Here is a 72,089-nt window from a genome sequence, read left to right on the forward strand (position 1 = left end):
TCGCCCCTCCCCTCCTTACCTTGCCTGCATTCACCTTTGCCGCCCCTGAGCTGTTGCTAGAACAGAGAGCACCGGGGAGAAGAAGGGAGAAGGGTGAGGCAGAGAGAGAGAGACTTACCGCTGTAGCTGCATTCTCTACCGCACTCATGGCCAGCACTATTGTCATCGAGGCAGATGCTTGGGGTCAGTCCGATGTATCCGTGGAGATGCTCCAGTCGCTTGTCGACGACAACCTTCTCTATCCGGTTACCGACCCCAACAGGCCGAAGTGGATTGCTCCATCGGGTGAGCCGAAGCCGAGGCCGTGCGATGGCTACGTTGTGACCTTCGTGTCCTTCCATGAGCGCGGTCTCGGCCTACCGGCGGACCGGTTCATGCAGGCGCTCCTGCACTACTATGGCATAGAGCTCCACAACTTCAACCCCAACTCCATCGCGTAGGCGGCCATCTTCGTTGCCATCTGTGAGGGGTATTTGGGGATTGCCCCCCATTGGGAGCTGTGGCTCCACCTCTTTCGGGCGGGGCATACCACCAAGCCGACGGGCATGACGGGCATGAGGAAGGCGATGAGGGCCGGCGGCTGTACTCTCCAAGTGCGCCAGGACCATCAGCACCTTTACATCCTAGCCTAGCTCGCGTCAACCAATTGCCGCTGGTACACCAGCTTATTCTACCTCCGCAACGACGACGGTGGACTTCCCCCCTACACTAGGCGGATCATGGAGAGCTGTCCGAAGAAGTGGAGGTATGGCATCCCAAAGGAGGATCAGCCCAAGCTGCAGCCTCTCCTAGAGGGACTGGAGAGGCTACGCGGCCATGGCCTCACGACGGCTGTGGTCGTGGTGGCCTTCCACCGCCGGAGGGTGCTACCGCTGATGGCTCAGCGGTGGCGCCTATTTGAGATAAGACCGGATGAGCCAATTGAGGGCATCCGGATGTCCGCCTCCACCCTCTCCGATGAGGAGATTCTTCATTGGGTGAGAGAGACGGTGGAGGGGCGGCTGAAGATTGGTGGTCTGACCCTGTTCGCGATGCGCCCATCGTAGGGGTACCTTTCTTTGGTAAGTCACGCGCTGTTGTGGCCCCTAAGGCCTCCTCGTTCCTTACTGTTTTCTGGTCCTTTATTTGCGTTCACTGTTCCTATAGGGGATGAGAGACGTGCGAGCCTCCCCACCGCCCATTCCCGAGGACGCAGCGCGGCGGGCGGTGAACCAGGCGCACGCCGAGACGCAGAAGAGGCGGAAGGACGCCAAGGAGGCAAAGCGCACAAGGAAGATCCTTGCATGCGAGGGACTGGAGAAGCGCCGCCGGCAGCAGAGGTACGACAGTCTCCGGGTGGAGTCGTCTTCGTCGCCGTCACTATCGACGGATGCTTCGAATGGAGATGACGAGAGCGAGATGGGGCGGGGTCCCCTGGACCATCTCCTTGACGTCGGGGAGATGGCACCTAGGGTGTCGGTGAGCAGCCCGGCACTTCCAGGAGGAGGAGCTGAGGACGCCTTGAGGCCGGCGATCGCCCGCCCCGAGGCCGAGGCCGACACGCCCGAGGCACGGGCATTTGGAAAATGCACCGTCAGCCCGGTGGGCTCGACGGTAGAGGTGGAGCAGGTGGCGGCAGGGGTGACGCAACTGCCCCCGCAGAGGACCAAGGGGGTGCCAGAGTCCAGCGAGGGCCGACCGGCACCAACGGATACGGAGGCCGTGCCACCGCCGCCGCCACCGCCGTTGCAGCGGCGGGTCACAGTGCCAAAGTGGTTTCACCCCCGCTCGAGGTGAGTGTTTTTTTAGCGGAGTTCGTATCGTTTCCCGCTCGCTTTATGGTCATATGCTGACCAAGTGGTTGTTTTGCCTTCAGTCGGAAGCGTAAGGCGGAGGTGCCTGCCCTGGCGCTGCGTAAGTCGCTCAAGGTGAGCATGGGCTCCACCGCTCAATAGGTGGTGGAGGCGCAGGCCACCGTACAATGCGGCAAGGCGTTGGCGAGGACCGACCCAAAGGAGCTGGTCGCCTAGGGGGAGGTTACCGGGGTGGCCACAGAGCGAGCGGGGGAGGAAACGCCTACGCCCTGCGAGGCCAAGGCCCGCGAGTCTGATGGGGCCAAGGCACCCTTAGTTGCTGAGGCCACCGAGGGCGAGACAGAGGCCCCCCGGACTTTTGAGGCCAAGGCGACGGAGGCCGGGGCGCCTAGGACCACCGAGGCCGAAGTGGCGGGGACTGGAGCCCCTGAGACCACCGAGGCCGGGGTGGCGGGGACCGGAGCCCCCGAGACCGCCGAGGCCGGGGTGGCGGGAGCCGGCGTGAGCGCGACGAAGCTGGCAGCCCAGGAAGTGGAGGCAGAGGCGGGGCAAGCCTCAATACCGCCACCGGTCCAAGGCCCGCCGCCGTTGCAAGAGAGCGCCCGGGAAGTGGAGGTCCATTTGATCTCCTTCGACGATACTTCCCGGGCGAAGGAGGTGGTCGATGCCGAGGCTGCCAGCACTATGGAGCAGCCGGCTCCGACCTCGGGCGAGGGAAGCTCGGCCCTCATGCGGGTACGACCCAAGCCCCACGAGTGGGATCACCCACGTGTCCGGTGGCAGAGCCGGGATGACCCTGAGGGGGAGCCTCTGTTCGCCCTCGAGGACGTGGCCGAGGGGGGCGCACGCGGCCAAGGGGGGCGCTAGGACACCTTCGACCAATATCGCTAGCTGGCGGAGCGGTCACTGCAGACAGCGCTGTCCGTCGTGGCCGACGATTTGCCCGGGGTCGCCCAGGTTCGCACCTTCTTTTCTCATGTGGTGTCGTCTTTTTCTGAGTTTTCTCATAGTGAATGACCCCTATTTTGCCTATCTAGGAGCTCGAGACCCGGTCCCTCGGGAAGTCATTGTTCCTCCAATGGGAGAGGGACATCTGGGACCAGCTCCAGCGGTAGAAGGGCTTTCTCGCTGATGCCAACGAGCTTCTGTCGGCGCGGAGCGTGGAGGTGGAGGACCTCTGCCTCTGCTGTGCCGATATGAAGGTCGAGGCGGCCATGGCTCAAGAGCAGGTCGCCCCTTTGGTGGCGTGGGTCAAGGAGCTGGAGGAGGAGCTAACCTAGGTGGCCAGCGATCAGGACGCCTTTTGGTCTCGGGCTAAAGAAGCGATGGCCTCCGCTAAGGCCCTTGCTGGGCAGCTAGGGGCGGAGCAGGGTGCGCACCTGCTGGTGAAAGGCACCCTGGCAGAGGCCCTCAAGGTAGCAGAGGCCTCCTGGACCGAGGCTGTGGTCTAGAAGGGAAAGGTCGAGGGTGAGTCTTGTTCCCCTTGTTTTATTTGTTTCTCTTGTGTTCGACTCCTAACTCCCTGGTGTGATGCAGGGCTAGAGAAAGAGGCTTCCAGGGCGGCCGAGGCTTCTCGGGTCGAGGTCTAGGGCTGGAAGGAGAAAGCTGAGGCCTCTCTGGTCGAGGCCCAGCACTGGAAGGAGAAAGCCAAGGCCTCTCGGGTCGAGGCCCAGCGCTAGGAGGAGAAAGTCAAGGGTGAGTCCCATAGGCCTCCGCCCCTATTTGGCTCGTTTTCCTTTGCGCTTAACCCCATTCTGTTTCTTTTGGTGCAGAGTTGGAGAAGGAGGTCACCTGGGTAGCTGATGCCTCTGTCGCAGTGTAGGCGGTGCTTGAGGCTGAGATCGAGGAGCACAACACGCTACAGAGTGTCGCCCGTACCATGTGCGAGGCCCTAGAGGTTGAGGGGGCCCAGTCGGGTAGCTCCCTTAGGAGCCACTTGGTCACGTTGAGCGGCCAAGTGCGCGAGTGACTTTGGGGGGCGCTGCACGCGGGCGTCAAGCATGCCCTGGCCATCATCTCCTCGCACTATGCCGGCGTCGACCTCGAGGCCATCAGTGACGGCTATGTCTTGCCAGAGGACGACGAGGAAGCCGACGAGGAGGTCACGAAGCTGATGGAGGCAGCTGAGGGCCCCGGCACGGCGCTGGCCAAGCTGTTTGAAGAGGAGGTGGTCCCTCCCACGCCGTCCGCCGATGCTGGAGTCCCTGAGCCTTGACCTGGGCCCAAGAGGCCATGTAAATAAATTAGGGATTATGTTACCGTATCATAACGCTGGTAGCCTGTCGAGGCCTTTTTGAAATACTTATGCGTCTATGCTTCTTAATCGTTTTTCTTTATTGTATTTTCGAGCCTCTGCCCTCTGTCTTGTTCCTGAACATATTATTTGTAGAAAACTTCCTCAGAGCCTAAGTTGTCCCTCGGGCAAAAGGTGGTGAGGGAGTGCCGTAGCCCGGAGGCGTAGGCCGTCTCGTGACTCGGCCGGTCTTTTGGCCTTGAGATAATCTTTCGGTCCTTAGGTTTTTTACAATCGATTTGTCAGAGCACGCTAGAGAGTTTGGCATAGAATTTTTTTCAAAAAATGACTAAAAAATGGTGCGTGGGACTTAGAGACTTACGGGGGGGCCCCCTACTAGCCCCCGAGGGAGGCTCGGTTCTATAAGGCAGAGTCGTGTCTTGTTTGAGCCCCGCAGTGGGCACCTCTGTAGAGGCGGAGCCGAGTCTCCCTAATGAAGTTATCGTATCGCTGAGGCCCTTGATGGGCCCAGGGGGTTTCTCAAAAAATTAGAACAACTAAAGAACACATCTTAATTGTATTTCGAGAAACAATGTATACAATGCTTGCAAATTTAAGGGTAAAAGCGACGTAGCTGTTCTATGTTCCAAGCGTTGGTGAGGATTTCACCCTTCTCGTTGGCTAGCTTGTAGGTCCCAGGCTTCAGCATTTGGGCGATGATGTATGGTCCTTCCCACGGCGGGGTCAGCTTGTGGCGGCCCTTGTTGCTCTGCCTCAGCCTCAGCACTAGGTCGCCCACCTTCAGGTCTCGGCTTCGAATGCGTCGGGCTTGATAGCATCGCAGGGCTTGCTGGTACTTGGCCAAATGTAGAAGCACAACGTCTCGGGCTTCCTCCAATTGGTCAAGGGCATCTTCGTGGGTGGTGCAGTTGCTTTGCTCGTTGTAGGCCTGTAGCCTCGGGGAACCATATTCCAAGTCAGTGGGGAGGACGGCCTCGGCTCCATAGACTAGGAAGAACGGTGTGAACCCCATGGCGACAACGATTGCTACCAGCAGATGGGTGTAGCCCCTGGGGGCCTTCTACAGAGGCCTAACCATGTTGAGCCCCCACACGGCGAACAGCCATGTGATAGGGATGGTATGGAGGGCTTGAGTCAGGAGATGCGTCTGCCGTGCGTAGTACTGGCATCCCTCGCAGGAGCGTACGAGCTTAGTGGCGTCAGCAACCACTGTTGGACAGTAGAACCCTTGGCGGAAGGCATTTTTGACGAGCGTCCGAGGTGCTGCATGGTGCCCGCAGGCTCCCGTGTGCAAGTCCCAAAGTAGGGCTCGACCTGCCTCGGTAGTGATGCATCGTTGGAGGACGCTACATGGGCTTCGCCTGTACAATTCGCCGTCGCTAAGAACATAAGTCTTGGCTCGCCGAGCAAGCCATCGGGCTTTGGTCCTGTCAGCGGGAAGCTCTCCTCGGACGAGGCAATCAAGGAATGGGACTTGCCAGTCCATGCCCTGGTTGGCCTCGGGAGGCTCCGTGTTGACTTCCATGACCTCGGGCTCGGTCGAAGGAGTCTCGGCGATAGAGGGGGCCTTGAGCCCTGCAGGGGGCTCGATCGCTGGGCCCTCTTCCACCGCCGAGGCGTAGTCGATGGAAGGTTTGTGGAGGTCTTTGGTGAAGACGTTCAGGGGGACCAGGGCCCATGCCGACGCCATCTTTGCCAGTTCATCCATGGCCTCGTTGAATTTGCACACGATGTGGTTGAGTTCAAGATCATCGAACTTGTCTTTGAGGCGACGTACCAGCTTGCAGTACGCCTCCATTTTGGGGTCATGGCAGTTCGACTCCTTCATCACTTGATTGACAACGAGCTATGAATCACCCCGTACGTCAAGACGTCGTACTCCAAGTTCAATGGCGATCTACAAGCCATTGACGAGGGCTTCGTACTCGGCTGTGTTGTTGGAGGCGACGAAGTGGAGCCGAATCATGTAGTGCATGTGTACTCTGAGGGGTGAGATGAAGAGCAGACCCGCGCCTACCCTAGTCTTCATCAGGGACCCATCGAAGTACATGGTCCAGCATTCCGCCTGGACTTGGGCAGGTGGCAGTTGGGTGTCGGTCCACTCTGCCACGAAATCAGCCAAGAGCTGAGATTTAATTGCTTTCCGAGGCGCAAAGGACAGAGCCTCCCCCATGAGTTCGACAGCCCACTTGGCTATCCTACCCGAGGCCTCCTGGTTATGGATTATCTCTCCCAGGGGGAAAGACGATACCACGGTCACCTGGTGGGACTCGAAGTAGTGACGCAGCTTGCATCGAGCCAAGACCACGGCGTAGATTAGTTTCTGGATGTGGGGGTAGCGTGTTTTGGTCTCGGAGAGCACTTCGCTGATGAAGTAAATAGGTCATTGGATGGGTAGAGCATGCCCCTCTTCCTGCCTCTCGACCACTACGACCGTGCTGACCACTTGGGTCATTGCGGCGACGTAGAGTAAGAGGGCATCGCCCTTGGCCGGCGGTACTAGGATGGGAGGATTGGTGAGCAATGCCTTGAGTTTGGTGAGGTCTTCCTCGGCCTCGGGGGTCCAAGAAAAATGTTCCGATTTCCTCAAGAGGCGGTACAGGGGCAAGCCTTTTTTGCCAAGGCGCGAGATGAAGCGGCTTAGGGCCACAAGGCATCCCATGACCCTTTGTACTCCCTTGAGGTCTCGGATCGGTCCCATGTTGGTCACAGCTGAGACCTTCTCCAGGTTGGCTTCGATGCCGTGTTCCGAGACTATGAATCCTAAGAGCATCCCTCGGGGGACCCCGAAGACACACTTCTCGGGGTTGAGCTTGATGCCCTTTTCCCTGAGGCATCTGAAGGCTATTTCGAAGTCGCTGACAAGATCATTGGCCTGCCTGGACTTGACCATGATGTTGTCCACGTAGGCCTCGACGGTCCGCCCGATGTGCTCACCAAAGACATGGGTCATGCACCGCTGGTATGTGGCCCCTACATTTCTGAGGCCGAACGGCATAGTCACATCGCAGTACATGCCAAATGGTGTGATGAAAGAAGTTGCGAGCTGGTTCGACTCTTTCATCTTGATCTGATGGTAACCAGAATACGCATCAAGGAAGGATAGGGTTTCACATCCTGCAGTGGAGTCAATGATTTGGTCGATTTGAGGTAATGGGAAAGGGACTTTTGGACATGCTTTGTTTAGACCGGTGTAGTCTACACACATTCTCCACTTCCCATTTTTCTTCTTAACTAATATAGGATTAGCTAACCACTCCGGATGGGATACTTCTTTGATGAATCCAGCCGCCAAAAGCTTCTACACCTCCTTGTCGATGGCCTTGCGCTTTTCCTCGTTGAATCGGCGTAGGCACTGCTTCACCGGCCTAGAGCCGGCCTAGATGTCTAAGGCGTGCTCGGCGACCTCCCTCGGTATGCCCGGCATGTCCGAGGGACTCCACGCGAACACATTGGCATTCGCGCAGAGAAAGTCGATGAGCATGGCTTCCTATTTGATGTCGAGGGTGGCACTGATCCTCAGCGCCCGATCGTCGGGGCACGTGGGGTCGACCGGGACGAGCTTGACATCCTCCGCAGGCTCGAAAGTCCTGACACAACGCTTGGAGTCGGGCGCCTCGCAACCGAGTCGGTCGAGGTTGACGATGAGGGTCTCGACCTCTATGATAGCCTCGGTGTACTCGATGCACTCGATGTGCAGTCGTATGCATGCTCATACATGGACTCGATAGTGATGACGTCGTTGGGGCCTGGCATCTTGAGCTTGGGTACGTGTAGTTGGGGACCGCCATGAACTTGGCGTAGCACGGCCGCCCCAGGATGGCATGGTACGTTCCCTTAAACCCAACCACCTCGAAGGTGAGGACCTCCTTGCGGTAGTTGGAGGGAGTACCGAAGCAGACGTGTAGGTCGATGCGCCTGAGGGGCCACGTGCGTTTCCCCGGCACAATGCCATGGAAAGGCGCGGCGTCACCCTAGAGCTGTGACTGGTCGAGCTCTAGGAGCTCTAAGGTGTTGGCATAGATGATGTTGAGGCCGCTGCCTCTGTCCATCAATACCTTAGTGAGCCGGGTGTTGCTGATGATGGGGTCGACGACAAGTGGGTACTGCTCGGGGTTCAGGACATAATTAGGATGGTCATCCTGGTCAAAGGTGATTGCCTCCCAAGACTAGTTGAGGTACCAGGGAGCGGCCACCTTCACCGAGAAGACCTCCCAGTGCTCCCTCTTCCACTGGTGTGCCGTGAGGCACGCTAAAGGCCCGCCGAAGATCATGAAGGCGTTGTGCACCTCGGGGAATCCGTCGTCCTTGTCATCGTCCTTGTCACCGGCACCCCTCCTCTTGGCTTCATCGTCGGGGAGCCCGAGCTTGGCGTAGTAACGCCGGAGCATGGTGCATTCTTCAAGGGCATGCTTCATCGAGCCCTGGTGGTAAGGGCAGGGTTTCTTAAGCATATCGTCGAAGAGCCTGGGGCCCCTGGGGCCTCGGGGATTTTTGCGCTCTGCGGCCATGACTAGGCCAGCCTCAAGGACTTCCTGCTTCCCCTAGCGACCCTTCTTCTTTTTCTTGGGGAGGTGGGGAGCCAAGGCCCTAGGGGCCTTGTCCCTCCGCTTCCCCTTGGCGTCGTTGTCGGGGAAGATGGCCCCAACGGCCTCTTCACTCAAGGCGAAGTTGGTGGCGATGTCGAGGAGTGCGGCTGCCGAGGTTGGCATGTTCCGGCCCAATTCTCAGACCAGGTCTCGGTAGGTGGTGCCAGAGAGGAAAGCCTGGATGATTTCCGAGTCGCCAATGCTTCTCAACTCAGTGCATTTCTTGGAGAAGCGTCGGATGAAGTCTCGGAGAGACTCGTCTGGGCCCTAGCGACCACTTTTGAGGTTCCAGGAGTTCCCAGGGCGCACGTATGTGCCCTGAAAGTTCCCAATGAAGACCCTTACCAAGTCGCGCCAGTCATGGATCTGTGAGGGAGGGAGATGTTCAAGCCAGGCTTGCGCCGAGTCTGACAGGAACAACGGGAGGTTGCGGATGATGAGCAGGTCATCGTCCGCGCCACCTAGCTGACAAGCTAGGCGGTAATCGGCCAGCCAAAGTTTGGGATTGGTTTCACCGCTATACTTCATGAGGTTGGCCAGTTGCCGAAACCAGGCCGGAAAATGAGCAGCGCGGATGGCTCTGCTAAAGACTCGAGGACCAAGTGGCTCAGGGGAAGGACTGCGGTCTTCCCCACTATCGTAACGGCCACCTCGGTGCGGATGGTAGCCCCAGGCGGGCCCCTCATTGTCATGGCGCCATCACCTACTGACCACCTCATGGTCGCCCTGCGCCTCGCGTCGGTTGCCGAGGCAATCGTGCAGCAAGGGGATCCTATTGATTGTCGGTGCCCGAGCGGGCTCAGGATGAACCGAGGCCTCCCTATCCTACTGAGGTGGTGTCGTGGGAAGGTCCGAGGCACCTCCATGCCATTGGGAGGCGGAACTCTTGGCCTACTACACCGCGGCGGTCTCGAGGAGATCCCGGAGCTCGCCGTGGACTCGTCGCCCCTCCGTGGTAGAGGGCTCGGGCATTGTTTGGACTAGCATCACCATAGCCGCGACGTTCTGGCTAGCGCGATTGAAGATTGGGGGTTGCTCACCCCTTTCGTCATCGTTAATGTGGTGGTGGATGTCGTGGGCCCTCCATCGGGCTCCTCCGCCATCACCACAACCTTGCTACTCCTGCTCGAGAGTGTCTCAAAGCTACTGTAGGAGGAGTCGGTCTTGTTCAACCTTGGCCTAAAGCTCTCGGAGCTGTTCTAGGTCCAGGCGTCGAAGTTGTCCGGAAGCAAGGTTCCCGTTCCGTGCTGCCGGTGGGACAACGCGTTGAGGTGTGGCGTTGCCTGCCCCCTGGCGAAGTGAGGAACAGTTGCCTGCCCCCTCATCCTCATCGCCTATGCTCGGCATCCTGAGTTCGATGTGGAAGCACTCACGAGTGGGATCGTAAGTGCCTTCGTCGTCAGAGTCGGAGTAGCCGAAGCAGTAGTCGCTCGCGGCCAGGAAGCGACGCATGGCTTTAGGGTCACGAAGTTTGAAGAAGTCCGCTCCGGCCCATGCCTCGTCCTTCTCCGAGGAGTCAGCGTGGGTGTGGGTTGAAGTCATGGTGTCAAAGTCGAGGGCGAAGCATTGGTGGCGTCCTGAGGGCTCCGCGTGAGCGGAAGCGTAGGTGGAAGCATAGGTGGTGGCGGCGTTTCTCAACCCAAAGGGGTATGGGGATGGTGCCATCATTAGGCTTTGCTCCGCCGAAGTCAGCTCCTTAGGAGGTGGCGGGGTAGAGCTTGATGACGGGGCGTCACCGTGCGCCACCGGCATCTTTCCCTTGTCCAGGCTTAGGCTAGACAGGTCCCCAACTAGGGACCTTATGCCAACAGCTGGGCATGGGATACCGGCGGAACGCGGTGCGTTGCCATGAGCTCATGCAGTGTCGGGGTGGTCCCGCTCACGTCATGCTTGGCGAGCGCGACGAGAGCAGCCGCCCGGGCACCGTCTGCGCCTAGGCTGCTAATGCGTGATGTCGTTGTCGGTCGGTGGGGCTTGGGGTGTGAGGAGTACCATATCGTACTCACATCCTAGAGGCATGAACTCTAGGCTCCTGAACCAGATCACCGTGCCGAGATGCAGTGGTCGTACGGGGTCTGCCATTCGGAACTCGTTAGGATGATGAAGCTGACACACAGAGCCCCCTACCTGGTGCACCAACTGTCGGTGTTTCGGACCGGTGGTTCCTCAACCAACTAGTAAAAATGTACTGTGTGCCCCTAATCTCGGATGATGATGCAAAGAGACACAAGGTTTATACTGGTTCGGGCAATGGGTGCCCTATGTCCAGTCTGAGAGATCAATCTTGTATTCCTTGCACCGAAATGCTCGTAGTAGGGGGTTACAAGCAGGGCGAGAGGGGGAGCTAGTCCCAGGTCTCTACGTGGAGTGGCGTGGATTGCTTGAGATGTTGATCTCAGGCAGCAGGGAAGCGTGCGCGTTACAGAGTGTCGAGCGTGTGTTCGTCTACCTCATGAACCCGTCTATGCCTAGGTGTGTGCGAGCGTGAGAGTGAGTCTGTCCACCTATACATGTTCGTCTATCTCATGCACTCGGGTCTCTCTCCTAGAAACGGCCCCGATCCCTCCCTTTTATAGTTGGAGGGGGGACAGGGGTGACACATGTGTTAGCTATGTGGCATCGTGCGAATAGAGGTGGCATGTCCAAGCCCTGTAGCCTATTACTGTGGTGGCATGGTTGATAGAGTGGTCCTGCCTTTGAAGTGCTGGAGCAACGCGCCGGTCACATCCGATCCTGTGCGACGTGGGAGCTCCAGTGATAGCTTGACATAGGGCCTGGCGAGCGATGTGCTGGTTACTGTGTGTTGACCGCGTGAAGAGCCGAGGCTCAGTTGGTGCCGAGGTCGAGCCATCGTGGGGGGGGGGCTCAGCGGGCGTGAATCCCGAGGTTGCCGAGACCCTGAAGTAGACTGCCGAGATGTGGAGGGAGCAGTTGGTCATGTACACTGATTCCGAGGCTATAGTGACTCGGACTTGACTCCCCATTCCGTGTTGTTCCTAGAGCGGGGGTTAGGTAGCATAGTGCAGTGCGGGCGCTGGTCGTGGGCACAATACCGAGCACAGCGGCTGGTAACCCCTGTCCTGTCCTGTCCCGAACGGTACGGTGCTGATGCGACTTCCCGTCTCGTCGGCTGCTCTACTATGCCGTGCTGTCGTCCGTCTGATGTTGCGGGCGTGGTTGGTCGCATTAATTGGACGCGATGTTCTGTTGGGGAGATCAGTCGAGGTAGAGGCGATAGGGTTATGGCCGAGCCGGCCTCGAGCGAGACGGAGAATCGGCATCTCATCTGAGGCCTTACGTGTGAGGCTCTAGGCGAGGCGGAAAATCGGTAGACCATCCGAGGCCTTCCGGGCGGGGCCTCGGGCGAGTTAGAGAATTGGTTCCCCGTTCGAGGCCTTACGAGCTGGCCTCGAGCGAGACAGAGAATCGGTAGGCCATCCGAGGCCTCTCGTGCGAGGCCTCTAGCGAGGTGGAGAGTAGGTGCCTCGGACAAGGCCAGGGTTTAGCCAATAGTTGTCTCTTGGCTTTGATTTTGACAGGGTCTAAGCGATTTTTTTCGGTTGTTGCTTAGGGGACCCCTTCTTATGGTACCCGACAACAGCCTACACTTTACTCTTATCCTTGTTGTCTTGCCTGGTGCGGCACTACCGCACCTAAAGAGAGGCCCTGCCGTAGTGTGGCACTGCCACACTTAAGTCATGTCACTGCCATGACTTAAGTGACCATTGGGGCTGAGGGGGTAATTATGTAGGGTTATGAGGATGCTACGCTAGCTGGAACAAAAAAAATTTGACCTCATAAACCAGGATCTATTGCTAGTTATAGATCATGGGATTACCACTAGATGCGTAGGTGTAGCAGAAGCGACTCAATGTAGTTGTACGCGTCGTAGCAGTGCCGTGCAGTTGCAAGGTCGTCCGTACGTCCGTCCCCTTCATGCGGTTCATCCTTGTGCTCCAGATGCAGCAACTCTGAGGTATCCACACGTACAGGGAGGAAGCGTCGCGCCTCCGAACTGCTAGGTCCACGAGGAGCAGGAGGCGTGGGCATAGGAGGGGCAGCGGTGGCTGCCAAAATGGTGTGGATACCTAGCCCCGTTGCCCACCCCACTTATTTATAGGCATCCCTAATGAGCTCCCGAGTTGGAGGCTCATTAGTAACCCTAAGCCATGTCTAACTCAGATCCAATCCGAATTAGGCTTCTAGCCCCTTAAGCGTGAGACCCTATGGGTTCATGCACACATAGACATGGCCCGAGTACTCCTACTCGGCCATTAGTTGATAGCGGCCTCTAGCAAGGCATGTCAACTCCTATGCATACGCAAAGATCATATCAGACGAACCACTACAAAACCACATACTTGTTATTCCCTTGCCTCACGATATTTGGTCCAACTCATAGGTTAACACTTAACCCAAGCACGGCCATGCATTTCTTGATCTAATCATTAGAGTGATCCAGTGATATCTCTCTCATATAGAGAGGGGCAAATTCCTTCTTGATTGTCTATGTCTCATAGCATGTTTCCCGACAAACCCAAAAACCCACCTTTATAACTACCCTGTTATGGAGTAGCGTTTGATAGTCCCTGAGTAGGTCGTTTCACATCTTGAATACATACAGCAATCTCAGGTCTAAGGACATAACGTACATGATGTGAATAGAGATAATAACAATATCTCACGTTGGATCAGTCCAACCCCATGTCATACATGTGCCCACATTATTAGTTTGACATCTCCATGTCTATGACTTGTGAAACATAGTCATCAACTAATAATGTGCTGATCCATTATTCATGTGTGTCCTCACACGAACTCTGACTAGGGACAACATTAGAATAACCATACAAGTAAAAGAGTTTCACAAACAATTCACATAATTGCTAATCGATACAGGTTGTCTTTAATGGAAATTCAATGAACTCATAATATATCATGGATACAAGGCAATATAATCATCTCTATGATTATCTCTAGGGCATACTCCCAACAATCTCCCACTTGCACTAGAGTTAATCTCAAAGATATCTAACACCCATAGCTCTCATGTGCGCCTCATGCTTAGGCTATGGAAGAGCCTTTGTCAAAGGATCTGCAACATTCAAATCTGTGTGTATCTTGCACATCTTGATCTCATCTTGTCTAACGAACTCTCGAATGAGGTGAAATTTCTGCAGTACATGTTTGTTCTTTTGGTGATTCCTTGGCTCCTTAGCCTGTGCAATTGCCCCATTGTTGTCACAATGTAGATTCAATGGGCTAGACACATTCAGAAACACACCAAGTTCAATGAGGAACCTCCTCGAACAAACACCTTCCTTCGTAGCTCCAGAAGTTGTAATGTACTCAGCCTCTGCTGTAGAATCAGTCACTGTCTCCTGCTTGAAACTTTTCTAACTTACAGCACCACCATTTATTGTGAACACAAAACCTGATTGAGACTGTGAATCATCAGTGTCAGTTTGGAAGCTAGCATCGGTGTAACCATTTACAACGAGCTCCTCCTCACCTCCATAGATTAGGAACACATCTTTAGTCCTTCTCAAGTACTTAAGAATATTTTTAACAAGTGTCCAGTGACTCTCCTAGATCAGCTTGGTAGCTGCTCGCAACACTTAGAGCAAATGAGACATCTGGGCGAGTACATATCATGGCGTACATGATGGAACCAACTGCCGAGGCGTATGGAACCTTACTCATGCGCTTCCACTCATCAGCTGTCGAAGGACACTGTTTATCGCTAAAGCGCATACCATGTGACATAGGCAAGAACCCTTTCTTGGACTGTTCCATGTTGAATCGTTTCAACACCTTGTCATCGTCTAACAATAACAAATCCCCACGCAACTCATGGATTCTTGCTAACCTTCATGGTTGTGGTGGTGTTTCTATTGCCACGGGTATCTCAACTAGTTCTGCTACATTAGCATCACTCGTAGAGTCCTTCCCAACAGGCTCATCTTGAACTTCTTCAAGATACACCTTCTGTCCACTTTTCTCTCTTTTGAGAAACTCTTTCTCTAAGAAAACACTGTTCCAAGCAACAAACACTTTGCCCTCTGATCAGTTGTAGAAGTAATACCCTAAAGTTTCCTTCGGATATCCTATAAAAAAGCATTTGTCTGACTTGGGTGTTAGTTTATCTATCATAAATCGTTTGACATAAACTTCACAACCCCAAATTTTTAGAAAAGACAAACTGGGACTCTTACCAGTCCACATCTCATGTGGTGTCTTAACTACGGACTTAGACGGTACCCTATTCAATGTGAAAGCGGTTGTTTCTAGAGCATATCCCCAAAATGATAACAGTAGGTCTGACTGGCTAATCATAGACCGAACCATGTCCAACAAAATCCGATTACGTGGCTCGGACACGCCATTTCTCTGAGGCGTTCCAGGTGGCGTAAGCTGTGGAACAATTCTGCAACTCTTTAGATGATTGCTAAACTCGTGGCTCAAATATTCGTCTCCACGATCAGATCACAAAGCCTTAATTTTCTTGCCACGTTGATTCTCTACTTCATTCTAAAACTCCTTGAACTTTTCAAATGTCTCAGACTTATGTCTCATTAAGTAGACATAGCCATATCTACTAAAGTCATTAGTGAAGGTTATGAAGTATTGGAATCCACCTCTTGCTGTCGTACTCATTGGTCTGCACACATCAGTATGTATGAGTTCCAGCAAGTCTGCCGCCCTCTCAGAAAAACCTATGAAGGGCGTCTTGGTCATCTTGCCCAGCAGGCAAGCCTCACATGTCTCGTATGATTCAAAATCAAACGAAGTTAAAAGCCCATCAGAATGGAGCCTCTTCATGTGATTCTCACTTATATGACCTAAACGACAATGCCACATATAGGTAGGACTTAACTCATTAAGCCAAGGCTTTTTAGCACTTATATTATAGACAGGAGCATCTTCAAGATTTAAAATAAATAACCCATTCACAATGGATGCAGAAGCCACAAACATGCCATTTTTAGAGATCACACAACCATTGTCTTTACTCGCAAATGAATAACCATCCTTCATCAAACATGAAGGTGACACAATGTTTCGACTTAAACTAGGAACAAAATAACAATTATTCAACTCCATAATAAATCCTGACGGGAGGTGGAGTTGCATCGTCCCAATGTTCAACGCAACAACTCTTGCATTATTCCCACGTGGAAATCAACTTCTCCCTTTTCCACGCTTCTACTTCTTATCATTCCCTGCATCGTATTGCAAATATGAGCAACCAATCCGGTATCAAATACCCAAGAATTAATATAAGAATTAGCAAGGAAAATGTCCGTAACATAAACAACAAGTGTACAAGCTACGGGAGTACCTTTACTGCCACGATCCTTTATGGATTCTAGGTATAGCTTGCAGTTCCTCTTCTAGTGACCTTTCCCATGACAATGAAAGCACTCAGCATTAGCAGGTGGTCCAGCCTTAGGCGTAGGTGGGTTTGGCTTAGAGATCTCATCTTTATCCTTGTCCTTTTTCTTCTTCCAAGAATTGCCCTTCTTCTTAAACTTAGGTTTGTTTTGGATCGCCATCACATGGCTACTGCCAGCACCTTTCTTGATATCAGCCTCTGCTATTTTAAGCATACCACATAATTCATTCAAGCCCTTCTCCGCCCCATGCATATGGTAGTTTGCGACAAAATTTCCATAGCTGGGCGGAAGAGACGGGAGAATAAAATCAGTAGCTAATTCGGGGCCAATTGGGAAGCCCAGCTTCTCCAACCTCTGAGTGTAACCAACCATTTTGATCACATGTGGCCCGACTGTTGCGCCCTCTACTAGCTTGGTTTCAGCAAAAGCCTTTGAGACATTGAACCTTTCAGTCCTGGCTTGAGTCTGAAACATATCATTGAGCGCCACGATCATATCGTGCGCTGCATGGTTATTGTCAAACTGCAACTGCAGATCTGGTTCCATACAAGCAAGCATAAGGCAACTCACTTCAAGATCAGCATCACATGCTCTCTTGTAAGCGTTTTTCTCTACAGCAGGTGCATTATCAGCAGGCTCTTCTGGTAATGGGGTGTCTAGAATTTCTTCCTTTTTCTCAGCCCTGAGAACAATTCTCAGGCTGCGGATCCAATCCGCATAGTTTGTTTCATTCAACTTATCTTTCTCAAGAATTGAACGCAAAGTAAATGGTTGATTGCTAGGCGCCATTTATCTACAACAAAAGTAATGCAAAATACTAAGACAATGTATCCAAGATAGAGTAAACAATATTAAACCTTTAATAGAATCTAATCCCACTAAAATCAATATCCCTCTCTTGAAACTTAGTGATTCAAGACCCACAACTAACAAGTCTACTAGTGAGCTTTAGCATCACCGCTAGAAGACATGGTAGATTGGTAAGCAACTCTTTGCTAATCATATCACATATGACTCTTGTTGTTGGGTAGCATCTCTATGCTTTGGTGCCCAACTACTCATGCTCCAAGGTCCCTAACCGTTAGGATGACCTTGTCCAAGTAACCAACCCTTCTGCTATAAGTATCCGATATGAACCTGTCTAGTCAAGGAAAACCAGTGGCACCCTAATTTCATAGACCCACCACCGATTGTACAAGACACATGACAGTGCAAGGTTTGGGGAAGCTTTTTAACTTAAACATTGTCGAGGGATCGTTCTACTTCACCATCGCATGTAGACAAAAATATTATCGCATGTGAAAGTAGAACATAGTAAGAACGACATTAACACAGATATGACATGGTATAGTCCATTGTTCCTTTGGGGATCTCCATCTCCATCGAACTGTTCCTCATGATGATCTCCATCTCCATGATCCATGTATGCCATTCTTCAGTGATGAGTCCACCAAGAGTAGCTATCACTAACGCAAGGCAGTGAAGAAAATTACATAGTCGCGGATAGGATCATCATAGTTTGGCACGCAGACTATTACATCAAATTGACAATATCTTTGTGGCTCCAGCCATATTGTCATACTCACGACATGCAAGCCATGAATTAATTACATACATGCATCACATACACATAAGGGCTATACCAGTCATAAATTCCTGCAAAACAGAGTTAACCGATTCCGACGTCTAATCTTAAAACGCCGAAAACACCATCTTCCCAGCTGTTTTTTACAAATCTAATTTCAGCAAAACCGACGAAGGGGGTGAGAATCGGATGTAAAAAAATTTCTCTATAATTTTCGTTTAGAGTTCGTCTCAATCTGAGGTCGTATGCAAAAGTTATGGTTGTTTTACCGAACATCACTTTTTCTTGCACCCCGGTGCCCGGCAGTAGATCCAATCTATCACCGTTGCGCATCACATGCGCTCGGCACTTGACCTAGGTTTGATTTGATCAATCTAATTGATCTCTATCTTGCCATGACTGGATTTACATGTATCACTTAACTCGGATGGCGGAATTCCGACCGGTACGAGTAGATCGTTACAAGACCAACATGGTAAAATCACGAACCATGATCAGAGACTCATCTACAACCGCGCATATCTCCATACGCACTCATTCGAACCTATAACAACGCAGTAACCTGGCTCTGATACCACTGTAGGGTTATGAGGATGCTACGCTAGCCAAAACAAAAAAAAATTCAACCTCATAAACTTGGATCTACTGCTAGTTATAGATCACGGGATTACCACTAGACACGCAGGTGCAGCGGAAGCGACTCGATGTAGTCGTACGCATCGTAGCAGTGTCGTGCAGTTGTAAGGTCGTCCGTATGTCCGTCCCCTTCGTGCAGTTCATCCTTGTGCTCCAGATGCAGCAACTCTAAGGTATCCACACGTATAGGGAGGAAGCGTCGCGCCTCCGGACTGCTAGGTCTGCGAGGAGCAGCAGGCACGGGCATAGGATGGGCGGCGGTGGCTGCCAAAATGGCGTGGATACCTAGCCCCATTGCCCACCCCACTTATTTATAGGCGTCCCTAATGAGCTCTCGAGTTGGAGGCCCATTAGTAACCCTAAGCCTTGTCTAACTCGGATCCAATCTGAATTAGGCTTCCAGCCCCTTAAGCGTGTGACCCTATGGGTTCACGCACACATAGACATAGCCCGAGTACTCCTACTTGGCCATTAGTTGATAGCGGCCTCTAGCAAGGCATGTCAACTCCTATGCGTACACAAAGATCATATCAGACGAACCACCACAAAACCACATACTTGTTATTCCCTTGTCTCATGATATTTGGTCCAACTCATAGGTTAACACTTAACCCAAGCATGGCCATGCATTTCTTGATCTAATCATTAGAGTGATCCAGTGATATCTCTCTCATATAGAGAGGGGCAAATTCCTTCTTGATTGTCTATGTCTCATAGCATGTTTCCCGACAAACCCGAAAACCACCTTTATAACTACCCTGTTACGAAGTAGCGTTTGATAGTCCCTGAGTAGGTCGTTTCACATCTTGAATACATACAACAATCTCAGGTCTAAGGACATAACGTACATGATGTGAATAGAGATAATAACAACATCTCACGTTGGGTCAGTCCAGCCCCATGTCATACATGTGCCCACATTATTAGTTTGACATCTCCATGTCTATGACTTGTGAAATATAGTCATCAACTAATAATGTGCTGATCCATTATTCATGTGTGTCCTCACACGAACTCTGACCAGGGACAACATTAGAATAACCATACAAGTAAAAGAGTTTCACAAACAATTCACATAATTGCTAATTGATACAAGTTGTCTTTAATGGAAATTCAATGAACTCATAATATATCATGGATACAAGGCAATATAATCATCTCTATGATTATCTCTAGGGCATACTCCCAACAATTTATACCCTTCCTCTTCCTCCCCAACGGATATCTTCTTCCTTCTGCTCATTCCAGCTCATCCAAAGCAGAAAAGGAGCTCTCTCTCTCTCTCTCTCCCTCCACTAGTGACCTTGATCCCTCAAGCAAATCCATTGATTTCCCCCATCAATCCTTGAGAGAAAAGGGTCCAAAACTCGATTAGAGAGCAGCTCCATTGATTCCTCAACTCAAAAGAGCACTTGGTTCATGTTTTGGCCGACGGTTGTGTTTGTTACTCTTGGAGCTTGGCTCCTAGCCGGCTAGAGCATCGCTCGTGGAGCTTGCCAACTTGTGTGGCAGCCTCGGGAGGTTTGTAACCATCTCTTGAAGCTAGTAAACTCACCCCTCATCTCAAGAGTTAAGTCTCTTGACTTGAGAATGAGGAATGGTTGGAAAGCCCTAAGCCTTAGTGGCTAACCTCAACAACGTGGACGTAGGCAAGCCTTGGTGGCGAGCCGAACCATGGGATAAATCATTGTCTCTTGTGCTTGATTTACATTACTTGCATGTCATATTGTTGTTGAGGTGATTTCTAGGGTTTCTAGTCGATCTACTTCTACTTGTGTGTGGTGTTCCTACTAGTTCTAGCTCTCGATCTGTGACTATCATACCTGCAGCCTATTCACCCCGCTTTAGGCCAACCAGAGATCCTACACAAACGCCTCCTAAAAGAAGCATCCACACACACATATGATATGCATATACGAACGAACCTTAAGCAAGAACTTTAAACACAAAAAGTATAGTAATATATGTATTTTCATAAAAAGGAATAGTTTTTATTGTTGTCTTTGCATGAGTTGTGCACTAAAATCTGTTAGAATCTGATACCCCTAGTTGTGTGTAGGAGCCCTCGGATCTCTGAAAGGTTATTGTGAGTATGACACAAGCTTGCATTGTGTTAAGAGTGATGTAGTCAAATCGCATAGAGAACCCTAGATGACGACGTTGAAGCAATCACGACAAGAGATTGGGATTTGGTGAAGCCGACCGTAAATTATATTAGCACCACTCTAAAAAATACAAGTGATCATCTCTCTCACACAATGCTACTTAACCCTCTAGGACACATTGATTCTTTCCTATACAAGAATCTAGTGCAATACTCTTGAGCGCTCCTAATTGCTCCTTACAAGCCTTGTATGAGATCCTTGTGATGGCTTGGTTGATGCCTATGGACTCTACCCCTTGTTTATATAGTCTCCTCCAAGGCCCTCATACATGCAAGTAGGAGTCCTACTCCTAGTAGGATTCTACACTCAAGTCATAGTAGAACTAGAAGTCCTAATAGCACACCTATTGAGTCATATTACAAGTAGAGTTGGAGTCACCATACAACAATCTCCACCTTGACTCTAATCCTTTAAAGTTGTCGTGCTCCTCCAAGAATTCGCTCCAAATTGACTCCTTTTTTATATTTATACCCCACATAAAAACCCCATTCTGCCGCTAGTACTTTTTTCTTATGATTATCATCTTGCCAAAAAAAAATCTTGATCTATAGAAGCTTAACTTCTTAAGAATACCTTTCAGCACTTCAAAGAAAGACATCATATACATAGCAAGACCACTTAATATAGAATTTAAGAGGATTAAATGACCACCATGAGACAAAAGTTTACCTTTCCAACTACTTAGTTTTTTTTGAAAATGATCTTGTACCGCTTTTCAGTCCTTATTAGTGAGCTTTTTGTGATTCGTTGGGGCGACTAGATATCTAAAGGGAACTTTCCCCATTTCGTAGCAAAAAATCCATGAAATATTGATTCTCATAGGACTTTACATATCCATAACACAAAAGTTCACTCTTATTGGCATGTCATGTCATCGAACAGATCAGGTTAGCATCTGTTTAGACCGCAGTAGGCATCCGAGACGAGTTTGTGGACTGCTAGCGAATTTTACTCGCATATCTCTCTTGCGTCCTATTACAAGTAGGGATTGATTCACAGTACAATACATTCTGATAAAACTGCTCTTATCTCTCTTCTCATAAATATTACACCATGTTAATTATCATTTTTGCTAAAGTAGCATCCATTTAATGAAAATGAAACCGCTGAGAGCTCCCGACAATAGCATAATCGGTCGATAATGACGCAACGGGTAAGAGTTACTAGTGAGACTTTTCTAGTGGAAGTAGGAGGGCTGGAGGGCTGCGTCTCAGATAAACTAGACAGATACCCCTAGTAACGTGCACGGCAAACGCACTCCCTCGTGCTGGATCTTTGTGACAATGCAACGCAACTGCTACAGGCCTGGCCTGCGAGCAACAAGAGAACAAGCTGTCAAGCTTGTACTAGCATACATGAATTTGATGGACTGAGTGAGATTGAAAGGGTCATTTAGACCACTCCTGATTGGTTGGAATGATCTTTATAAATGATAAGTAATATATAAGATGTATCATATCCTCTCTTTACGTAGAAAGATGTTGAAACGACTGAAATTAAGTATGCAAATAACGTCGAGTTAGCTCCTGGCTAAAGGAAAATCCAAACACTAAAGCTAGCTGTTCATCATAAACTCCAAAAATGTTTGTGCCAAAATCATTCTCAAGGTCACATCTGTTCAGAGTTTCGATAAGGTGGCGTAGACAAATTTGTTTTTCGGTCATGTCTACTGTATTTTATAACAAGACCGTGATCCTTCGTAGGGTCATCCAGAGATCAAGATACTTGGAATTGGCGCCTAGCAACGCTTTGAACTGCTGCAGCCATATCTTCTGGGCAGTGCCAGCGTCGGGCCGTCCGTGCCTACACTCCGCATAGCGATCGACCCCACAGGGCGTCTGCGCTCCGCCTGATCCCTCGTGCCCCTGCAGCCAGTGGCGGATGCACGATGCGAGATAAGGAGGGGCTAAAACAATAGAGATGTTGATTTGCATGAAGATTTAATGATGAAATCAAGCTTTTGCTACAGTGATTAGGCTTGAAATCAAGAAATTAGGGGGGGCTGGAGCCCCCCCAGCCCCCCCTGTGGATCCGCCGCTGCCTGCAGCAGACGAGTCACATTGCAACATATGCAACACTCGCTCTATTTTTAAAATATCCCGATGCAACACTTACAACATACGTCTGAAAACATATAAAATACTTAAAATATACATCTAAAACACTCGCAAAAAACAGTTAAAAACACTTGAAAACCATTGCAAACATACGTGACATTAAGATAAAAACACTTGCAACATATGTGTGAAACATATGCATCATCCAGATAAACACACTGACAACATGCGTCTGAAAAGGAGATGAAACATCGGAGAATAGATGTTTGCAACATACATATACAACCATTGGAATATATGCAACATTTCGATCTACTTTTATAACATTCATACGAAACACTTGCAACATACCTCTAAAACATCTGAAACACTTGAAACATGTCCTTTCAGCGCAACATCTACTTGCTGATGGAGGCTCGTCGTCGTCGATGCGGAGCTCGATGCCGCGGAGTGGTGCGCAGCTCCGGCCGAGAAGGACGCCGGCGTGGTGGAGAACGCCGCGACGGGCGGATAGCCCGGTGGAGAGGAAGGATGGTGAGCGGCGGCGCTGGAGCGCTGTGGAGAGAGGGGACAGCGGCTGGTCGGCGCGGTGGAGAGCGTCGTGGCGGCGTGGTCGCGCTGGAGCACGCTGTGGCGGTGCGGACGTGAACATGCGGTGAATGGAGAGGAATGGACGACGCGCTCACGAGTGAATATGGTTGGAGACGAGTCGACGAGCGCATATGCAAGTGAAGAGTGTTGGGGTGTTGAATTAGTGTTGTGGCCATCAATGGGAATGTCCGGATGGATGGACGTCCTTAGCACTGCATTATCTTATTATAGGACCCGCCTTCAGTGCCACATGTATCGCAATGCACCTGAGCACTAGACCAGAGGATCGCTGCGGGATCCATCATCCATGCATGATGCATGTATACGATACGATTGTGCAGGCGACACATTCCCATGTTGAGTGTTATGGACATGCGGCATGTTCGGCTAGTATTAAAGTCGGTCGCTAAAACGACAGAAGCTGTTTTATTATGAGAGAAAAATACTATAGATTCTGACTGATAAGCCGGCTGATAAGTTCAAACGAACAGACCCTTTCTAATAATCTCTCATTTAAGCTTTCGACCCAAACGAAATGATAGAATGTGTGCTTAGCTCAACTGTCATGTGGATCCTAACCGTTCATTCACGAGTTTTTTTAACTATTCAGTCACGAGTTTTAGTTTAACTCAAATTAGATATTTATCTTATCCTTCGCAAGAAAAACCGCTTTGTTCCATCTAGTTTTGCGTTTCGTTTGTTTAAAGAAAAACATCGTTCAACACATCGCACGCTATGCATCGCGCGCCGGCCCATGTGATTCCGGTTAGAAAAGGAATGTAAACATCGCACGCCGGCGGCCGGCCCATGTGATTCCGGTTACAAAGGAGATGTAAATTCCACCAAAGCTTTTCTCCGCTTATTTGAAAATCTTTTTGTGTAAGGGCCTATTTGGTCCACCCCTCTAAAGTTTAGTTTAGTGACTCAAATACCAAACACCCTGATTAAAAGGGATCATTAAAGTTTAGTGGCTTTAGTCACCAAAGGGTAGCTAAAAGTGACTAAAAGTGGTTCCAAGTGACTTTACTCTCTTTCTCTCTTCTCTTATTTTCACTTTTAATCTACTTTTGGCACATGGATCAAACAGAAGGTTACTGAGCTTTAGAGAGGTAACTAAAGAAACCAAACATGCCCTTAACGGTGCTGCGGTTCGTCTGGCCAATGGGTGATAAGACCATGTATCACGGACAAGCTTACGCGGTGCATGATTCTTTATATATTTTTTCTGCTTTATTTATATTAGATGCAATTGAGACCGTTACGGTCTAGAGCTCAAGTATCATTGTCATGGATGATTCTCTTTTTTCACCGATTATTAGGTTTGTTTGGATTCATTAGCTGCTAATAGTGAGCGTCTCAAGAGTATCCTAAATCTCCTCTCAATCCTTGTTTTTTAGCAAGATTAGAGAAAAAAAAACAATCTTCAACAACTCACAATCCATCTTCCTAAAATTTTAGCACTTAAAAAAAATCTCTAAATACGCTTTGAACTTATCAGCTATCAATAAAATAACAATATTTTTCTCTGCTACCGAATCGCCATCGGCATCGGCATCGGTTACGCGTGAAAGACATCGCGCGTATCGGACTTCCCCCGCGCGGTCTCCTCGAGGCGGACGGCGCTGATGGGCTTGATACTGGGGGCGGCCATGGATCCGGCGGAGGCGGACCCGTGGCCTCGTCGACGAGGCACTCGGAGCCGATGTGCTGGCGGATGAACTCGATGAGCTCCTCGGCGTGGTCGCAAGCGACGCGGAAAGAGCTCCCAGCGCTCCTTGGCGTGGTCACCGGTCGCCCATCACGGCGCGCACCGTGGCGTCGGCCACGAGCGCATCTCCATGGGGCGCGACTCAGCGGCGGTGGCGGCGCACGTGCGCATCATCGAGATCGCGCAGCTGCGTTGAGGAATTCAGCGTTCTGTATTGAGGGATCTCAGATCGTCTCCTGTGCAGCTGCGTGCAGACCGTGGCACACGTAATCTGCTGCGCTTGCTTGCTGCAGTGCCAAAGGTGAATGGCTCGAGATGGATGGAGTGTACTAGGAAATGTGCTGTGCTACCTTCTAATCTTCTATGCTGTCCTACCCTGCATCGAGACGATGGAGCAGAGCAGGCAAATGCAACTACGGCCAGGCGGGAGCCGGACGCGGCGCTGCCCACGGCGAGCTTCACGGTGGAGGCGGCTCACAAGGTGCTGCGCATCACGCAGATAGAGGCCCTATACATTTTTTTTTTTTTTGCTCTGATATACATTTTGTCGACGATGAGCCAGCCGCCCTCCGGGAGGTCGCACCCGGCTGGGAGGTGGCCACCTCCGGCTGGAACTGCAGGGCTAGGGCACGACGAAGGAAGGTGGTGGCGGCGGCGGCATAGTTTCATGCGACCGCGAAGACTTTGCCGTGGAAAATAAAGTGCCGAAAAAAAAACCCAAGTGGACCAAATTTTGTGGAGGTATCTTCTTTTTTTTCTCTCAATACCTTTTTAGATGTCGGAAAACATGCTGTTTTTAGGAAAAAATTTAAGATACTCTTGGAGTTGCTCTAGCTACCTAATACGTCGGTAGTTTGATCCAACAACTGAAATAATTATATTTAGGTACTTAACTAACAGGTAGCTAAACCATTAACTAGACATGTTTGGATCAAGGAAATAATTATTTGTAGCTGACTATTATATCTTTGGATACAAACATGACCTTAATATGATAGTTTAGAGCTGTTTTTATTTGGTTGTTCTTTTGAAGACATAGAAATCAAACTACTATCATTTTGCAATTTCTATTTGACTTCAGCTATTTATACTGATTATAATTTATGTGGACTCTTTTATTTAGTTTTTTTCTTCCTAATTTGTGTGGAGTTCAAGCTTCCAAATTTTTTTTGAAGTTCTTTATATTTGGATTTTCCCAATTATTGTTTTTTATTGTGTGTTTGGTTCTGCTTTTGGAAAGTGTTTCTGCTACCGAAAAGCAGAAAGTCAATCAAACGGATGAATTCTGAAGCTGCTTTCTAGAAGCATCTGCTTTTGCATAATACAATTTTTGTAGCACCTTAGCCCCTGTTTTTGGCTTTTAGCTTTCAGTTTTACAATAGTTTAAAGGGAGATAAACAAAGAGGATAGATTTTATAGTTATTTCAACCAAACAACTTATAGCATTTTTCACATCATATATCTTACCACAGCTTTTTGACAGCTCACAGGCTCACAGCTCATAACCGCTTTTCTTGCTAAACAAAACAGACCCTTAGATATTTTGCTTTCCACTTGGTGTTGAAATCAAAATACTATTTTTCTTATATATCCCACATTCAATATTTATTATTGTTTTAGATATGAACGTTTTGGTTTAATTTGTGTCATTTTATCATCATAAAATTCAATGATATAAGTTTTTAGTTTTTTAACCTCATATTGCTATACTAACCTAGTGACCCTTAAACTACAAAACCAGGACACCATCTAATCGTCGAAACCGGATAAATTTGGTTCTTTACCTAGTTTCAAAGGTGATTTTTCTATTTTATAAAAATAAAAATATGATACAACCTCTAAAAGTTCATAACTAATCTATTTTAGATAAAAAAAATATGAAACTAATGACAACTTTTTTTCTAAAAATGTTATCTGACCGTTGGTGATCTAATTACAGTTATTTGAAACAAATATGTTTATGTTCCTATTGTTTTATTGCTTGCGGCCTTTTTGTTATAAACATGAACATATAAGTTTCAAATAACTTCATATAGAGCACCAACGTATAAATAACATTTTTTGGGGTAAATGGTATTATTGTTTCACATTTTTCTGAAATAAAAAATAGATTTTAGTCACTCAATTTACATTGCAAGTGGTTTTGGCTTTTCTAGATACATAGCTTATACTATGTAAGTATTTAGATATAATGTGTATCTAGATGTTTAGCAAAAACTATAATCTAAAAATTTTAAGAATTACTTAAATTTGGAATAGAGAAAATATTATTTTAGAAAATAGAAAACTACCTTTAAAATCAACTAAAGGAACTAAATTTGACACTGGACCCACATTCATAGATACAAATAGACGCACTTGTCATCCACCTGAGTGTCATTATAATCAAAGAGCCAATCTTTTCAGTGTCATTTTTATAAATTTTCCGCGAGTTACACGTGAGGCTTTTAGAGCGGAAGTACGGCGGATTCGGGTCCCAGATAGCAGGAACGTGCACGACAAAATATTGATGATCTCGTGGATCACGCGCTCCCTCTCGTGCTGGACGGAGGATAAGAAATTGCGAAAACTTTAACGGTGGAGCAACGGCCTCTGGAAGCTTGTTTGTGGCTCCAGATCTTTGTGACGATGGAACGCAGCAAGTGAACAAGCTTGTAGTATAGTATAGTACATGAATTTGATGGACCGAGTGAGATTGAAAGGTTTGTTCATACCACTCCTGACTGATTGAAATGATATATATTACTCACTTTGTTTCAAATTATAAGTCGCTTTGATTTTTTTATATATTCATTTTTGCTATGCATCGAGATATAATAATACGTATAGATACATAGTAAAATAGATAAACCAAAAAATTAAAGCGACTTATAATTTGAAACGGGAGAGTAAATCTATACAACAATATTAAAAACGAGTCTTATATTTACGGAGAGAGTCAAGAAATTACGAGATTAACCCAAAAAATATATCATTAGATTTTACGATGATTTAACAATCTAGCTATATCGACTTGGACATGATTCAACTTTTCATCTAGACTCTTGTATAACCTAACTTTAAGGGCTTCAAACACGAAAATAACCACTGATTAATTTACATACGCCACAAAGAAATCTGGCCGCAGTCGTTTGAAATTCACCAGATCGAAGTTGGCTTGGCTGCCACCTTGAGTTTTTTTTTATGGAGCCACCTTGAGGCTTTGACAATAAGATAAACCATATCTCCTAGTTACATTAAAGATATTGAAGCGGCTGAAATTCACCGGTAGTAGTATTTCCTCTGTCCCAAATTATATTCTAAGGCCCTCTTTGGTGTAGCTCCGGGCGGCTTCGGCTCCCTCTGCTGCGACACTGTTCACGTCCTATGCGGATACTGTTCATCAGAGCTGGTTTTCTCTCTCTTCGTTTCCTCTCTCACAGAGCCATTCTGAGGAGGAGAAGCTCGTTTTTTTTTTGCTCCTCTGGCTACAGTGTCGCTACAGGGCGTGGGAGCCCGGCCAAACGGGCCTAACTTTTTTCGAGAGTCAAAACATTTTAAGCTTGATTAAATTTATATAATAAAATAATAACATTTATAATACAAATAAGTATCATTAGATTCTTTATTACATATATTTTCATAGTATATCTATTTGATGTCATAAATCTTTGTAGTTCTCTCTATAATTTTTTTTTATGGAACTGGAGGGGTTCGCACCCCTACAACAGATTTATTAATGAAACAAACAGTACATTACAAACAAACTTAGAGCAGAAGGGGTTCTCTCTATAATTTTGGTCAATTTGACCCTCTAAAATAATTGAAATGATTTATAATTTAGAATGGAGAGAGTATGTAATAATAATGCCCAGTCAGCCCCTGGCTAAAAAAAGAAAATCCAAATAGCAAATCTGCTGATGACCGCTCCAAAACCGTTGTAGCATTTCTGCATTTACCGAGCTCCGACAAGGCGGCGTAAACAAATGTGCTTTTACCTCACGTCTACTATATTTTATACCAATACTGTAATCCTTCATAGGGCTATCTCGAGATCAAAAGCCTGTTCGCTGGTTAGTTTCTGGGCTGATAAGTCTGATTGGTGCTGGTTTGTTGTGAGAGAAAGACACCGCTGGCTGGCTAACGAGCCCTGACTAAAACTACCGAGCGAATAGGCTGCAGGGAATTTGGAATTGACGCCTAGCCTAACGATGCGTTGAACCGCTCCCTAAATTTGTCCCGCATTTCTAGGTAGGTGTATGAACTCTAAAAACCCGAATTTTAGGTCCCTAAATTTGACAAATAAATCATTAGAGGTTCAATCCGGGTTTGGGCACCCTTGGACTGCCACCGTAGCTGCTGGGCGCGTGGGGCGTGTGGAGATTTCTCGCCACTTGTACCACGATATCCCAAAAGAATGACTGTGGGATCCACGTGTACCATCACGCACGCAACACAATGAAAGGTGCTGTGGTGCGGGCTTTTCTTTTAAGAAGAGGATTATATTAAAACTCAAAACAGTGCGTCTTCATATTACACTTGACAAAATCAAAAATAAAAAAAGAAACAATATCCTATTGAAGTTTATTCATCGCCATCTTCTCTGGTGATTTTGGTCGATACACAGCCGATGCTTTAAAGTAGAGAGCTCCATTGAAAATCAAAACTAGAATATAGCTCTCATATCAAATTTGCCGACCAACTCTAAAGCCTTAGACTTACATCTGATAGAGCTGAGATGTCATAGATGGTGGAGAAGGGCGACGGCGAACCTGTCTTTTCGCTAACACAAATACTCGTGTTACGAGCGCTCCGAATCCAGCTTCGGCACATGAACCTGCCGAGTGACATCGCGGACATCTTTTGAATATAAACTTGGCTTCAACTTTCAACTTCAAAAGAAAGAATGAGAAGTATGCATGTCTATATTGATTATGTTGGCAGGTGTGATCGTAGATCCCAATCATTATTCAGAATTAATTTTTCTTCAACTCGATTTTTGGTGTGTGTTTTTTATTTGACAAGAAAAAATATCTTGCTCCTCCTAAGCTGCGTTCTGTTCGTTTAGAGCGTTGAACACATTGTTGCACGCGATCTCCGTGTCATGCATTGCGCGCGCCGCCCCATGTGATTCCTGTTAGAAAAAAAAAATGAGGCAGCTGATAGCTGAGAACCTTTTTCTCCACTTGTTTCAACTCTGCGCAACAGCGTTGGCTGGTGTGGTGGGTGAGCAGGAAAGGACTGCGTGCGAAGTGCAGGGAGCACGGTTCCTCGTTTTCGGCTTCGCCGTGCTCCACTCCAACACCGGCGGCACCCGTGCGGTGTGCGGATGGTGTCCGAACCAACGGGGCAAAGAGGCAGGCCGCCGTGCCGAAAGCCCGAAACCCCAAGGCCCTAGTCGTCGTCTGTTTCGACACAAAAACTGGCTTGTGCTCTGTCCTTCTAGGCCTTGGTGTGCATTAAGTTGCGGTTGGGCCAAGGCGGGCGATTGCCTGGAACCCTCTGGACTGTTTGGACCGACAAATGGGCTATGTTTAATCCGCCTTGTCAGGCTTTAACATAGCCCATTATAGATAGTGATGTTCCCGGGAAAACTAAGTTCATAGAGCAAATTAATCAAAATCCCGTGTTCAGGAATCAGCGCCATTGGTGCACAAATAACCCTCCCCTCGTTCCGAAGTGTAACCAGTACTATAGGTTTCACCCGGTTGCCGTGCTATCAGATCCCACGTCACCGTGTATTTTACTAGCTAATTCCAGATATTCCAGTGAACGCGAATCCTACGAAGCCACTCTTTCTTCCTGTGGTTTTGACGTCCCACCTCAAAAGCGCTGCATCAATGTACTTGCACAACACATTTCTGAGCAGTGCGTGCGTCTGGCCCACTTTTTTTTTTTTTTGGGACAGCCGTGGTCAGAAATATCTTCGATTTTCCGAGCAGTAACTGAGGCTGCTTCAACCGATATGGTCTCTCCGTTCACGGAATAATGCAATTCTCACGTTTCGTGAAGTCAAACAGTTTCAGTTTTGACTAAAATGATATGAAAATGTACTGACATTCATGAAACCAAATAAATATCATTAGATTAGTTACAGAACATACTTTCGTAACAAATTTATTTTGAGACATAAATGCTAATACTATTTTTACTTTAATTGGCACGTTTTTTATAATTGCATTCTTTTCTGGACGAAAAGAAAAGAGTACGACAAAAACTGCAATTGCTTTCTGTGGCGGACGTGTTCAGTCTCCTGTACGAACACTAGACTTGTTTTCTGAAACACCGCACTGACACACTACCACAGTACCGCCTCTAGGGTAGGTACTACCTCTGCCCCGAAAAGAACGCAACTATAAGTTGCGTGCCACGAAAAGTGGGTCACGTTTGGCGAAATTTTTAGCGAATAAGATTCATATTTATGGCTTTTAATTAATTTATTATGAAAATATATTTCATAATTAATCTGATGGTATTTATTTGGTATCATAAACATGGATATTTTTTATCTATAATTGATCAAATTTAAGGTAGTAAAATGTGATACTGTGCTAGAATTACATTGTTTTGGGACGGAGGTACTACATACATACGGCGGAACAGTGGACGGCAGTTATTGAAATTGACAAAGTCGGCTTCGCTGTTCATAGTGCACTGCCAACTACCAAAAGAACAGGGGCATTGATAAATAACTGACGAGACACATATATAGAGTGTCAAACATAAGTTTTGATATTTGGCACGTAAGGCAGACAACCACCTATACTAACTATCCAAGCAATATCATTTGGTTCTGCCTCCCGACAACACTATACTCTAGCCAGTTGAGCTTAATAAGTTTCTCGTGAACCTATATATACACCTTGGTTTAGGTCTTTAGCTCAGTAGGAATACTTGTATTTTGGTTAATTATTCTTTAGTAAGTGATGTACTTGTCGACAGCAAGACGATCTTCTCAATCTCAATATTTACTGACCTAACTTGTCACATACAGTACGCTCATAAGATCTACTGGCCTACTTTTCGGAGGTGCTTGTAGAAGCAAGGTGAGCGTGTTTTGGGGGAAAACCTAGACTGAGGAATATAGACTAAAAGAACTAGTTCTAGAAAATTAATTAACATGTTCTAATGAGACATTAAAGGCAAGATCAAAGTTAATTCTACGGGGAAGGTGTTGCAGAGCCGCTTTACATTATGGGCCTGTTTGGTAGTGCTTTTGCCCCAGCTTCATAAAGTTGTTTTTCAGCTTGTTCTATCAAACAGGTCTAGACAAAAACAGCTTCTCTCTAAAAGCTGAATGTACTAGCTTCTCCTAGCTTTTTTCTGCTATCTTCCATAAAGTTATTTTACCAAATGATTTTAAAAACATATTTAGTTTTATTGGTGAAGTTGTTTTATGGAACTGAAGCACAAAAAAAAAACCTACTTCACCAGTGAAGTTAGTTGTACAAAACTGGTCATATTATTAGGCTTGCTTCGGCTGTGCTGCTTTGCAGAAATGGAAAAGAGAATAGTACACTACTTTGGACTTTGGAGCGGCCTCATGCAACGTACGTTTCGTGTATAGTGGAAGCTAGGGCATGAACTCAGCCTCTATGAAGATATCCCTAATTCCCTATGCTGTTACTCGACTCTTTGTTTGGTTTGGTGCGTGGTAGCTTGCATTATTCGTTAGCAGCTATCCTACGGTCGAAATTGTGTAAGAAGTGACCGCATTTTTCGGACGTAGAGGACAGGATATCATTATATTATTTTATGCCTAGGAAAAATGGAAATATTGACAGATTTTTCTTCTCCCGCTTCTTTAGCTAGTCAGGTGCGCTGGTGCTTTCTTGGGTTCTCTTGGAAATTTGGAAATTGAACAACCTTCCTTGCGTTCGCTGAAATTTGGCTTATGCTGATGCTTATGGTAAAATGTTGAGAGAGAAAAGCATACTGCTGAAGTAGTGCTGCAGAACAGGACATGGTTTAGACAATCCTAGCCCAAAAAATTAAGATGGTTTATATGTTCATTAATTAGGATGCCAACTAAATAAAAATAATGTTAGAATTAAGAAAGAAAAGGAGGAAATGTTTTCTTCAGCAAGAAACTATATTTATAGGAGAACGAAAACATGAAGATATATGATATGTAGACAACAAAAGAGATAAGACATGTGATTTGACAAAACATTATTTCGAAGAAACCATCTATTGAAGATATTATTTCTATGTGTAGTGTCTATATGACTTGACAAATATAAAAACTAGATCATAATTTCTACATTGGGACTGTCCTTAGACTAATCTCTATAGATAGTAACATACTCATTAATTAGATGTCACGTATGATTTTTCGCCAATGTTGCATAAAATTGATGAAGAGAGAGATAAAAGCTGTTTCATCTTGGAGATACAATTCGGGCATAATATCCGAGGTTAGATAACCATGCACAATCCTTGGATCCATTATCATAGATAGAACATATACAAGATGTGCCCTTAGACTTATTTCTGCTATAAGAGATATATACTTGCCATTCAAACTACTGAGTCGCTTTTCAAAAGGCTCCTTCCCCTTTTTCTAATCACTATTTACCAATTTCCTATAATGAATAGGGATAACTGAATATGGTATTGGAAATTCAAATGGTCACATATCTTGTGTCCCAATAAATTAGACTATAGCGAAATGGAGAATTGCAATACTAACAAGATGTGTCACTGTTACATCCCTCCTAGCTGCTAATAACACTTTTATTAACCTATATAACACAAGTCGGAGGTATTATATCCCTTTTTAACAAGCCGATAGAATCATAGAGTAACAAGGGGAAGCCTTATTGATCTTAGACAATTATAACGAGCTGATAGAATCATACTAAAACCAATCTCGGTCTCTACATAGCTAATGTTAGATAAGTATCGAATATTATGTATGAGTTCGATTATGATAGGACTCTGAGTTGTGTTTGGCAGTATTGCGTAGAGTTGGAGTTAGACTGCATAACCCGATCTCCTCATAGATGTGAGAGGGGGGTTGCTGACGTAACCATACGACATAGCGGCAGGTAGTCATGCCCTAAGGACCAGGGGCGGAGCTAAAGCAACTCCAAGGGTGGTGCACTTAACTTGTGGGCGCAAGGCTTTGTGACATGTGGGTGCAAAATATGGTGAAAATTTAGCTCTTACAACTGCTTTTTTATTTTTCTCTGGTGCGGTCGCACCTAGTCATTTGACTATAGATCCGCCCATGCTGAGGACGCAGGCTTCGGGTGACATTGTTAACAAATATTGTGCCTCTAGTGTTGTTTGTGACCTTGCATATTTGTCTCAGTAGATCTAACTGACGCTTCCGCGCATGGAGATTGGCAAGCAGCTTGTCGCCTTGAGAGCTAATTTCTAAGAGCTAAGACGATGCGCATAGCCTATAAAAACAAAGGAAAAGAAGAAAAAGCATGGCAACATTGCAATATATATCATGTTGCAGCAAAGTACAACAAACAACTTAGCCTTCAGTCCCTGTACCATAGTAACACTTGAATCTCGAGAAAGATTCCCAAACAACGCCGTCAAGAAGGGCACGACGCGCACACGTGCCGTTTTTACAATGACCCAACTAGTGAAGGCTAGATCATAGGTTTTTATCTTAAAGTGAAAATTCTTCGAACTCCAAAACAATGCCTTCAATAAGGTCGTTGGTATATAACAGATAAGACCAAACCATACTATATCCCCATTTTATAATAGTGATTTCAATCATTATAATTTAAATTCAACTATATTTATATGTGGAGATACCATACATAGAAAAAAACTATAGATATAGATGAAAAACATATAGAGTGAATTAATGAGTTTGCCACAGTTTGGTAGAGATTATATATATATATATATATATATATATATATATATATATATATATATATATATATATATATATATATATATATATATATATACACTGTTCTGCAGCTGGCCATAGAATAACTTATTCTGTGACCACTTTGAGTTACAATAATTACTATTCTAATTTACGAGATTACAGTAACTCCTTGCTAAGTGATTTACTATAACATTATGGTAAATATCACTGTGAGTTGTAGTAACATGAGTATCGTAAATGCATATTCATGTTATCATAAATTGGTACAAACATTATCGTAAATCAAAGTGGCCATAGAATAAGTTATTTATGGTAAATATCACCGTGTGTTGTAGTAACATGAGTATCGTAAATGCATATTCATGTTATCATAAATTGGTACAAACATTATCATAAATCAAGGAGAGTATATTCAGTAGCCAGCTACAAAATAAGTTATTCTGTAGCCACCTCCATTTACGATAATTTTATATACTAATTTACGATAACGTCAATACATATTTACTATAGTTGGGTTACTATAACACACAGGATATTTACCATAATGTTATAGTAAACCACGTAGTAATGAGTTACTATAATCTCATAAATTAACATAGTAATTATCGTAACTCAAAGTGGTTACAAAATAAGTTATTTTGTAGCCAGCTACAGGGTAGTAGTTATATATATAGTTAGAAAATGAATAAATGAGGTGAAAGAGATAAGTGATTTGATTAGTTGTAAGGATCCAACACGTCTTGGAATCAGACTCTATACCATCGTTGTACGCGAGTTGTTCTAACTTATATTGTATATGTATCATGAACCCAGATCATATACGGAATATAGAGGGTGCGAGGATAGTTTAGGAAGTGAAAAAGTGAAAAAAAAAGAACAGTTTATAGAAAGTAAAAAGCGGGTTGAAAAACGTTTTGCTATTTAATAATATTATAATATTAGTAACAGTAAGACTAGCTAGTACCGGTCGATAGATGCCGCGTCACTTTCCCGGCAGCAACCTAAAAGCGAGATCAGATCATCAGATACATGTCCGGTCGCCTGTCATCAACCAGAAACCTCTTTCTTGTGCCGTTCTGCGTGCGTGTGTTCCCGCTTGTACAATGAGAGGAGATTAGTGTAGTTTTACTTAAAGTTGTTTCCTTGATGTCCAAGACAAAGAAGCCATGCGCGAGGGAGGGAATCCAGACAGGAACAAGAGCTTGCAAAAGGACATGCCCCGAAACCACACACTAGCTAACACATGGCGCTTTGCTTGCTAACCCTGCAATGGAAATTAAGGGTGCGAGGAACTACTATGGCTGAAAGTACTGTTGACTGATTTATTGTGAGAGAAAAATATTTATTGTTGACTAAAAAGTACGGCTTATAAGCCAAGCGAACAGGGGTACACTGACATAACAGTAGTACCAGTGTATGCAAACTCTGGTGTGTGTGTTTTTGTAGCTTCAGATTGCAGTAACTTCGTGAACAGCTGTCAGTGACCAGTGTCGACTCTCAGCTGTTTGCAGTGACATTCTAACTGCAGCCTGCTTTGCAGCTCTGTACATACCTGCTTCGGATTGTGAGATGAAGTAATCGCCTTGTACATCTGTGTCACGGTGGGCATTCGGTTAACCGAAACCGATCGGTTCGGTTCCTCGGTTATTTACGAAATTCGGTTAGCACAAAACTTAGAACCGATCGGTTAGCTAGAGAACTTGGAACCGAGGAAATTCGGTCTCGGTTAGTTCGGTTCGGTTTCGGTTAGAACCGAACTAACCGAGCCATACGTTACATCAGCAAAACAGAAGGGAAGAAAAGGGGAAAAATGAAAAAAAAAAACGGCGGCAGTCGCCCCTTCGTCCAGATCCGGCCTCCAAGGCAGCGGGCACGCACCGCCGCACCGGACTCGGCCTCGACCTCCAGAGCAGACACCGGCGACAGGGGAGGACCGGGGACAGGGGAGGCGGTGGATCCGCTGTCGGGAAGCGCGCTGGGCCTAGATCCACCGCCGGGGGCAGGCCCACCATAGATCTGGTCGCCCTCCACTGGATCCAGCCATGGGACGGTGGTGGAGGTGCTTCGGGGTGTGGGAGGGGCCGCCCGCCGTGCCTCCGCCGTTGAAGGAGGGGCCGCGCACCCCGCGCCGTGCCGTCGCTGGAGGAGGTGCCGTGCCCACCGCGTCGCGCTGTCGCCGGAGGAGGGGCCGCGCCCCCCGCGTCGCGCAGCTGCCAGAAGGGGACGCGCCCCAGGCTCTGGAAATGGAGAGGGAGAGAAAGAGAGGGAGAAGGAGAGGGAAGCCAGAGTGGAGAGGGAGAGGGAGGACGGAGCGGAGAGACCGAGAGAGGCGCGCTTGGTCTCGGTCTCGGGAAGGCCGGAAGGGAGAGGCGGCTCGGTGGGAGAGGAGGCGTGCGGTGAGATAGAGAGAGTGAGGGAGGAGTCAAGAAACCCTAAAATTCTGTATTTATACTTGAAGGGCCTCGCCTGGGCCTATTTGGGCCGGGATATAAACCGAGGGCGAGCCTTTTAAGTCGGTTCTTCGGTTTTGTTCGGTTAACCGAGGTCTGGAACCGAATTACCCGACATTATTTCGGTTCCTGAGAACTGGGAACCGAACTAGGAACCGAAATTTTCGGTTTCGGTTAATTCGGTTTCGGTTCCGGTTATTTCGGTTCGGTTCTCGGTTTTCGGTTATTTTTGCCCAGGGTTACATCTGTGTACGCAGTTGTGCCTGGATTGCACTGCATGCGTCCGGATCCATTCATACCACGTTAGCTGGCCGTGTTGCACACCTTGCAAGGATGATGGGTGAAGTGAAGGTGGCAAGGTGCTGTGCTGTGAAGTGTGAACTGCAGATGCAGGCAGCCTGACGTTTCAGCTAAGCTCTTGGTAGAGAGTAGAAGCCGCCACCGTGTCTTTTATTGGTCAAAGGCAGCCTACGCCGACCTTAATTAGGTTGGCCCATCCAACGTAACCGGTGCATCGACAGGATGTCCGGGTTGTTCAGACATGGAATTCAGCACTCCTGTTGCACCAAGACTAGCTTTGGAGCTAGATTGGACAGGCGGTACTTCTCAGGTCAGGACTCAAGAGGAGCCTTGAAAACAATCATGGTTGAGGAATGAGGATGATCTTAATCTTTCACCGTGTCCGGTTAGATGCATGCCTGTTCAGATAATGTCTGGAGAAGTTGAGATGATATGGCCCGGCCCCTGTGAGTTGGAGTGTTCTAATCTCTCTACTTCGTCCGTCGATCAGTCATAGGAAACAAACTGTTGAAATTAACCGCTGAGAGCACCAATCCTAGCCCTAGGCTCCTAGCCAAATGTTAGCCAGGTAGCGTTCGATCTGACGCGACAAGGAAATCTCAACAAATGACGCGAAGGTTTGCGGTCGATCCTTGAGAAAAACACACAAGATCATATCGGACCCCGATCATATCATAACACACTAACACAGTGCGAGTTTCAGTCTGTAATACGCTCGAGATAAATGGTTTTGCATCATATCAGTCAGTCTCAGTCATCATGACTCATGACTCCTTTATCCTGACGACGTGCACTCAGATCGAACGGTTCAAAAAATTCAGCAGTAATGACACGCACTGACGCTGGAGAAAATACATGTATGTCCAGAGCAGCACCATACGTCAAAAAGGGCGATTCCTTTGCCTGCACTCTAAAAGCCAGGCCGACCCAACTCTTTGTACATGACCAGCAAAAGCGGCTAGCGGCTAGCATCACCTTTCGATCTCCCTCGATCATCGTTAAAGATGGCAACGGCCCCGATATCCGATGTCTGATGGGTATTTGATCCATTAGGGGATGGGGCTAGGATCATATCTTTACCCGCGGGCATCTAAATGGACAAGAATCCATCCCCGATGGGTATAGCGGGTACGAGAACGTTCCCTGTTTACTCGTCCCTGTTACCCGTTGGGGAACCCGACTATTTGAGTTGTCATGCGAGTATTAGGCCCAAAAAGAAGCTCAACATAGGTATTTTAGCCCAAATCTGAACAATCATATATACAGTTTATGTGTTATAGGAACCCTAGTTTAATTTTTCCTCACCATCTCCGCCAGCAGCACAAGCACGCCTACCTCACGAGCGCTCGTGCCCCTCGCTTAGCTTCCTCAGTTCGGTCTCTCTGCCACCTTTGCTCGTCCTCCTCGCAACCTCGCTCCTTCTCCTCGGCATCTCCGAGACTCCGACACTTATACCCGGGTGAAGAAGAAACATCTCCGATTGCAAAGCTGCGACCCTAAATGTCCTTGTTTATCGGGTATGCAGTACCCGTCGGGTATCTGTTACCCGACCGATGCCCGACGGGTATGGGGATGGGCAAGAATCTATACCCGGGACAGTTAACGGGGACGGGGACGGGATGAATTCTTCGTAGCGGGGAAGAGAACGTTCCGGCGATACCCGACGGGTACATCCCCGTTGCCATCCTTAATCATCATCCTCACCTAATTCTCCTCCCATTTTTCTTGTCCATGGGAATTGGGAAAAAGGAAAATATCATGTCGTCACCTAATAAATTGCATACTGCAACCACCGTCAGTACTGTCCTCGCTATATAACCCTTCCTTTCTCCCACATTGTATCAGCTTCAGCTCTCGCTGGCCGTGCTATAGCTAGCTAGCTGCAGCCATATATAGCTACCGTCGTCTCGATCGATCGCCTCACCATTTTGTACACACATATATCCGATCTCCGGCACTGAAACTGCGAATAGATATGGGGGCGCCATCATGTCTTGCGTTCCTCCTGTTGTGTGGCACGTTGCTAGCATTGCCGCAGTCGTCGCACGGCACAACCAGATACTACACCTTCAATGTAAGCGCATTTCATCAAGAATATATATGCATATGCATGGCGCCGTTGGTTCATATTGTGTTATGTACTTTGCTAGGACTACCATGCAATGGTTTAGCTTGGGTGCCTATATATTTCTCTTCTTAATGAAAAAACACCTAGTTTCTCCTGTGCTGGATCTTGTTTTTTTATGCAATAATGCTTCAGCTAGCCCTTGATGGTCTGTTCTTCCATCTATGAACGAGGTTTTGGAGAAACGACGTGAATTGACGTGTCTATTATCTGCTGTTTCGATCACGTGTGGCAGGTGACGATGCAGAATGTGACACGGCTGTGCACCACCCGCGCCATCCCGACGGTGAACGGCAAGTTCCCCGGCCCCAAGATAGTCACCAGGGAGGGCGACCGCGTCGTCGTCAAGGTGGTGAACAATGTCAAGGACAACGTTACCATCCACTGGTAAATTTCCTTCATATATACCCCGTTACGTTCCTCAGCTCGCTCCTAGATTTTTCATTTGTATATATAGCGATCGGCGCACCTCGTATATACGTACTTGGAAACTCTTTGCACCAACGAACTGCAATAACCTAGATCACATGTCGCAAGCTGCCATGTTTCAATAGAGAGATCATCGATTCGTACCTCTGTCTCGATCCTGGTTGGTGTCTGCAACTAATAACAAGCATCTATCATCTTTTTTGTTTCCTGGATGCGATCAGCAGCTAGGTCGATCGCCATCCTTTTAGCTAGCTACTCCCTCCGGGCAGCTTTGTAAGGCAAAGGCATGCATGTTTCAGTTGTTTCAGGACGTGCCAATGCATATGCATGTGCAGTTGTGCACTGATCAGCTGATCTGCATGATTTTGATACTGATCTTCATTTTGTTTGCATTCTCTGGGTGCACGATGCAAACTGCATGCATCCATGTATGTATGCGAACGAACAACAGGCACGGCGTTCGGCAGCTGCGGACGGGGTGGTCGGACGGGCCGGCGTACGTGACGCAGTGCCCCATCCAGACGGGGCAGAGCTTCGTGTACAACTTCACCATCACGGGGCAGCGGGGCACCCTGTTGTGGCACGCGCACGTCTCCTGGATGCGCGCCACGCTCTACGGGCCCATCGTCATCCTCCCCAAGCGCGGCGTGCCCTACCCGTTCCCGGTTAAACCCTACAAGGAGATCGCCATCATCTTCGGTGCGTGATGAGCTCGTGCCGCTAGCTGCACTGCTCTGGGTGTACATATATACATGCTGTGTAGCCTGTAGGAGCACAGTGGTTGATACTGCTCTGGGTGCCGCAGGAGAGTGGTTCAACGCGGATCCCGAGGCAATTATCGCCCAGGCGCTTCAGACTGGAGCAGGCCCAAATGTGTCGGACGCCTTCACCATCAACGGGCTTCCGGGCCCATTGTACAACTGCTCCAGCAAAGGTAAGACTCGGCCCATTCAGCCAGGCCCATTGAAAAGCGAGGGTCGGCTGGTTTTTGGAAGCTCAACTTACGGCCCATGTGTTGCTTCCCTAGACACGTTCAAGCTGAAGGTGCTGCCCGGCAAGTGGTACCTGCTCCGGCTCATCAACGCCGCGCTCAACGACGAGCTCTTCTTCTCCATCGCCAACCACACGCTGACCGTGGTCGACGTGGACGCCGCCTACGTGAAGCCGTTCCACACGGACATCGTCCTCATCACGCCGGGCCAGACCACCAACGTGCTCCTGCGCGCCGAGCCCGACGCGGGGTGCCCCGCGGCCACGCACCTCATGCTGGCGCGCCCCTACGGCACGGGCCAACCGGGCACCTTCGACAACACCACCGTAGCCGCCGTGCTCGAGTACGCGCCGGCGGCGGGGCACATCAAGAGCCTCCCGCTCTTCCGGCCCTCGCTGCCCGCGCTCAACGACACGGCCTTCGCGGCCAACTACACCGCCAGGCTGCGGAGCCTGGCCACCCCAGAGTACCCGGCCAGCGTGCCCCGCGGCGTGGACCGCTCCTTCTTCTTCGCCGTGGGGCTCGGCACCAACCCTTGCCCGGCGAACCAGACGTGCCAGGGGCCCACCAACCGGACCATGTTCACGGCGTCCATGAACAACGTGTCCTTCACCATGCCCACCACCGCGCTCCTGCAGGCGCACTACGACAACATCGCCGGCGTGTACACGACCGACTTCCCCGTCGCGCCGCTGGAGCCGTTCAACTACACGGGCACGACGCCCAACAACACCAATGTCTCAAGCGGGACCAAGGTGGTGGCGTTGGAGTACAATACCAGCGTGGAGGTGGTGCTGCAGGGCACCACCATCCTGGGCGCCGAGAGCCACCCGCTGCACCTCCACGGCTTCGACTTTTTCGTGGTCGGCCAAGGCTTCGGCAACTACGACTCGTCAAAGGACCCAGCCAACTTCAACCTAGTCGACCCGGTGCAGAGGAACACCATCGGCGTGCCATCAGGTGGCTGGGTCGCCATCAGGTTCTTCGCCGATAATCCCGGTGCGTATAGCGACTAGCGATTAGTAAGTAAAATTGCACTCGATTCGTGCGTTGTTTCTTGAAAAATGTTGTTGCAGGTGTTTGGTTCATGCATTGCCACCTGGAGGTGCACACAAGCTGGGGATTGAAGATGGCATGGGTGGTCAACGACGGCCCGTTGCCTGAGCAGAAGCTGATGCCACCGCCGTCCGATCTACCGAAGTGTTGAAGATCGATCACGCGTTGACATTGACCAAGATTGTGATTCGTTTCTTTCGTATGATTCGCATACACACACTTATGACTTATCAGTGAAGATACATTGTCGTCGTACATAGCGTACACAACGGTTAAAGAGGCTTGTGATTTTTCGATACATTCTTTTCTTCTCCATTCTTCTAAAGGTTTAAAAGGTTGTGTTTTGTGACAGGAAGTCATTGTTTTACTTTCGCATAGATTCTTCATGTCAGTAGTTTGAAATTATAATGATGGTTTGGAAACGAATACAAGTTGATGAAGCGAGATATTCTATGTTTACAAAGGAGTAAGGTGGCTTAGTAACTATGCACCTTGAAATTCAAAATCATTGTTTGCTAAGCAAATGGCAATTCAAGCTAATCAACGAAGATGTGATTTAGGCGTGTGGCAAGAAAACTTCTTAGGAAGATGTAGGTGCATTGAAAGATAAAATTCTACGAGAAGCACATTGAAAACCAAAAGATTCACATTTCTAACCAGGCCAAGCCTTATGAAGGATAAAGACCGTTTCTTAGATTTATCCATTTTTGTAGTGTCCATAGTGGTGCTCGGCTTAGGTTCTCGAAGGACAAGTGATTTGAAAATTTGACCCTCATATAACAATACACATCTCTATTTAACATTGCTAGGGGAAAAACATATAGGTGTTGCTCAGGTATTCAACACTACACTTAATTTGTCTTTCCACATGGCACTAGTCGTTGACAAGTTAGCCAAGTGGAAAGAGTTGGTTGCCGAAGTAGCATTCGTGCAATTAGATGACTAATAAGACTCAAATTAGGTGGAACCTCAATAAAAATTAAGATCTCCATTTGGTTCTTTATGAAGAGAATCTTGTTAAGTGAAATTAGAGAGGTACGAGAGTTGGTATTTTCGTAACAAAAATGAAACAATTCAACAGTTTTCTCAGTACACAGTTACAAATTACAATCATTGTACCTCAATTTGCATTCCTAAATTTATATGGCAGTATGTGCAAGTGCAATCATATGGTCTATTTAGTTAAGTTGCAACGATATGGTTTTTTATCAAAAAAAAAACTTACACCTTATTTACAAGTTTTCTAGGGCCACCTTATAGGCACGCTTATAGTTCATCCTCTAGAAGAACGATAGACCAGACAAGCCATATGATGAAGATCTCAACTATGGAGACTTTTTTTTTTTGCGAATTACACAAGTATAGACACAGACGCTCAACACGCACGCACACTCACCCCTATGAATACACGTACGCAAATCATACTCCTATCTCGAAGTCACCACAGGCGTCTCGCTGTCAACGGGAACATCGCCTACCACTAAAAGCACAACGCCGTTAAATCCTGAAATAAATCCAGGAAAATACGAGCACTCGTGCCAAGTCAAGGACTTGAATCCGGATGGAAAGGTTCCACCACAAGGAGCCTAACCAACTGAGCTAGGCTCAGTTCGCCAACTATGGAGACTTTTTACTAAGGGTGGATGATTATCTTCTAATTATAGCCTATTGGTTTTCTAATATGTGTTTGGAGAGCATGCATTGACCAGCCAAAGTTTATTAGAACCGTAAGAGTAGGAGCTTTAGTGTGTAACTCATGGAGAGGCGAGCATAAAAATATATAGTATGACTTAAAAGAATATATGATACTTTGAAACTAATGACAATGTAGAAATTGGCCCATTTGTCCTAAGAGAAGTGGTTGCCATGATCGAGGGAACAGTTTTGGACTATAGTCCATTCGTTTCTCCGCTTAGTTTTTTTAGCAGAGTTTCTCCGCTTTGGTAAGGGTGAGTCTATACACTGCACAACCATGTGCTTTATGCAATTTAAACACATGAGTTTTTTTTACACCATAAGATTAAGATCCAACAGCTTCCACTCTTCTTCTACCTCTAGCCTTCTTCTACCTTCAGACAATCATAAGATCACATATTCACAGATCATAGATCACATATCACAAAAAACAATTTTTTTCCATGAAAGGACAAATTATACAGCAGAGACGATGGATGCAGAGGGCGCTATCGATTGAAAATATGTCTCCTCTTCATCCGAATCCAGCTGGCCGTTTCCTTTGCTGGGCGCACTGTCCTCCAGGCGGCTTCCCATGCCATCCTGGCCTCCCCTGCGTACATCCTGCTGGTGCTACGCTGCCGCGTCTAGGCCTCGCCAATTGTTTCTTTGTTCAAAAAATTCATGTGTTTTTTCGTGCTAAAACATATATGTATTGTATAGCATTTCTGTTCGTTAAAACCCCTAAAACCACAGAGCTTGTTATCAAGGCCCACGACCAATGCCTTGGATGCAATGGGCCTGAATTCAGGTTTCTTTAAAAGGTTCAGGTATTTATGCGAGAGTGTGTGATACAACATGAGTGGGCCATTACCAGCTACAATTATAGTGACGCATAGTCTCGAGAATGAAAGGTCAAAAAAAAAGTCTCGAGAATGAAAAACATGGTGTGCGTTGCAACGGAATGTTCTTAAAAATAAAGTTGTTTCGTATATAAACTGGACCTATATGTTATTGCATCGGCTCTGGTTAATGAGCAAACTAGTGGAAGAATCCAATAAAAATAGAATAGAATATTAGATCGAATTACAAGATAGAATGGCAAAACAAATTATATCATGGTATGGAGGCCTTGTATTTTGATAGATTAAAAACAGTGATCGCATCTGGTGGAAGATGATGTGGATAGACTATTGTACTTAGTGGAAGATGATGTAGATAGTTTTAGTATATGGATGGTGTTGATAGCTTGCATGAAGAGATTGAAAATTAGCCGAAGAGGGATGCGATGGGGTTAGTTTGTGTGTCACTATGTTGAGATTGAAACATGAGTAATGGAATTTTGATTTATAAGATATGTAGGAATAGATATAGATTACACTTTGTAGCTTGTGGACACGTTTATTCCTTTCTCGGGTAAAAGTCCAGTAGGGTATAGACACGGTCTATAATTGCCAATTTGATTAATAACAATATGAGTAAAAACTTACTATTTTAAATAACATATTTATATGTTAATTATCAAAAGTATTTTCAGGATGAATATTTGTACTACCAAATGTATGATCACTCTATATAACATTTTAGATATTTTTTGTATTTTCACTCGATAGATGTCTTTTCAAGTAAAACATCCATAACCCATCAAGCACCGTGAATTTTTTTTTTTAATTTTAACACTTTTTGAAAACTAATTTTAAATCTAACACTGCCGGGTTTTTTTAACTAACACTTTTGGCCGCGCTTAGTGTCCTGGCGCAGCCAAATGTCTGTGCCGCGCCATGTATGGTGGCGCGGCAGAGGGCTGACGTGGCGGCGACCGGATTCGCGGTCGTTGATGTGGCAGGGCTCTGCCGCGCAACTGATCTTGGCGCGGTAGTGCCGCGCCACGGCGCATGGCGTGTCAGGGCCAAATAAATATCGCGAGCGAGCCCGCCCGCCACCGCGCAGCGCCCGAACGCGCCCGCGTCGGCCGCGCCCACCCGCCCACTCCACAAACAGCGTCCGCGCCGGCCGCGCCACGAACGCCGGCGCGTCAAGGCCACCTGCTCCTAAGGTACTCCCTCAGGGCCAACGGACGTCGAGGTGCTCTTCCTCCGGTGGACTTGCGGGCGGTCTGCTTCGTGCGGGTCATCTGTAGCAAAATTTCTTTTATTACTTCGTGGGAATATATTTCTGGTGATACAACTTTTATCAAAATGAGATAATCAATTTATAAGGGGAGGAATGCATGACATGAATGAAATGCACAAGTAATATGATGTATGTACGTGCCGTACGTTCTCACAAACTTATGAAATAAATAATTTCTCGCGACGAATTCGGTGGCATACAAACGATCTCTCAATTACGTAGCTAATACGTTCTACACGATAGCGTTGTTATGTACCTGCAGAAGACTCATTTCAGCCCAATTCCCGTTGAATGCATAAAAGCAGTAAATTTTTATCTACACGCTCTACACGAATCCCCAGATACGTGTACAACGGTAGTAACTACCCAAACCATCGTCCTATTGACGGCATCGCCTCAACAGACAGAATACCCACACATGAGATACCTTTGTAAAACATGCGTAGAACATGTAATTACTCCAGCATCATATAAGCATTCACCCTAGATCGGCGGTGTATCTGATCATGCTCTCACAACTCACACTTACCGAGGCGTAGAGGCAAATGATCCATACATTACCACTCAAACAAGTGGCACTCATATAATAGCACGCCGTATGAGCGACGAAAGAGAAATATGATGCAAGAACCCCAAGTCAGTACTTAATTAAGCCACCTAGAGTCCTTAACTAGGCATAAAGGATATGACCACTGGCACACTTTTTTAGTTTGGAAATCACATTTTTCAAATGCCTTTTTGTTTTAAATATACTTGTGAATAGTAACACGCTAAACCATGCTTCGATGCCAGCTGTAACAGAACTGACCAATTATACGAAATTAAGTAAGAAAATCATCCGCTAGAGCAGACAGTTTAGCAAACGTAAGCCCGTATAACCCGGTAGTCCGTGAAATCACAAAGGATTTCAAACCAACTCACATACCAGCCAAGATCGTAATAAGTTTAGTGGTCACCATCATATATTACATAAAAGTTCGCATCTCAGATACATCAGAGTTTAAACATAGTTATTACAAAACGAGTTCAAATAGAAGTAGCGGAAGCCATTTGTTCAAACCACACACACTCACACGGAGTTCAAATACAGTGTCAGCTAATGATCATCTCCAACAAAAGCATCAGACGAGACGTAAGGAATGACCATGCCCATGGTCCTAAGCATCACCCATCGTAGGATAAAGGCAGTTGATATAGTAGCCGTAATACAGCTGCCCATCTGCAACAAGTGGAAATAAAACCCTGAGTACGAGAAGGTACTCAGCTAGACTTACCCGACATAACCGAAAATAAGGTGACACCAAGGATTATGAAGGGCTTTATAGTAGGGTAGCTGACTCATTTGCAAAAAGAGGCATTTTTATTATTTCAAGAACCTTTCTAAAAGCATTATTGTCAAGTTAATTATTATTAACCTGTCGTCTAGATTTACACCTATACTAGAGCAAACATGTGATTAAGCAAATAATGATAACCCATGATCATCAACAACTTCCATAATGTCATATTCATTATAACTGTCCAAGTGTTCCATTAACATTACTACGATGAAGTAACTCAAGTCAAGTGCTCACTATCCAGGAGCGATGGTGATTCGAATCGATTCCTAACCAGCTAGTGATTTATTCCTTACACAAACCTCACTCACCCACTAAAGTGAGGTATTGGTCACCGAGTCAACTATCTAGGAATCTCGAGTTTGCCAGGAACCACATGTACCCGGGGGCCAACCGACTGCACTTTGGTCTTATCATCTCGCCCCCGTGTCCTACCACACCTGCTCCGGCACAGTGCGCTACGGGCAATCTACTCGGCCCGAATAATCTCCTAGCTTCGCGGTCGAAAGGTACTTTATTCGGTCAGCTAAATGTAAGGCATACGTTCAACATGACTCGAGGCCCAACAACGGTCGGTCCTTAATCGACACAGACGGAAAGCACTACAGTCCAAAACTCTGTAAGTCTCCGTCCGGTCTCAACTTCATTAAACACTTAGTTATACCATGACTACATAGTTATCTAAGCAGATCCAGATAACCACCTATAGCTCGCAGGTGACAGGAAATTATTTGACTTCTACCGGTCTAAGCCAGCTAAGCATTGACTCGACTGCGGATACCAGGGTAACAAGTATATAGTATAACAAAGGTAGACAAGGTATAATGCAGCAATGGTTGCAGACAACTCCTGAACGTAATGCATCAATTAAACTAAAGCATTTAATTAATAATTGCAAACCGGGGAGAAAAAGCTCTGGGGCTTGCCTCTCTTAAAGGAGCTTGGGCGGTGATCGGGGCACTCCAAAAGTTCCTCAACGTCCTCCTCGTCGGCTTCGGTCACTTCCTGCGGCTGCACCTCGAGCTGTTCCTTGGGCTCCTCGGGTATGATGACTGGGCTCTCGGTTTGCGATCATGTATGATGCATGTGCATAAGTGCTTATGCAAAAAGTGCATCGGATGAAATGAACACAATGGATATGCTTGAATGCAAGGTAGTCAACATCAGCCAAGAACATATACTACAAGCACATATCATCTACTGCATTCTCTTCTACTACTAATATGCTAAGTCAACACATCTCATTAAATGATTCAAAGATACATCAAAGCTTCACTAATTTCTTAAACATACACAAAGCAACATTTGATTAACCCTAGTTAATAATAGGTTTGAATAACAACATCTATTTTTATAGCTTAGAAAAATCTTAGAAAATTACCATAGCACAATACTACCCTAAGTAGTCTACCATCAGATTTTTATGGCATTTGGATGAGTGGATTAGCCTACACAAAAATAACAAGCTATGGCATGATTATGAACATGAAAATACTTTGTACTGTGAAAAGTGTCAAACAATAGATGAAATATTTTTCCTATGTTCTACACAACAAATAATCACTGTACAAAAATTATCACATGCATGTTTTATACAAATTTTGCTCTATAGCAAAAATAACAAACACCAGCCATTAAAGGCACTTGAACTACACCTCACAATTTTTCTACAGGACATGCATGGCATATATTTTTCCTAGGAAGTACATTACACAAGAAGAGTAACAAACTTTGAAGCATATTTTTCTGATCTTTCTATGATTTATTATGACTTTTCTCAATAAAATAGCAATTTCAATAATTAAATAAAACTCCACAGAAAAGTATCTCAAGAATGACATACAATATTTTTATCATGTAGATCTGGTGACAAGGAACACAAAAAAATTTATTTCAACAAATTTGGAGCCAAAATGAGTACCCAAACATTTTCCAAAGTATTTAACAAAAATCTGAAAATTCATTTCTTAAACCCTTTTTAAAACCAGCCGACAAAAAGGCTTGGTGCACCCGGTGCTGTGCACCCAGACCCGAGCCAGGGCGCTGACGAGCGGGCCCTCGTGGGTCAATGGCCCCACCTGTCGGTCAGACCGAAGCAGGGGCGGCGCTGACCGGCGCGCTCTCGCCGACGGCGAGGTTCCCCGGTGAAATGGAGGGCACCAACGTGCTCCCCACGTCAAACCGCGTCGGATAGAGGTGAATAGGGAGGGGCGGTTCACCAGAGCGAGGCTTGCCGGTGGCAATGGCAGAGCGACGGCGCGGTTCATCGCCGGTGGAGCGTCTCCAGCCATGGTAGGGCGATAGGAGGTGCCCGGGAGACTCCACGGTGCAGTGCGGTGCTCGTGCGCGAGAAAGAAAGGCAGGAAGGGAAGTGGAGCGGGGGAGTCCACGGGAGCGGAGCTCACTGGCGAACTCGGCCATGCTTCGGCGAGCGATTCCCGTGGAAGGGACGCTTACCACGGCGAAGTGACACGAGCACGGGGTGCGCGAGGAGGAGGCGGAGCTGCGGGCGAGATGGAGAGTTCAACGGCGAGCTAGGACGGCCGGGCGAGCTGGCTCCGGCGAGGCACGGCGCGCGGTGGCGAGGGCGGGGCGCGCTCTGCTGCTGTCGCTGCTGCCGGGCGAGCGAGAGAGTGGAGTGGGGTGCGCAGCGGGGTCAGCAGAAGAAGGCGAGCGCGTGGAGGCAGAGGTAGGCCGTGGCTGCCACGCGGCGTACGTCGCCGGCGCATGGTGGCCACGCGGCAAGCGCGCTCTGGCGCTGGTCGGGACGTAGCGCGCGCTGGCGAATGATGAGCGGGAGCAGGGGAGCGGCGCGGAGGCGGGCCATCACGTGAGTTGGGCTGGGCCGAGGCGAAGGGCGCGGTGCGCGGGAATCGTTGGGCTGGCTTCGGCTGGTGGGCCAGAAGTGAGGCGGCGGCCCGTGAAAGAAGAGAAACCATTTTTCAATTTCTATTTTTAAGGAATTTTCAAATATCAGTTTTCAAATACCCTTCTGAGCAAGAAAATGACTTCTTTTGAAAATGGCCCAAAAATAAAAGTTGCTTAGAATTTAATCCTCTACAACATTGCTTTTATGACCAAAGTCAAATTTCAAATAGATTTTTAATTACCAAATTAAACTCAATATTAATTCAAAACCCTAATTTTGAAGAATTATTTTTAAAGCAAAATTTGGCAATAATTTAAATACAAACTTTGCTCCAAAAATTGTGCTAAATAATTCTAGATGCTTTACAATCATAGCCAAACATGTTTTACTAACCTAGCAAGCATAATGAGGGCAAAAACAACTCTAAACAAGTGTATGCAACATTCATGTTTCACAAGCATGTTTCATACGTTTCGAAGCATGGTTTCAGTTATTATTTACATGATTAGGTATGTATGATTAGGATGCTTGATGATGCATAATATGCATGATTTGTAGTGCCTAAATGCTTGCATAACACCGGGGTGTTACAGCCCTCCCCCTTATAAAAATCTCGTCCCGAGATTTGGGTTACGAACCATTTGTTATAAAAATCTTCATAAGTTTTTTATAGATATTCTCCTGTTTCCCCTATTGCATCTCCCTCATCATGGTTATTCCACTGTATCTTGTATGTTTTCACCAGACTATTCTGAGTAGCACGTTCTTTAGTGTCTAGCACATGGACTGGTTGCTCACGATACACCAAATCTGATTTGAGTTGGATGCCCCGAGGTTGTATTCTTTCCTCCGGAACACGCAAACACTTCTTGAGATGTGATACATAGAAAACTGAGAAGACGGTACTCATTGTCTCAGGTAACTCTATCTTGTAAGCTACTGGATCTCTTCTTTCCAAGATCTTGTATGGTCCTACGAATCTAGCGGCAAGCTTTCTCCGGACTCCAAACCATTTCTTCTTCATTGGCGTGACCTTCAGATAAACATAGTCACCAACTTCAAATATAAGGGGTCTCCTTCTGTCTGCATAACTTTTCTGACGCGATTGGGCCGCCTTCATATTTTGTTGAATAATATGAACTTTCTTCTTGGCCTCTTCTACAAAGTCAATGCCATAATACCTTCTATCTCCTGGCTCGACCCAATTCAATGGTGTTCTACATTTTCTGCCATACAAAGCTTCGAATGGAGCCATCTTGATGCTTTCTTGATAACTATTATTGTAAGCAAACTCAGCTAATGGTAACCATGACTCCCATGATCCCTTAGAAGACAACACACAGGCTCTTAACATATCCTCCAAAACAGCATTCACTCGTTCAGTCTGACCATCTGTCTGAGGATGATAAGCGGTACTACAAATCAAACTAGTTCCTAAGCCTTTGTGCAAATGTTCCCAAAAGTGAGCCGTGAACTATGGCCCTCTATCAGATACTATAGTCTTTGGTATACCATGCAACCTCACAACTTCTGCAATATACTTCTCAGCATATTGAGGTGGTCGATATTCTATCTTGACAGGCAAGAAATGAGTGGTCTTGGTAAGACAATCCACAATCACCCAAATCGAATCATGTCCCTTTTGAGTAGTGGGCAATCCCGAGATAAAATCCATACTTATATCATCCCACTTCCAACTAGGTACAGACAAAGGTTGCAATAACCCGACAGGTTTCATATGAATGGCTTTCACTCTACAACACGTGTCACATCTGGCAACATATGTTGTAACTTCTTTCTTCATTTTGGTCCACCAATAATGAGGTCTTAGTTCTTGATACATCTTACTACTTCTCGGATGGATCGATAGCTTAGAAAGGTGAGCTTCATCCAAGAGTTTATTCCTAAGCTCTCGATCTTTAGGAACCACAAGACGATCATCAAACCACAACACGCCCTGTTCATCCACTTTAAAGTGCTTAGACGGCTTTTCTTTTATTTTCTCTTTGATGTGGAATATTCCCTTGTCTGTTTTCTAGCCTTCTATTATCTTACTCTCCAAAGAGCAACTAATCTGAATACTATGTAACACAGTAGGATGCATCAGATCGAACCCGTCTTCAAGTAATGGTTGCACATTCAAGAAATGTGACTTTCTGCTCAACGCATCTGCCACTACATTGGCTTTTCTAGGGTGATATTGCACATTCAAGTTGTAATCTTTGATCAATTCCAACCATCTACGCTATCTCATGTTCAGCTCTAGTTGGGTAAAGATGTACTTGAGACTCTTGTGATCTGTGAAAATATTGCACACATTACCAAGTAGATAATGTCTCCAAATTTTTAGGGCATGCACAACTGCAGCAAGTTCAAGATCATGCGTCGGATAGTTGACCTCGTGCTTTTTCAACTGATGTGAGGCATAAGCAATGACTCTTCCTTCTTGCATAAGAACATAGCCCAAACCAGTTTTCGATGCGTCACAAAACACATCAAATGGTTTCTCAATGTCCGGTTGTGCGAGAACAGGAGCAGTGGTCAACAATTTCCGCAAAGTGTGGAAAGCTGCTTCACACTCCTTTGTCCACATAAACTTGTGATCTTTCTGTAGCAGACTTGTTATTGGCTTGGCAATCTTCGAGAAGTCCGGTATAAAACGACGGTAGTAACCGAATCATCCTAAGAAACTTCTAATCTCAAGAACTGTGGTCGGTGCCTTCCAATCCATAACCTCTTGCACCTTGCTTGGATCGACTGACACTCTATTTTTTGATAGAATGTGACCAAGGAAAGGAACTTTCTTCAACTAGAATTCGCATTTGCTAAACTTAGCATATAGCTTATGATCTCTAAGTCTGGTCAAGACAATTCTCAGATGCTCTTCATGATCCTTCTCGTTCTCGGAGTACACCAGAATGTCATCGATGAACACAACCACGAACTTATCCAATTCTGGCATGAAAACTGTATTCATCAAAAACATAAAATATGCAGAAGCATTTGTTAAGCCAAAGGACATGACAAGATACTCATACAACCCATATCTGGTGGAAAATGCAGTTTTCGGTATATCTTGTGGCCTAATCTTGATCTGATGATAACTGGATCTCAAATCTATCTTTGAGAACACCTTAGCCTTGGCTAACTGGTCAAACAGAACATCAATATGAGGCAAGGGATACTTATTCTTGATGGTTACAGCGTTAAGTGGCCTATAATCTACGCACATTCTCAAAGTGCCCTCTTTCTTTTTCTTCACAAACAAGGCAGGACATCCCCATTCAGACTTGCTTGGCCGGATAAACCCCTTTTTTGATAACTCTTCTAGTTGCTTCTTCAGCTCAACTAATTTATCGGGAGGCATTCGATAGGGTCACCTTGAAATCGGAGCTGTTCCGGGGATTAACTTAATTCCAAACTCAATATCCCTATCTGGCAGAAGACCAGGTAGCTCATCCGGGAATACATCCAGAAACTCACACACTACTGGAATCTGATGAATAGGAATAACTTCAGTAGCACATGTCACACTTATAAGGTCTGTTCTCCGAGGCAATGGTACTTGGAAAGTACCCTCACCTAGGGGATCCTTAAGGGTAAGTACTCGACTTCCTGTATCTATAACTGCTCCCCAATCCTTCATCCAATTCATACCTATAATGACATCCAAAACTAGTCTAGGCATAACTATCAAGTTCACTCAAAATTTCCTGCTACCTAATTCAAGGGTTGCCCCTCGAACCATCCGATTGGTCAAAACATCAGCCCCTGCTGAACTTATACGGTAACCATAACCCAATTCTATGCATAGTTGTTCATGTTTCTGTGCAAATACTTGACTCATAAAAGAATGCGATGATCCAGAATCAAATAGAACAACTGCAGGGTTTTCGTTGACAGGAAACTTACCAGCGGTTACGGGCTCTCCTTCAGGAATCTCATCCACAGTCGTACTATGCACCCTAGCATTATAAGTCTGCTGCTTCTTCTTGGGCGGATAAGGATAGAACCTTGAGAAGTGGCCGAGTTGGTCACAATTGTAGCAGGGTCCCCTTACTGTACCAGCAGATCCCACAACTCCCTTGGAGCTGCCCTATACCACAGTTGCGGCTACCTTGTTAGACTGTACTGCCATCTTGTAAGGCTTCTGGGGTCCCCTGAAATTTTGACCTCTCTGCTGAGGTGGCCTGAACCTAGCGCCAGGTGCTGATGGACGATAGGGAGGACGACCTCCCGTAGGTGCTCATGCTTGGGAAGGACCACCTTCTAGGGCTCTCTTGCGAGTCTTAGCTGCGGTGCTGGCGTTGTTGTTCTTTTCCTACTTCAGACAATCACTGATGAAGTCATTGAATCTGGCGCAGGTGTTGGTACCCACATGCTTCATCATCTTTGGATTGAGTCCTCTCTTGAAACTGGTGGATTCTCTTAGCATCAGTGTCAACCATGTCGGGAGCATAACGACACAAGTTATTGAAAGCATGCAAATATTGCGTCACGGTCTTGGTGCCCTGATTCAACGCCAAGAATTCTCCCACTTCATCTCGGTCAGCCCGGGTGGAATATAAACTCCACGGAAGGGCCTCAGCAAACTCTCTCCATGTAATCTAAGCATTTGGAGGGAAGGTTGTGCAATGGTGCTTCCACCACATTCCCGCTGGTCCTTGCAACTGATGTGCAACATACTCAGTTTTCAATACCTCAGTCATCCTCAACACATAGAATTTATCTTCTATAGTGCTGATCCATTCTTCAGCATCAAGTGGTTCTGTTGCTTCCTTGAATATTGGTGGCCTAGTGTCCATAAAATCTTTGAAGCTGCTGTATTGATTCACCCCAATGCCACCACCCTGATTGTTACCGCGTTGAACATTGTTGGCGATAGTACGCAGAAAATCCTCCATGTTCTTCTGGGACTGTTCTGTGTTGCGCTGACTCCCGTGCAACTGTGCGAGGACCACCTCTAGGGTAAACGGGGGAGGAGGTGGCCAATGCGGTTCATGGGGAGGCTCATTGTTGTTGCCGTGGTTTCCACCACCACCACCGGTCCCCGCACCATTAGCACCGGTCTCAGCGGCCTCATACGTGGTACGGCGAGTATTTGTCATCTGCATATTTCAGCAACAAGTAATGATTGAGTGAAGCTGTAATAATTGTGAGTGAATGAAAAATTATGCCAAACTGAATTTACTGGAGAGAATAAATTCATACAATAAAACAGAGGCACAATAATCGCATCCCAATTAAAACAACATCACTGATTAAATTACTTCAAAAGCAAACATCGCGTCCATACAACCAAATTGCCAGCATACATACACTAGACTTTTATGCGTTTAGATATCGCATTGCTAGCCAAGTTCCAACCACATGCCAAGTCTCATAAGTTCGAAGCAAGATACATTAGGTTACACGCCAACAAAAGAAAGGTCATCGCGATAGGACCTAATCACTAGCGCAAGGCAACTAGCCTACTCCTCGGGGCCATCGTTGGGGTCGGAGACGTCACCATCGCCCCCAGGTGAAACTACAGGCTCGTCCTCGTCGTCGTCGTCGATGTCCATGCCAGCGGCATCTGGAGGAGCATATGGGCCAACCCCATTGTAGAGCGCGTGAAACTCCTCATGCAGGTTGACGTTGTATTCCTCTAGCTCATCGACCCTTTGCAGTAGAAGGTCCCTCTCGTCCCAGGCTTCATTCCTCTCTTGAACCAACTGTCCAATCATGCGATCTGCATTGTTGTTGGCTTGAGTCAACGTATGCACCCGCTGCATAGCTCTATCACCTCTCTCTACCGCCTGGTTTCGCTGTAAGTTCATATCAGCCAACTGCTCCTACAAACTAGCTATATCACGTGCCTGCTGCTTCTTCTGCTTTCTCACCTTGAGCTTATCATGACCACATAAGCCAGTCAAAGTCCAGTAGGTACTCTCAAGACCCTCATACGCTCTGATGGCGGCGAACATAGCACTCATAGCATGGTTGTCGCTAGCCTGTCCCTCAGCTGGACCTCTGACCAAGGCACTTCCCTAAGGCTAAACCCAAATAGCATCACGAGGATCATCCCTAGGAAAGGTGCCAGCTAGAGCTGCTGCAAGCTCACTGGGAAATCTGCTCATGATATCCCTGATGACACGGAAAGCTGCTCCCTCTGCACCCTCAACAGGAGTGCGACCCTCAAACTCCAAGTGCCAACCATTCCATTCTGGAGCATCACCAAGAGCAGGAACGGTGATCTCTACCACTGCAAGTCCATCCTCTGCTAACTGGCTCTCATTCCAAGAGTACACCGGCTCTTGACCCTCTGGGTACCCCACATCATGGAGCACTCTCCAAAGCAAGGTTGGCATGCCAAACTCGCTCTAGAAGGTGTCCGTGGTGCGGTGCTCCCTCAGGGCCAACGGAAGTCGAGGTGCTCTTCCTCCGATGGAATTGCGGGCGGTCTGCTTCATGCGGGCCATCTGTAGCAAAAATTCTTTTTATTACTTCGTGGGAATATATTTCTGGTGATACAACTTTTATCAAAATGAGATAATCAATTTATAAGGGGAGGAATGCATGACATGAATGAAATGCACAAGATATAGATTACACTTTGTAGCTTGTGGACACGTTTATTCCTTTCTCGGGTAAAAGTCCAGAAGGGTATAGACACGGTCTATAATTGCCAATTTGATTAATAACAATATGAGTAAAAACTTACTATTTTAAATAACATATTTATATGTTAATTATCAAAAGTATTTTCAGGATGAATATTTGTACTACCAAATGTATGATCACTCTATATAACATTTTAGATATTTTTTGTATTTTCACTCGATAGATGTCTTTTCAAGTAAAACATCCATAACCCATCAAGCACCGTGAATTTTTTTTAATTTTAACACTTTTTGAAAACTAATTTTAAATCTAACACTGCCGGTTTTTTTTTTAACTAACACTTTTGGCCGCGCTTAGTGTCCTCGCGTGGCCAAATGTCTGTGCCACGCCATGTATGGTGGCGCGGCAGAGGGCTGACGTGGCGGCGACCGGATTCGTGGTCCTTGATGTGGCAGGGCTCTACCGCGCAACTGATCTTGGCGCGGTAGTGCCGCGCCACGGCGCATGGCGAGTCAGGGCCAAATAAATATCGCGAGCGAGCCCGCCCGCCACCGCGCAGCGCCTGCACGCGCCCGCGTCGGCCGCGCCCGCCCGCCCACTCCCCAAACAGCGCCCGCGCTAGCCGCGCCACGAACGCTAGCACATCAAGGCCACCTGCTCCTAAGGTACCTCCCTCAGGGCCAACGGACGTCGAGGTGCTCTTCCTCCGGTGGACTTGCGGGCGGTCTGCTTCGTGCGGGCCATCTGTAGCAAAATTTCTTTTATTACTTCGTGGGAATATATTTCTGGTGATACAACTTTTATCAAAATGAGATAATCAATTTATAAGGGGAGGAATGCATGACATGAATGAAATGCACAAGTAATATGATGTATGTACGTGCCGTACGTTCTCACAAACTTATGAAATAAATAATTTCTCACGACGAATTCAGTGGCATACAAACGATCTCTCAATTACGTAGCTAATACATTCTACACGATAGCGTTGTTATGTACCTGCAGAAGACTCATTTCAGCCCAATTCCCGATGAATGCATAAAAGCAGTAAATTTTTATCTACACGCTCTACACGAATCCCCAGATACGTGTACAACGGTAGTAACTACCCGAACCATCGTCCTATTGACGGCATCGCCTCAACAGACGGAATACCCACACATGAGATACCTTTGTAAAACATGCGTAGAACATGTAATTACTCCAGCATCATATAAGCATTCACCCTAGATCGGTGGTGTATCTGATCATGCTCTCACAACTCACACTTACCGAGACGTAGAGGCAAATGATCCATACATTACCACTCAAACAAGTGGCACTCATACAATAGCACGCCGTATGAGCGACGAAAGAGAAATATGATGCAAGAACCCCAAGTCAGTACTTAATTAAGCCACCTAGAGTCCTTAACTATGCATAAAGGATATAACCACTGGCACACTTTTTTAGTTTGGAAATCACATTTTTCAAATGCCTTTTTGTTTTAAATACACTTGTGAACAGTAACACGCTAAACCATGCTCCGATGCCAGCTATAACAGAACTGACCAATTATACGAAATTAAGCAAGAAAATCATCCGCCAGAGCAGACATTTTAGCAAACTTAAGCCCGTATAACCCGGTAGTCCGTGAAATCACGAAGGATTTCAAACCAACTCACATACTAGCCAAGATCGTAATAAGTTTAGCGGTCACTATCACATATTACATAAAAGTTCGCATCTCAGATACATCAGAGTTTAAACATGTTATTACAAAATGAGTTCAAATAGAAGTAGCGGAAGCCATTTGTTCAAACCACACACACTCACACGGAGTTCAAATATAGTGCCAGCTAATGATCATCTCCAACAAAAGCATCAGACGAGACGTAAGGAATGACCATGCCCATAGTCCTAAGCATCACCCATCGTAGGATAAAGGCAGTTGATACAGTAGCCGTAATACAGCTGCCCATCTACAACAAGTGGGAATAAAACCCTGAGTACGAGAAGGTACTCAGCTAGACTTACCCGACATAACCGAAAATAAGGTGACACCAAGGATTATGAAGGGCTTTATAGTAGGGTAGCTGACTCATTTGCAAAAAGAGGCATTTTTATTATTTCAAGAACCTTTCTAACAGCATTATTGTCAAGTTAATTATTATTAACCTGTCGTCTAGATTTGCACCTATACTAGAGCAAGCATGTGATTAAGCAAATAATGATAATCCATGATCATCAACAACTTCCATAATGTCATATTCATTATAACTGTCCAAGGGTTCCATTAATATTACTTACGATGAAATAACTCAAGTCAAGTGCTCACTATCTAGGAGCGATGGTGATTCGAATCGATTCCTAACCAGCTGGTGATTTATTCCTTACACAAACCTCACTCACCCGCTAAAGTGAGGTATTGGTCACTGAGTCAACTATCCAGGAATCTCGAGTTTGCCAGGAACCACATGTACCCGGGGGCTGATTGACTGCACTTTGGTCTTATCATCTCGCCCCCATGTCCTACCAGACCTGCTCTGGCACAGTGCGCTGTGGGCAATCTACTTGGCCCGAATAATCTCCTAGCTTCATGGTCGAAAGGTACTTTATTCGACCAGCTAAATGTAAGGTATACGTTCAACATGACTCGAGGCCCAATAACGGTCGGTCCTTAATCAACACAGACGAAAAGCACTACAGTCCAAAACTCTGTAAGTCTCCGTCCGGTCTCAACTTCATTAAACACTTAGTTATACCATGACTATATAGTTATCCAAGCAGATCCAGGTAACCACCTATAGCTCGCAGGTGACAGGAAATCACCCGACTTCTACCGGTCTAAGCCAGCTAAGCATTGACTCGACTGCGGATACCAGGATAACAACGATATAGTATAACAAAGGTAGACAAGGTATAATGCAGCAACGGTTGCAGACAACTCCTGAACGTAATGCATCAATTAAAGTAAAGCATTTAATTAATAATTGCAAACCGGGGAGAAAATGCTCTGGGGCTTGCCTCTCTCGAAGGAGCTCGGGCTTCGGTCACTTACTATGGCTGCACCTCGAGCTGTTCCTCGGGCTCCTCAGGTATGACGACTGGGCTCTCGGTTTGCGATCCTGTATGATGCATGTGCGTAAGTGCTTATGCAAAAAGTGCATCGGATGAAATGAACACAATGGATATGCTTGAATGCAAGGTAGTCAACATCAGCCAAGAACATATACTATAAGCACATGTTATCTACTACATTCTCTTCTACTACTAATATGCTAAGTCAACACATCTCATTAAATGCTTCAAAGATACATCAAAGCTTCACTAATTTCTTAAACATACACAAAGCAACATTTGATTAACCCTAGTTAATAATAGGTTTGAATAACAACATCTATTTTTATAGCTTAGAAAAATCTTAGAAAATTACCATAGCACAGTACTACACTAAGTAGTCTACCATCAGATTTTTATGGCATTTGGATGAGTGGATTAGCCTACACAAAAATAACAAGCTATGGCATGATTATAAACATGAAAATACTTTGTACTGTGAAAAGTGTCAAACAACAGATAAAATATTTTTCCTATGTTCTACACAACAAATAATCACTGTACAAAAATTATCACATGCATGTTTTATACAAATTTTGCTCTCTAGCAAAAATAACAAACACCAGCCATTAAAGGCACTTGAACTACACCTCACAATTTTTCAATAGGACATGCATGGCATATATTTTTCCTAGGAAGTACATTACACAAGAAGAGTAACAAACTTAGAAGCATATTTTTTTGATATTTATATGATTTATTATGACTTTCTCAATAAAACAGCAATTTCAATAATTAAATAAAACTCCACAGTAAAGTATCTCAAGAATGACATGCAATATTTTTATCATGTAGATCTGGTGACAAGGAACACAACAAAATTTGTTTCAACAAATTTGGAGCCAAAATGAGTACCCAAACATTTTCCAAAGTATTTAACAGAAATCTGAAAATTCATTTCTTAAACCCTTTTTAAAACCAGCCGACAAAAAGGCTTGGTGCACCCGGTGCTGTGCACCTAGACCCGAGCCAGGGCGCTGACGAGTGGGCCCTCGCGGGTCAACGGCCCCACCTGTCGGTCAGACCGAAGCAGGGGCAGCGCTGACCGGCGCGCTCTCGCCGACGGCGAGGTTCCCCGACGAAACAGAGGGCACCAACGTGCTCCCCAACGTCAAACCGCGTCGGATAGAGGTGAATAGGGAGGGGCGGTTCACCAGAGCGAGGCTTGCCGGCGGCAATGGCAGAGCAACGGCGCGGTTCGTCGCTGGTGGAGCGTCTCTGGCCATGGTAGGGCGAGAGGAGGTGCCCGGGAGACTCCACGGTGCAGTGCGGTGCTCGTGCGCGAGAAAGAAAGGCAGTAAGGGAAGTGGAGCGGGGGAGTCCATGGGAGCGGAGCTCACTGGCGAGCTCGGCCGTGCTCCGGCGAGCGATTCTCGTGGAAGGGACGCTTACCACGGCGAAGTGACACGAGCACGGGGTGCGCGAGGAGGAGGCGGAGCTGCGGGCGAGATGGAGAGTTCAACGGCGAGCTAGGACGGCCGGGCGAGCTGGCTCCGGCGAGGCGCGGTGTGCGGTGGCGAGGGCGGGCGTGCTCTGCTGCAGTCGCTGCTGCCGGGCGAGCGAGAGAGTGGAGTGGGGTGCGCAGCGGGGTCAGCAGAAGAAGGCGAGCGCGTGGAGGCGGAGGCAGGCCGTGGCTGCCACGCGGCGTACGTCGCCGGCACATGGCGGCCACACGGCAAGCGCGCTCTAGCGCTGGTCGGGACGCGGCGCGCGCTGGTGAACGGCGAGCGGGAGCAGGGGAGGGCGCGGAGGCGGGCCATCGCGCGAGTTGGGCTGGGCCGAGGCGAAGGGCGCGGCGTGCGGGAATCGTTGGGCCGGCTTCGACTGGCGGGCCAGAAGTGAGGCGGCGGCCCGTGAAAGAAGAGAAACCATTTTTCAATTTCTATTTTTAAGGAATTTTCAAATATTAGTTTTCAAATACCCTTCTGAGCAAGAAAATGACTTCTTTTGAAAATGGCCCAAAAATAAAAGTTGCTTAGAATTTAATCCTCTACAACTTTGCTTTTATGACCAAAGTCAAATTCTAAATAGATTTTTAATTACCAAATTAAACTCAATATTAATTCAAAACCCTAATTTTGAAGAATTATTTTTAAAGCAAAATTTGGCAATAATTTAAATACAAACTTTGCTCCAAAAATTGTGCTAAATAATTCTAGATGCTTTACAATCATAGCCAAACATGTTTTACTAACCTAGCAAGCATAATGAGGGCAAAAACAACTCTAAACAAGTGTATGCAACATTCATGTTTCACGAGCATGTTTCATACGTTTCGAAGCATGGTTTTAGTTATTATTTACATGATTAGGTATATATGATTAGGATGCTTGATGATACATAATATGCATGATTTGCAGTGCCTAAATGCTTGCATAACACCGGGGTGTTACAGCGTGATACGTCGATTTTGATGAATTCATGAAGTTTCGTCAAATGCTTATATTCCTAGTGAAGCTATTTATGTTACTAGTGTGTGATATGTCTGTTAATGTTACTTTGAATATATACATGTGCTTTCATATTGTGTTCGTATTGCATAACAAGTATTTCAAATTTTGCAATGCTACATAATGTTAATTTGAATTTTGTTAATTTGAATACTCTAACGTTTTGTTTATCAATTTGTAACAGGACGGCACCTCCCACGCAGCACCCGTTGTACCCCATTCTTGAGGTGGAGTACGACGACCAGCACCGAGCACACATCTTGAGTGACAACGACGTAGAGGTGGCCTTGCCTATTTTGAGGCCCCGCACGCACACCAGGGCGCACTAGTGGGACGAGCGTTACACACCGTACATACGGCATGCTGGCTTCCTCGAGCTTGTCCATGTTGTCAACCATGGTCTTCCGCCCCTTGACCCAACACTACTTACTACAGTTGTAGACAGGTGCGAGTGCATTCTTTGTACGCAAACTTTCTTGTAATAAATTTAAGGCAACTAACAGTCGTTCTATTCTTATAACAGGTGGAGGCCTGAGACCCACACGTTCCACCTACCTTGTGGCGAGATGACCTTGACCATGCAGGACGTGAAGGCTATTTTTGGCCTTCGGTTGGGGGGACTTCCAGTGACAGGGATAGTTGACAACGATCACTGGAGGGAGCTGGTGGCTCAGTTTACTGGCTTTCTTCAATCGGACGACGAGGCTTCCAAGAAAAATAAGTGAGAAATTTAAGCCTATTTAATACTTGCATTGTTTTCTTGCAGACATCGGGTCTTATTTTCTTTAGTCAATTTCAAGAAAACTTCCGCTTTGATTACTTGGACCCACAGGCTGAGGAGGCTCAGATCGACAGGTTCGCTCGAGTGTGGCTCTGGCACTTTCTTGGTGCTTTCCTCTTCCCAAACGCCTCAGGCAACACCATCAGCTAGATCTTCCTTGACAGACTACGCCAGTCATGGGAGAACATAGTGGCGTACAGCTGGGGCAGCGTAGTCCTGGAATGGACATATCGACAGCTATGCGTTGTCTGCTGTCGCACCTCAGGGTATGTGAACGTTGGGGGTTGCTCATACCTACTCCAAGTTTGGTGTTGGAAACGATGGCCCGTTGGGAGGCCCCTTAATACTAGTTTATCGGTAAGTACTTCGGTTCATTATATTCTTTAATATGGTTATATATGATGAGTTTATTAATAGCTAATTTATTATCGTGTTCAATGCAGCAATAGAACAGGAAGGATACACTCCCTACAACTCTGTTTATCTGGACAAAATCAGAGTTAGTTAGAGGGAATGAGAGGCGCAAGTACAAGGAGTACACGAACGGTCTCGACGTCCTAACACAGCACCAGGTTACGCTCTCCTTACTATCATACCTGTGTCTTGTTCGATCTATACTATATCATAGCCTTACTCAATTATGAAATGTTCTGGTGCATTGGTGCCCTTGGGATGCTCCGGAGCTCCAGTACTATCTCAGTCCTATCACTAGGGACGAGTCAGAGGAGTATTGCTGCAACGTCCCTCTTATTTTCTTCCACGTGGTCGAGATTCACTTGCCCGTCAGGGTCTGTAGACAGTTTGGAAGAATGACAAGCTACCCACCATCGCTTTACTCCACCAAACAAGGATTGTACAGGTGTGTTATCGATTAATAACAAAGCTACAATTCAGATGTGTGTATGGTACAACTAACATCGTTTTGTTGCAGGTATGACCACAGGAAGAGGTACAAGACCAAAGATTGGCGCGTGACACACAACGCGCACATCCACTTGTGGGAAACCAGGGACCGATAGCCGGTCCATGCGGGTCCTCCACACGACCAGCACATCTTCGACGAGTACCTGCGCTGGCTTCACAGGTCTACGAGGACACATATCAAGCCCCCGTACACTGAGGAGGCGATTGACGAGGACTCGGAGGAATATGTGATCGAAGATGTGTATGACGTTGCCACTAGAGAGGATACACAGCTACAGAGAGCTCTGCTACAAAGATACGTGGTAAGATACTTGAATAGTACAATTTGTTAGCCATTTGGTATTAAGTATGTATACTAAAACTATTCAACCACATTTCTGTACCCAGGCGACACAATTGTCGAGGCTGTCCAATGAAGCAGCGTTCTGGCTTCACAAGTCTAGAGGGTAGGGGCCAGGCGTTCTCGAGGCTTTTATGGAGGTAAACATAAACTAGTCCATTCCGAAAATATTTCTTAAGTGTATATGCGTTTGGGAAATGCACTAACTTTAACGTCTATTTATGTAGAAGGTGAAGAAGAACTGCAGGAAGCTAGCTCAAAAGCTGAGCTGCATGGACACTCCTTATGAGGAACCGCCACTCCCGGCACGGTCGGGTGGCACGTCTTTAGCCTCTTTGAGGACACCAGCCGGCTCTTCTCAGCCGGTGATAGGTGCCACTTCTGCGGTGCGTACACCACCACATCATAGCGCTGGGAAGAACCCTGCAATCGAGGACGACGATGACGACGATGATGACCCCCCCGGGCTTCCACAGACAGCATGACCAATGGGACGATTGGCCGTAGGACGAAATCGGCATGTGTCAGCTAGGTGGTGCCCCGCTTGGTACCCAAGAAGCCTCACATGTACTAACAAAGGTAGTTTCTTTAAATACGTAGGCTACATGAACTAACGATCATAAAGAAATCTAAGTAATCGTGCATATCATATACTTGCAGGGTACGAGTCGTACGCACCGGCGACGTGACCACACCGACGTTGGCTACACTCCGAATGTGTTGCCAACAAATCCGAAGGGACAGAAGCGTCCGAGGAATCCTTACACTTCTGGGTCTTAGTTTGTTAGGTCGAACTATTATTGGCGTTCGAAACTCGTAGGCTTAGTTAGTTATGTTATGTCAAACTTATGTCAAACCAATGAAAATGTTATGTGGCAGCTTGTCAACTTGCGCACGAACTTCATTTATTTGCTTCATATTCGTTTCAATACGTCGCGGCATCACTGCATGCGAGATTAAATAGCAACTAGTTCGAAAACCGGCAGTCTCGGAGTATCTCGATGCCGGTGGCCGACGTCTTGCGCGAGGGGTCGAGGAAGCCGGGGTCCATGGTCGCGTCGCCGCCGATCCTACAATATAGGGTCAAAAAGCCAAATAAATAAGTTCACTTAAAAAAATATTCGTTTCAATCCGATCCAATTTTTCGTAATCGATTAGTTAACACAGTGGTTAACCGTATTATGAAAGACGAAAAAAAAATCATTGGCTTATCAAATTCTCTATTCGGCCGTGAAAAAAATTCAACAAAAGACAGAAACAAATCCACTATTGATTTTACGTCAAGCAATACTTAGAGTAACTCCCACTATCGGCGCAACGCGTTCCGATTAAACCGTCCAGGTACCGTCGGGCGGGCGGCGGGCGCGGCGGCCAGGCGGGCTTGCTGCTCAGGTAGGCGGGACTGACCGCGGGGTTTTATTCGGCTCTGTCGCACCACGGATCAGGGCACGGCACTGCCACGCCAAGGTCGGTGGCGCGGCAGGCCCTGCCACGTCAACGGTCAGCGAATCCCATCGCCGCCACATCAGCCCTATGCCGCGTCACCATGCATGGTGCGGCACTGGCATTTGGCCGCGCCAGGACAATAGGCACGTCCAAAAGTGTTAGTTTTAAAAAAAAAAACAGACAGTGTTAGATTGAAAATTAGTTTTCAAAAAGTGTTAAAATTAAAAAAAAACAGCACCGTTCGGTCACACACACGCACAAAATAGGTCACCATTATTCGGGGTGTCCATCTGTTTTTCCGCTTTTTAAAACACCAAAAGCCATTCGAGAAAAAAGAGGGAAAAGTTTTCTTTGACCTCCTTAACTATTTCGATCATCGATGCTCTCCCTCACCTCACCACCACTGCAAAACCACTATTTTTTCTACCTCCCTCAACTTTGAAAATGGTTTGTTTTTGCACCTTGGACGACTTTGACGGTGTTTTTGCTGACATGATGCCACATCAGCTTAAACGAGGTAAATCAGAGTACGTTGATAGTTGGAGGGGTAAGTCGGACTATAATTTTCTTCAAAACATTACTCAAATATTTTTTGAAAAAGAAATGCAATTAAAAATCAGACTATAAAATTTCCCACAGCTAGTTTTTAGAGTTTCAAATTTCAACATGACACTGGCGGAAATCGCATTCCAAGGTACTGAATGCGTTACAGTCCAGCAGTAAGCAGAAGAACTGTCACAAAATGCATTTGAACGGGAGACCTCTGAAGAATATTGTGCTAGTTAGTATCTGAAAAATATTTATCTTCAAGAACAGTGGGTGCCGATGGTTTCTGTGGGTGACATCAAGAATCGATTTTCTTTCCAAAGCAAACAGTAGATCGAAGTCGAACGCTGTTCCAACTCTGCCAAGATATTGCAATTGCATTACGCCGATCACATGGCACTTGTACTTGAGGGCGGTAACATAGGCTTGGTCTAATCAACTGCTGCGAGAATCTCTCCATGTAGATGGAGCAGACGCTACCCAATTTAGTCCTGGACCAAGGACAGAGATTTATATATATATATGACTAATTCAGGCACTGTTCGTCTGCTACTGTACCTCGCGACTGGCAACTTAATCCCAACCCGTGCAAGCAAGCTAGCCCGTCGATCGGCAAGCAGCAAGCTAGCCTAGCAGGGTGCGCTCGGCAAGCTAGCCCGTCGATCGGGACCAACCACGAGTCGGTCCATGTCATCGCCCTATCGCCCCCACGTGCCACCCTCGTGGCCTCCTTGTGCACGGGAGCTGATCGACATCCGCGTGTGCCTGCAAAGGCACGACCCGACCCGCGTGCCAACCCCTGTTACCGCGAGTGAACAGCTAGCGGTCACACTACACTATCGAGCTCCCTGTTGAACGCGGCATCGTCGCGCCTGGGCCACAATTTTAAGTGGGCTAGGTAGGTTTTCAGCTGCCGGTTCCGATCCATGAACAGCAGCGCTTGGTAGCACAGTGGCATGGTTTATTCAAGATCCTGTGGCCGGTCATCCGCTTCGATGCGAGAAGTGGAACTGCAGACACAAGACAGTGCAGTCCTGTCTCGCACGGTTGCGTTTTCTCTTTTCCGTTAAAAGTGTAAGTACTCCATCTATCTTTGAATAAATCAATTCTTAGAATATGTACCAGTCAAACCTTTGTAAATTTAATTAACTTTATGAAAAAGAGTAATAACATCTATGACATAAAATGATCACCTATCATGAAAATATATTCTATGATAAATCTATACTAATTTGATACTATAGATCTTAACATTTTTTTTCTAGAAATTCGGTCAAAGTTTTAAAAGTTTGACTTAAGACAACCTTAGGTATCTATGTATTTATGGAGAGAGAGGGAGTATTGTAGATGAAAGTGAAAGACTTCTAGCTTGCAGAGAATCGCAAGAACAGTCCTGTGCAAGCTTCCATTGCCGGCCCATACGAGGGCGCATATCTGTCCTCGAAGAGCATGAGCGGATAACGGCGGCCGTCCCAATCCCGAACCGAACCTAGCTATACGACTACGACTACGACTACGACTACGACTACGAGAGCCGAATGCGGCGGCGTAGCACGGGCTGACGGTATGGCCGCGCCGGGCAACGCCATAAAAACAGCGTAGGCTCGCCATGCCGCCGTGGGCTCGTGGCGGCACACGCGACCCATGCATGCTTCCCCGTTCCCCGCGACGCGAGCCGATCCCTCGTATTTGGGACCACCCGAATGAACAGGAGCCGAGGATAAGGCCGGCCCCATGCCGATGCCGAGCCCACCTGCGGAGCCGTTCCTTCTCTGTGCACCACCATTTCGGCCCAATCGTCTAACGGTCGCGTGCACCGAGGGGCCTGAACCGTCGAAGTGCCCGCGTTTTCCTTTCTCGGAAGCATCGACTCCTGGCTCTGGCGCCTGCGTTGCCGCGGCGGCAGCGCGGGAGGCCGACCAATCCCGCGGCGGCGTGGGATTCGGCGACCGACCGGGCGGCCGACCGCGTGCCGCTCAGCGGAGCGGGCGCATCGGATGCGCCGAGCCAGAGCCACGCACGGCACGAGCGGACACGGCTGCACGGGCGGGCGTCCAGAGCAGCGATCTGCCGCCGCGCAGGTCCGTCCGTCTACGCGAGTCATGGCGCCCACGGCTTGGAAATTTGGAACGGATCGGAGCTAGGTTGCCCAATGCCCAGCAGCCCAGGACCACGACGCGGTTAACATAACAGCGCGCACGAGATTCCAAGTCGTCAAATCAAGTGTTAATCTTCTTCGCAAAAAGAAAAATCAAACGTTAATCTCGGCTAATCCAAAGCCCCAAATAAATCCGACCATGGACTAAACAACAACAAAAAAATGGCTCCGTTGGGCTAAAGGTCATACTAGACCTGGAGTATTTGGATAGGCAAGGAAGTAATGATAGAGCATCTCCAAGAGTTTGCTATCTCAACTTGGCATCCATATAATTTTGGCAAAACAAGAAAAAATAGCCTCCAACAGTTTGGCAAAACAACTTGGCATCAATAGCAACTTGGCAAATCTTCCCTCCGCGCGCGCAAATATAGGCGCGCGTATACGGCTTGGCATCCGGGGCTCTTCGTTTCTTAGCGGGGCTCTTCGTTCGCTTAGCGGGGCTCTTCGTTCGCTTAGCGGGGCTCTTCGTTTTGTTAACGGGTTTTTTTATTTTACCAAGTCAAAAATGCCAAACTCTTGGAGATGGATTGTTTTTTTACTTGGCATATAATTTTGGGAGTTGGCAAATCATAAGATTTGCCAAGTAAAATTTGACAAACTCTTGGAGATGCTCTAACAAGGAAATTATGGCCTACTTTTCCTTAAAACCCAATCCTAATCCGAGGACTTCCCGTTTTAGACGTTGATTAGACTGGAATGAAATGAGCAAGCGACGGTAGTTGTGGGGCTGCGCCGCTGTGCCAAGAGACATGCACATTTAATCACCTGCTAGCCTCTGTGGACACGAGGGAACACAGAAGGGCCCGCCTCCAGGCCCATCTGACTCAGCCCAGATTGGACGGGAAAGCCATCAGTCGAGAACGCAGAATGCCTATCTACTACTACTATACTCCTGTACTCCATGGGATTTGGGGCATGGCATCAACCGTGAGAAAGGCAGCAGGCGATCTGCATGATTACGCGCCGCTGCCCTAATGCTTGCACAGTTGAAGAAACAAGAGAGTGGATCCAAATGGTACTTTGCCCTTTTGAAATCTTTGCTTTCTTCCGGGGAAATCAGCGATTATTAGGTCGGAATCCAGTCTTTTGCAGGACGATTTTCCTTGCATGGTTTCTCGAAAGAATCCAGCCGTACGCCCTTGCATTGATTAAACTCACATGCAGTCGGCCCGCGAAATCTTAGAATTGTGCCCATTTGGGAATGATTACTCGCTTTGTACACGGTGGTAACTGGTAACTTACGGTAATACGGTGGCTATATATACCACCCATGGCCGGCCATTTAGATGTTGTTGGAGTTTTTTTTTTAATCGGGATGAGTTGGAGTTGAGGATTGTTGCTAGTGAGTTAAGGCCTTAAGGATCATCTCCGGTGCTCTAGCTATCAAAAGTGCTTAAAAAGAGATTCGATGATTAGTGTAGTGATTTACGAAATGGTTAGGCTAGTTAGACCATCATAAAAGTGCTTTGCTCCGGGCTAGGATTAGTGTTTATTGACATTTGCATACTTTTTGCCACTTGGTGCTTACACGTACCAATGTGTTTTGTAATTTTGCGAGATCACATCGACTTTGTTTGTGGACAGTTAGAATATACTCATTCCTTTCGAAATACATGAAACGTCCTCAGACGAGGATGTATCTAGTAATAATCACAAATATTACAAAGGGACAAAGAAAGGAATAGAACCAAAATACTATCATATAGCCAAGATATCAGACAATTTTGATGTACCCTAAGATGAAGAAAGGGAAAAAAAATCTTCAACAAAACAACTCGTGTAGTAATCATCAGCCATGACGTTGACTCAAAAAAAAAACTTCACTGAACTAGAACTAGAACCAGAGCTTGAGCCAATTCTTGCAAAGGTGAATTAGTAACTTTTAACCATTAAAAATAAACTCTGGCCAACGTGCCAAGAAGACACCACCACAGCGGCCTCGGCATCACCAGCGGAGCTTGGGCCAAATTCCAGTAGGGACCACAAACTAATTTGATCACAACAAAGAGCAAAAGTTACCAGTTTCACATCCTGTTATAGAGTACATGATCATATGGATTGGTCACAACAACAACAACAACAACAACAACAACAACAACAAAGCCTTTAAGTCCCAAACAAGTTAGGGTAGGCTAGAGTTGAAACCCAATAGAAGCAATCAAGATTCAGGCACGTGAATAACTGTCTTCCAAGCACTCCTATCTAAGGCTAAGTCTTTGGGTATATTCCATCCTTTCAAGTCTCCTTTTATTACCTCTACCCAAGTCAACTTCGGTCTTCCTCTGTCTCTCTTCACGTTACTATCCTGACTTAGGATTCCACTACGCACCGGTGCATCTGGAGGTCTCCGTTGTACATGTCCAAACCATCTCAACCGGTGTTGGACAAGCTTTTCTTCAATTGGCGCTACCCCTAATCTCTCACGTATATCATCGTTCCAAACTCGATCCCTTCTTGTATGACCGCAAATCCAACGCAACATACGCATTTCCGCGACACTTAGCTGTTGAATATGTCGTCTTTTCGTAGGCCAACATTCTGCACCATACAACATAGCAGGTCTAATCGCCGTCCTATAAAACTTGCCTTTTAGCTTCTGTGGTACCCTTTTGTCACATAGGACACCAGACGCTTGCCGCCACTTTATCCACCCTGCTTTGATTCTATGGCAAACATCTTCATCAATATCCCCGTCCCTCTGTAGCATTGATCCTAAATATCGAAAGGTATCCTTCCTAGGCACTACTTGACCTTCCAAACTAACATCTTTCTCCTCCCGAGTAGTAGTGCCGAAGTCACATCTCATATACTCAGTTTTAGTTCTACCAAGTCTAAAACCTTTGGACTCCAAAGTCTCCCGCCATAACTCCAGTTTCTGATTCACTCCTGTCCGGCTTTCATCAACTAGCACTACATCGTCCGCGAAAAGCATACACCAAGGGATGTCTTCTTGTATGTCCCTTGTGACCTCATCCATCACTAAAGCAAACAAATAAGGGCTCAAAGCTGACCCTTGATGTAGTCCTATCCTAATCGGAAAGTCATCCGTGTCTCCATCACTTGTTCGAACTCTAGTCACAACATTGTTGTACATGTCCTTAATGAGCCCAACGTACTTCGTTGGGACTTTATGTTTGTCCAAAGCCCACCACATAACATTCCTTGGTATTTTATCATAAGCCTTCTCCAAGTCAATAAAAACCATGTGTAGGTCCTTCTTCTTCTCCCTATACCGCTTCATAACTTGTCTTATTAAGAAAATAGCTTCCATGGTTGACCTTCCGAGCATGAAACCAAATTGGTTCATAGAGACCCGCGTTATTGCTCTCAAGCGATGCTCGATAACTCTCTCCCATAGCTTCATAGTATGGCTCATCAACTTAATTCCCCGGTAATTTGTACAACTTTGAATATCCCCTTTATTCTTGTAGATCGGTACCAATATACTTCTCCTCCACTCATCAGGCATCTTGTTCGATCAAAAAATATGGTTGAACAGTTTGGTTAACCATACTACAGCTATGTCCCCGAGGCATCTCCACACCTCGATTGGGATACCATCCGGTCCCATCGCCTTACCTCCTTTCATCCTTTTCAACGCCTCTCTGACCTCAGATTCTTAGATTCTCCGCACAAAGCGCCTATTGGTGTCATCAAAAAAGTCATCTAACTAAAATGTTGTGTCCATATTCTCACCATTGAATAATTTGTCAAAATACTCTTGCCATCGATATCGGATCTCATCCTCCTTTACCAAGA

General features: G+C 46.6%; 3 protein-coding genes across 3 annotated transcripts; 2 read left to right on the plus strand and 1 right to left on the minus strand.

The window, feature by feature from the left end:
* Positions 1-719: 719 nt before the first annotated feature.
* LOC136467012 (uncharacterized) lies at positions 720-2,660 on the plus strand. The gene is made up of 4 exons (XM_066465572.1): positions 720-977; positions 1,147-1,772; positions 1,856-1,907; positions 2,010-2,660. The coding sequence occupies exons 1-4, from the start codon at positions 720-722 to the stop codon at positions 2,658-2,660; spliced, it is 1,587 nt and encodes a 528-aa protein (XP_066321669.1).
* A 13,370-nt stretch (positions 2,661-16,030) lies between these two features.
* LOC136467021 (uncharacterized) lies at positions 16,031-16,528 on the minus strand. Its single transcript, XM_066465580.1, has one exon. The coding sequence runs from the start codon at positions 16,526-16,528 to the stop codon at positions 16,031-16,033; it is 498 nt and encodes a 165-aa protein (XP_066321677.1).
* Positions 16,529-39,215: 22,687 nt separating this feature from the next.
* LOC136501741 (laccase-10-like) lies at positions 39,216-42,208 on the plus strand. The gene is made up of 6 exons (XM_066497275.1): positions 39,216-39,443; positions 39,730-39,881; positions 40,375-40,622; positions 40,729-40,857; positions 40,951-41,913; positions 41,991-42,208. Exons 1-6 carry the CDS (start codon positions 39,345-39,347, stop codon positions 42,119-42,121), a joined length of 1,722 nt encoding a protein of 573 aa, XP_066353372.1. The 5' UTR covers positions 39,216-39,344; the 3' UTR covers positions 42,122-42,208.
* Positions 42,209-72,089: the final 29,881 nt, after the last annotated feature.

Source organism: Miscanthus floridulus, chromosome 1 (genome assembly GCF_019320115.1).
Source record: "Miscanthus floridulus cultivar M001 chromosome 1, ASM1932011v1, whole genome shotgun sequence".
NCBI classification, from domain to species: Eukaryota; Viridiplantae; Streptophyta; class Magnoliopsida; order Poales; family Poaceae; genus Miscanthus; species Miscanthus floridulus.

Excerpts from the sequence above, each read along its gene's own strand:
- LOC136501741 (XM_066497275.1), top strand. The coding sequence starts at position 39,345 with ATGGGGGCGCCATCATGTCTTGCGTTCCTCCTGTTGTGTGGCACGTTG. Across the intron at positions 39,444-39,729 it reads CCAGATACTACACCTTCAAT|GTGACGATGCAGAATGTGAC; the intron begins GTAAGCGCATTT and ends CACGTGTGGCAG. Across the intron at positions 40,623-40,728 it reads GGAGATCGCCATCATCTTCG|GAGAGTGGTTCAACGCGGAT; the intron begins GTGCGTGATGAG and ends TGGGTGCCGCAG.
- LOC136467012 (XM_066465572.1), top strand. The coding sequence starts at position 720 with ATGGAGAGCTGTCCGAAGAAGTGGAGGTATGGCATCCCAAAGGAGGAT. Across the intron at positions 978-1,146 it reads ATGAGGAGATTCTTCATTGG|GGGATGAGAGACGTGCGAGC; the intron begins GTGAGAGAGACG and ends CTGTTCCTATAG. Across the intron at positions 1,773-1,855 it reads TGGTTTCACCCCCGCTCGAG|TCGGAAGCGTAAGGCGGAGG; the intron begins GTGAGTGTTTTT and ends TTTTGCCTTCAG.
- LOC136467021 (XM_066465580.1), bottom strand. The coding sequence starts at position 16,528 with ATGATCGTGGCGCTCAATGATATGTTTCAGACTCAAGCCAGGACTGAA.